Below are 70365 nucleotides of genomic sequence, written 5' to 3' on the forward strand. Positions count from 1 at the left end.
ACTTGGGCTTAAAAACGTTTTACAAATTCTGAGTTGGGTTCAAGCCCAGAGTTCAGAAACAAAGTGCACTTGGGTTCAAGAGTTTCAGAATCAATTTACAAGGCCCAGAATTTCAGTTTTTAAAGCAAGCCCACATAGTTATTGGGTTTAGGCTTACTCTTTTTAGCACATCCCAGCTGCTTTGTTGTTCTAGTTGCACAGCCCAGTTGGGCTTTGGTTCACAGCAGCAGCAACACAGCAACAACAGCAGCACAGCCAAGAGCAGCAGCAGCAACACCAGCTCCACAGCACCACAGCAGCAGCAAAATTTGCAAGTTCAGTGAAATGCAATGAGATGCACAACAAGAAGGCAGAGATTATGTGAATGCAGGGGGCAGTAAGATTAATTGAAAGATGCAAGTTATGATGCAGAACAGTATGCAAATATAAATGCAAGAACAATATGCAGTGAAGATGCGAAATGCAAATGCTACTAGAGCAGAGAAGATGCAGATGTAGTGATGATGCAAATGAACAGCAAGAGAAAAATCTAAAAGATAAATGCAAGTACAGCTAAGAAAGTGCAAGAATAGCTAAGATACAAGCCAAGAAACTTCAACACACAATGCCAAGTCTCCGGCAGCGGCGCCAAAAACTTGGTAGGCTAGGAAAGATGACAGAAAATAAAAGCAAGATAAAGCCTACATGTTAAACCGCAAGTGCACGGTGTCGTGTTGTAGAATGTGCAAATACGGGTCGATCCAACATGGACTAGTGTGTGTGTTTGAAGCTATAGAAGTTCCTAAACTATTTTCTAAGCTTAACAGAGAACAAAGGCAGTAACCAAAGGCAAGGCAGTAAACAAGTGGTGAAGTAAAATGCAAGACAGTAAAAGTAAGAGCAACAACAATAAAAAGAGGCAGTAACACGGGCAGTAAGCAAGTTAAACAGAGAGATGACTGAACTGAGGTTAGAAAATCCACCACTAATATTGTACTATGCCTTCCACTGACTGCACAATTCTTGTCCCTATATCAGATAAGGGGTAAGATCCTAGTCTGCCCTATATATGAGGGGTTTCCCCACTAGAAAGACCAAGCACAACTAAGGCTTTTCTCCAAAGTACTAATTGTCTAAGTCAAGTACAACTAGTCTAAGGATCAAAGATGACCTGTTTGAGCATGAGTTGTAGTTCAATCATCATGGTGTAAACCTAACTACAAGGTATGCATGACATACAATGTGAGAGCAAGATGATGATGCACTAAGTTGAATCTTTCATAAGAATTGTAAACATCCAAGAGAAATACTATCAAAATGAACACCATCAATATTAGGGTTTCATTGAAACCTCAGCAAGCAAATTAGAACATATTGTAACTAACTGATAACTGAAATAGAGAGTTGAACATTAACACTACATGGAACATCAACAGGACAGTAACATTGAGGGCACTGGCTAGTCCAGGCCTCTAATGGCTTTGCTCTGGCTAACCCAGACTTCCCCACACACACACAATACCATCTTCTATTTATAGTTTTACATAAAATCCCTAATTTCTAAACCCTAATTTTGAAAGAACCCAAATTTTGAAAATCGAGAATTCACTCACTGATTCTCTGAATTTGTCCCCCCTGCTCTCTTGCTCGTCCTTCCTTTCCTCTTCTGCTATGAACCCATGCCTTCTTGGTCTTCTCTGCGCTCCTAGTTAACCCTAGCTTCTCACTGCCTAATTTATAGCATCTAGGAATGATGCTAGGAATGAGAGAGAGGGAAACTAGGAAGATGGGTTTCTGTCGGGGGAAGGTAGTGGTGGTGACGCTCGAGGTCTGGGGTGAGATGGAGATGGTGGCAGTGATGGAATGGTGGTGGTGATGGAGTTGCAGGCTCTGCAATTTTTGGGAAGAAGGGGAAGAAGAGCTCGAGAGAAGAAATTGAACCCAACACCATTAAACTTATCTCCTTCATGGATTCTTCATCACAACATCTCGACCCCTGGTTCCTTTCATCGATTAAAAACAACATTAATAATCTCTGCAAGAGAAAGGAGAGAAGAGAGAAATACCGATGAGGAGGAAAAGAGAATTTAAGGTGCCGCCGAAAAGAGAGAAGGAGAACAGAAAGAGAAGAAGATAATCGAAGGCGGAAGTCTTTTAGATTTTAGGTTTAGTTGTTTTAACAGAGGTAGTATCTACTTGACTGGCGTTAGTAACGTACAGTTAAGTTTTCGGTGTAAAGCAAGTGAGAGAAATTTATTAGCCTTGGACTTCAACGAAAGTGTTGTCCACTCGCATTTTGTGTGACGCCGTTACTAATGGTCAGTTAAATATCGGGTGTAAACGAAGTGTTATTTAAGTTTTAATGTCCTGACCAATAGAGTCTCGCCAAGTGTCCTTACCAGGTTTACTAATGTCCAAACCTTTTATCTAATTTAATTTGAGGGGGGTGTCACACTCACCGTGCGATGTGGGAGCTCATATGACTTAGCATTTTAAAGGAGGGGAGATATGGAGAGGTAGTTGGTTGAAGGGACATATGCGGGCCATGTACCAAGTAAGCTTCATAGCTTAGCCGGAAGAGTCTAAATGATGCCTAAGGCTCATTTATAGTTGTGTAGCCTCGTGAAGAGGGCATTTGATGCTTAGGCATCGTTATGCCATATTGCGGACCAAACATGCATCACTTGGATGTATTTTGACGGAACGGCCTATACGGACTAAGCCATTACCATTATTGTTTGGCCACGGCCCTGCAAAATAGTTGGCTTAAGTTGCTTGTCCCTTCTAGATGAACTACGGTATGTGGTTGATCCCTTTAGAGTAGGGAAGGGTACGTAGGCAGCCGCAATGAGTTGCAGCATTGCCGGTCCAACACGTTGTCGCTCATATCATTTAATTTAGAGATGATTGCGACACTTTGGCCTCTCATATCATCTGGCTCGGTAGCTCGACACAAGAGATGATTTTGGCCATACTTGATGAGGCTAGTTGCATTTTATCCATTGGATACTCATACTTCCTATCAAGCCGTTTGACTTAGGCATGTACCAATGGCGCATTGGGCATGGCCTATAAAGTAAGCTAGATCGATATGCAAGTTAGCGGAGCTTGCATAAGCCTAAGGGAGATGGAATTAGGTCGTTAATGGCATATGTGCAATTCCAAGCATGCCTTATGCCTGGACAACACTCGGAAGCCAGTGACACATGCAAGATGCGTCGTCCATAGCCTCCATGGCTTCGAACCTTCGCAGAGCAAGGTTAAGTTGGCACGGTGTGGAAGCTAAAATAGTTGCATCATGCTCCTCGAGCATGCTTTCAAGAGCAAATGAACGTACATTTGCCTATCTTTAAGGCCAGATTGTAGCTTCATAATGGCGCATCGGGGAAGTTATGGCCTGTGCCCTCAGGCGCGCCAGGCGTAATTTTCCGGTCCGTCACAGCGAGTATGAAACCGTCAGATCTTCTCTATCTGTTTTAAGATTTATAAGATTAGGTCACAGCTGTCTGGAAGCAATTTAATTACAATAAGATCTTCAAGCACATTCGACATTTACTATTCGGCCCAAACTTTAAGTTCCGATCTTCCTTCTCAGTCGACTTCTTCATGGTGCAACTTCCCAACACCTTTTCCTCTTCAAGGTGTTTAATACACCAATTTTTTTCTCTATAAATTCTTGATCTACCCCAGTATCTACAAAACATGGATGTATTTGCATATCGGGTACAGTTACAGGAAAAATCTGTTAATTTTACATACAATTTATTGAATAATTTAATCTAGTCTAATTAGGGTCAATGATTCATCTCATCAATAAATTCAAATGAAATTTCATCATCATCACTATTAACTAGAGAGTCAAATAAATACACAATCATCATCACTATTGGTTAACTACTGATCTTACTGAATTCAATTTCTTAAATAAAAAAATATTGGATCTTGATATGGTTGATATTGGCTTCACTGGATGCCCTTTTACTTAGACCAACAAAATATCTAGTCTTGCTCTTACTAAGCAAAAACTTGACATAGGGCTTGCTTCTGAAAGCCGGTTATTGATGTTTCATAACACCACCCTCTCCAACATGCTGGCCATAGGGTCAGACCACCATCCTATCCTGCTAAATTCTAACCCCCATTATAAAAGTGACAATATCCCCTTCAAGTTCTTTGGGCCTTGGCTTGATCACAAAGACTACAAGAAAATAATTGTTGAATGCTGGAGAAAATACATCTCTGGATCCAATGCTTATCTCATTGCTAGAAAACTCAAAAATATAAAACTGCTTATCAAAGTTTGGAACAAGGAAGTCTATGCAAACATCAAAACTAATATATAAGACTGCAAAAAACATCTAGAGTGGATCCACAAAAACTACTTCAGAACTGATAGAGGCCAGACTCTTAACTCAGCTAGAAGAAAGATTACGGATTGACTTGACATTGACGAGAGTTTATGGAAAACTAAGAGTAACGATCAAAGTATCAAACTGGGATACAAAAATACGAAGTACTTTCATAGAGCCACAAAATCCAGAACCGGTAAAAATAAGATTGACACCATTCAGGATGCTAATGGTTTTTGGATCATTGAGTCCTCTGAAGTTGTTGCTTGCTTCACCAACCACTTCATCAAAATGACTACCGCGGAAGATATCAATATTAACCCATACATCATATACCTCATCCCCAGTACTTTATCCTCTCATGGAAACATCATCACATGATATGAATGAAGTTAAATCCATTTTTTTAGTATGGTTGGAGACAGATCCCCAAACCCTGATGGCTTCCCTCATAAATTCTTCCAAGCTAACTAGCACATCATAGGAGATGACATTGTGAAAATGGTCCAAAATTTCTTCATCTACGACGACATGCTTAAAAAAATGAACTCCACCTTCATCTCCCCAATCCTTAAAATTGATGACCCCTTATCTCCAAGCCACTTCATACCTATAAGCTTTTTGCAATACTACCTACAAGATCATTGCTATTGCCCATGAAATCATTCATTCTATGAGATCTAAAAAAGGAAAAATATAAGAAAATGGTTGCAAGGGGATCAAGATAGATATGGAAAAGGCCTTTGACAAAGTTGATTGGGATTTCCTTTTAGCAATAATGAAGAAAATTATTTTCAACAACCTCTTGTGTTGTGCTCATAACGGCTCACATGACAAAAAATTTAAACCTTCTAGGAGGCTAAGACAAGATGATCCTCTATCCCCTTATATTTTCCTCTTTTGTATGGAATCCCTTTTAATAACCCTTACCCAAGCTAAAGATACGAGTCTCTTATCTGGTATCAAAATATGCAAGAATGCTCCCTCCATCAACCATCTCCTCTTTGTTGATGGCTGCATGGTTTTCTACAAACACTGTAAAATGGAAAGTCAAAATCTAATGGATATTCTTTGAATCTTCAGTGTGACCTCTGTTCTGTTAATCAACTTCAACAAATCTGGAGTTTTCTTCAGCAACCACACTGACCCTAGCCTTAACACCACTATTAGCAATAACATAGGAGTTCAAGTCCTTCACCTGAATGATTAGTATCTTGGATCATATCTTTTCACTCATGGAAGAAAATTACCTCCTTCAAACCTGGAGTTGATAAACTTAAGCTCAGATTAGTTAATTGGAAGAATAACTGAAAAAGCGGGGGTCTAACAATACCACCCAATATTTCGCTTAACAATCTGTATGAACTAACTCTGAAATACTTTATAGAAACTCAAATAGACAGTCAGACTCAATCTAGGTAAAAGTATCTCAAGGATTTAATATCTCTCTCTTGTTTTGATTTACTAAGGCTAATAGAAATCAGCGAGTCCTAATCAAACACAAGGAATAACTTGGACGGTACCAAAGACCAATGTCCAAGGATCAATCAATAACAATCAAACAACCAAAGGTTGGATTATACTAATTGATCTATACGCACAACCTGTATTATTTCAATTATAAAGATAAACAATATAATGCGGAAACTGAAATAACACAGACACCAAAAATTTTGTTAACGAGTGAATACACACTGTATTAAGCCGCTGCAGACACTAGCCTACTCCAAGCTAACTTCGGACTAGACTATAGTTGAACCCCAATCAGTCTCCCACTGATCCAAGGTACAGTTATACTCCCTACGCCTCTGATACCAGCAGGATACTGCGAACTTGATTCCCTTAGCTGATCTCACCCACAACTAAGAGTTGCTACGACCCAAAATCGCAGGCTTTAACAATAAACAAATTTGTGTCACACAGAAAAGTCTATCAAAGGATCAATTTGTCTCCCACAAAAAAACCCTAAAGTTTTTGTTCCTTCTTTTGATAATAATAAAGGTGAACAGGAACCAATTGATAATCCGGTCTTATATTCCCGAAGAACAACCTAGATTAATCAATCACCTCACAACAATCTTAATCGTATGGTAGAGAAACAAGATGTCGTGGAATCAAAAACAATGAGACGAAGGTGTTTTTGATTACTTTTTATACTTGCCTATCGGAGAAATCAAACAATCTCTAGCCAATCAATATGATTGTACTATTACGATATAAGATGCAAGATCGGATCACACAACTACGATAAAAGTAGTATCGGTCTGGCTTCACAATCCCAATGAAGTCTTCAAGTCGTTAACCTGGTTTTAGAAGAAGAAAACCAAAGGTTAAAGGAGAACGGACTCTAGCACGCAAACTAGTAGCACACATAAGGTGTGGGGATTAGTTTTGCAGAGTTGCTAGATGTCCCCTTATATAGTCTTTCAAATTAGGGTTTTGCCTTAGTTACAAAGCAATCAATATCCCCCGTTAGATGAAAACCTGATTTAGATTCAAGCTAATATTTCCCAACCATTAGATCGAAAACTTAGCTTGTCATACACAAATGACTGTACGCTTCCAGGTTTGTAAGCCGTACCCAAACGTGTACATTGTTGGTTCAACAATAGTTTACCAAAAAGGTTAACCATAAGAGCATTTCACAACCATGTTCTTCTTCACCATAACTAGTTCAAATGACTCAAATGAACTAGTTAAGAGAGTTGTTCAATTGCAAGGAAATCTTATGTAACTATACAAGACACAATTGAAGCAAAGATGATTTGATTCACAAGAATCGGTTCATGAACTTTAATAGGCATGGTTTGCAAAAGCATTCCTTAGTCTTTTAAGATTAAGTTCAGAGATCATCTTTAGATATATAACCTTCTCAAGTTCGCAGACTAGGTTCGCGGACTTAAAACACCGGACAGAGTTTACAAACTCCAGCAAAAATTCTAGGGTTTGATAACTTCGCTGGTTCACGGACTGGGTTCACGGTCTGGGTTCGCAGACTTGGGTCACGCAAGTAGTTTGTCAACTCCAGCAGAAATTCTCGGGTTTGAGAACTTCGGCAGTTCGCGGACTGAGTTCTCAGACTTGGCACTTGCTACACTTCCGGTTCTCTTGATCAAAAAAGTTCAAGAACTTCGGTTCAAGGAATACATTGGTTATGTAATCTAAACTCTCATTCCAATCATTGAAACATTCTTAGAGGACGTTATATATTTGTTACACCATTTCTCGTTAAAGAAATTTTAAAGGTGATTGAAACATTTATGTCTTTCGTCACTAGGTAAAGATAAACTTGGTGGAAGCGAAAAGCTTACGAACACATATTTCGAGATATAGATAGGCGAGGTATACTCGGCTCGAAATACCAAATGTGTATGATCTATTCTATATATATATATATATATATATATATATCATATGACTTTTTTCTCAAAGAGTAGGAGATATAATAGATAGACTTTTGAGTGACAGATAAGTTCAAGTCTCCACAATCCTTTTTGTCGAGAAGTTCAACCGGTTCCTTGAGTAGTCCTTCTACTTGTATGATGAATCGCCATGAAGTCCTTGAGCTCAAAAACACTTACTATCCTAGTCCGAGACTTAGCTATAAGAGACTAGAAATCAAGACTTATAGTTTTGATCACTAACATTTACAAACATGCTTGAGATAGCAACGCATGCGAGTTCGACCGAGCAGTGCTCTAACAATCTCCCCCTTTGTCAATTTTAGTGACAAAACTATTAATACATATGGAATACAAAAAAGATAATGAAACTTTAGTAGATCCTATTCCACATGTCTAATCTTCATCATTCCTCGAAATCTTCGTCACTTCCAAGTACTCCAATGATCCCAAAGGTTGTAAGTTTAGCACCATCGTTGTTGAAGATCCGTAGCTATAACAATGAGAAAGCATCGGTCTCGATCATTGTTATACAGTGTCATAGTATTATTACACAGTGTCAAAGCTCAATTGTATCACAACTTCAACAATAATACTAAGGTGATATGTATCACTCCCCCTTAGTCAATACTCCATGTCACACGAAAACCACTCCCCCTTACACAATGATCTGAAAACCATATGTATTTGTAGTGTGAACTACTTATTAATTCTCCCCCTTTTTGTCAATAAAATTGGCAAAGGTACAAGAACGGGTTCATAATGAAATTTCCGTAAGAGACATTTCATGACTGAGAGAAAGAAACACACATCATCTTATTTAGATGCAATCATATAGCCGAAGCTAACAACATTCATCAAGGAGTTTAAAGATACAAGAAAACCCCTCTAAAATTCCACAGCCTCACACCCCTCAAGATATGACCATCAAGCACAAGTTCAAAAGAACTCTCCCCCATTTGATGTCATTCCCGAAAGAACAACAATGAGCGACCTTAAATTCAAGAGAAAAGAAGGATTTTTATTGTACACCAAAACCATGAGAATGATTTTTATATCCAAAACTCAATCAAATTAATCATAAGTAAACCCATGATTAATTTAATCGGAATACATAATCAAATTAAACACAAAAGTGATCAATTTAATTCATTGTGCTCAACATAAGTAAACTTACGGAGCAACGAATAAGTTAAACATACAAGAGAGTGATTGGCTTTATCGTTCATATACTCAACACAAGAGAAACTTGTGGAGTAATAACTAAATAACCAACAAGATGATTAATTTAGTTCTAATATGCTCAACATAAAGTATCTTACGGAACAACCAACAAGGCTAATCAAAAATAATTAACTTTGTCGTATCGTGCTCAACATAAGACACATTACGGAGCCTCACAGTAATACAAAAAGGATGGATCAATGAAGATCAATACCGTGGAATACACAAGGATTCATTCTTTTGCACAAGCATAGCAATAATCCTTGGATACAAAAGATTTTAACCTATCTTCCGTCAAAGATTGACAATATAGGCTTAACTTTTGTATTTGTCAAAAGTCTGTTCATTCTTAAACCAATAAATGAATATTGATCATGAACGACTTTACTTTTGACAAAATATGGGACAACATAGTTCACGGACGTAAAAACCAATATCCCATATCAAATTACAATATAACGAATCATAAAGATTAAATACTGCAAAAACATCATCCTCCAAATTTTTTTAGAATTTTATACCAAAAAACCTAAAAAAATAAACACAAGAAGATGAAAAATAATAGCTATGTGTAGTCACAATCATCGCTATTCAAAGCACTAGTTATTCTTCCAACTAAGCCAAAAAGAAGACATACTAGGCAACAAGCGTATCTTCTTCCTCATCGGAGGCACTCCAAGATGCTTTAATTGTGTTCAATTCTTTCTCGAGCTCGGGAAAATTCATTGCAACCAAAGACAATTGTTCTTGAACACACTTCACTCTTGAATCAACCTTACACACACCTTTATGAATTTTTTGAAGAAGGCTCATGGTAGTAGGGTCACTAAAATCAAGAGAAGCGATTCTTTGTCGCTTGCAAGCATTTTCCCTTATGCGCCTAAAGGTACATGGACGAACCGGTTTGGGAACCCCAAGAGAGTTGCCAATTGAATCACACCCGCAATCACGAAAAATTTGACTAATCAAGCAAGGGTAACCCAACATCTTGACCGGTGAAGTCATCGAAATCATTTGAGAGATAATGAAACCACAAATATCGAGACTTGAAATACCCGAAACAAGGAAATAGACCAATTCCGCAAACTCGTGACTCCACCAAGAATTTTCAATTGTGGAGGGACAAAGATTGGGGATACCAAGTTTTCCAAAATCCATCAACGCAATACTAAGATCATTAGTAGGAAACTTTCCTTGACTCCAAATGACCTTCTTGCCACAAATTCCAACCGAGATATCATCACAAGATGGACGTTCATCACTTGGTCTAGGAAGCCGTATGTTCCCCAACTGGATTTTGGTAATCCTTGAAATTAATTCTCTATCAACAAGAAACATTTCTCTACCAATCATGGATTTGAATTCCATCTTGTTGTAATCAACATCATGAATATTAGCATAGAAAATCCTTGTAAGAGAATCAAATCCTTGACCAAGACCATCAAAGATATTTCCAAGCTTGAATTTTTTAAAGCATACCAAATCCTCTTCATGCCCACTAGAAAAATCCAATTTCTTTTCTAGGATGAAACCTTTTGAAGCAATCTTATCAAACACTCTAACACAAGAATCATCCACAAACCTAATTCTAAGAGAATTTTGGTCACAAGAAGAATTCAAGCTAGAGGTTTTTGGGTTTTTAAAACTCCTTTTAGTGCTTCTAGAATTCATCGTGGGACAAGAAATATGAGAGGATTAAGAGAAAATTACTTACTTAGATTGAATCTTGAACACCTTTCTTTCAATTTTTCCAATGAAGCTTCAAGGGTGTAAACACACAAAACCCTAGAATCACGTACGCGGACGGATAAAGAAGAAGACTAGGGTGCACGAACTTGTTCTTTATAAAGACCACACTTGGGCTTGGACCCGTTCATGAATCGCGACCTATATAAGAAAGATAGGATTTTATTAGCCAATTGCACATTAAAGGTTATGCACTTTGTGACAACACACAGGTGAATGACAACAGATGCAATAGAAAGCTAAAATTGATATTTAATCACAATAACAAAACTGTACACAACTCAAACCATTTTCTTGCCCCATTCCAAGATATATACAAATGGGGAATTGCCATAATTGTTACCAAGAGGCATAATGCGCAGAGGAATTCTCATGCGACATTTCTGGTTGATATGTGTGAACAATCCTTGTAGTATAATCAAAGTAATGATGACAGTCTGGGCAGTTAGAGCTTTCTATCCTTCGTTTGTTCTGGCTAGAAAGAGGATACTTCCGATTTCTGGGTTGCATGGTATTAACAGATTCAACACATACATAACCCTTTTCGTAATGATTCTTAGACTTAACATATTTAAGTTTTTCTAAGAATTTAAAAACGCCTTCAAAAGTTATGAATAGATCTTTATCAATTGATCCACCACGATAGTATTCCTCAAAGAGATCAAGAGTTAGTCTAGTGAGGTTCCATATCCTTGAGCGTGTCGAGCGTTTTCTCAATCTTTCCTTCTTTTTATTTTTTCCTTTTGATTGATTCTTAACATCTAAATATTCCTTTTAGATGAAGTAAGATTATCATGAGAACCCAGAGGTTTTATCCATAATAATCTTTGAACAATCTTCAAGGAAATCTGGCGTACGCTACAGATGCCAAGAGCAAGTTTTCCAAAGAAATTTCCCATGGGATAATTTTTAAGGAACGAACAAACACAAACTTATTAGGTTTAAGGTGTTTGCCTGCTCTGATACCAATTGAAAAAGCGGGGGTCTAACAACACACCCAATATTTCGCTTAGAAATCTGTATGGACTAACTCCGAAATACTTTCTAGAGACTCAACTAGACAGACAGACTTAATCTAGGTAAAAGTATCTCAATGAGTTAATATCTCTCTCTTGTTTTGATTTACTCAAGCTAATAGAAATCAGCGACTCCTAATCAAACACAAGGAATAACTTGGACGGTACCAAAGACCAATGTCCAAGGATCAATCAATAACAATCAAACAACCAAAGGTTGGATTATACTAATTGATGATCTATACGCACAACCTGTATTATTTCAATTATAAAGAAAACAATATAATGCGAAAACTGAAATAACACAGACACCAGAAATTTTGTTAACGAGGAAACCGCAAATGCAGAAAAACCCCTGGACCTAGTCCAGATTGAATACACACTGTATTAAGCCGCTACAGACACTAGCCTACTCCAAGCTAACTTCGGACTGGACTATAGTTGAACCCCAATCAGTCTCCCACTGATCCAAGGTAAAGTTGTACTCCCTACGCCTCTGATCCCAGCAGGATACTGTGCACTTGATTCCTTTAGCTGATCTCACCCACAACTAAGAGTTGCTACGACCCAAAATCGCAGGCTTTAATAATAAACAAATCTGTCTCACGGACAAGTCTATCAAAGGATCAATCTGTCTCCACAGAAAAACCCTAAAGTTTTTGTTCCTTCTTTTGATAATAATCAAGGTGAACAGGAACCAATTGATAATCCGGTCTTATATTCCCGAAGAAAAACCTAGATTAATCAATCACCTCACAACAATCTTAATCGTATGGTAGCGAAACAAGATGTCGTGGAATCACAAACAATGAGACGAAGGTGTTTTTGATTACTTTTTATACTTGCCTATCGGAGAAATCAAACAATCTCTATCCAATCAATATGATTGTACTATTACGATAGAAGATGCAAGATCAGATCACACAACTACGATAAAAGTAGTATCGGTCTGGCTTCACAATCCCAATGAAGTCTTCAAGTCGTTAACCTGGTTTTAGAAGAAGAAAACCAAAGGTTAAAGGAGAACGGACTCTAGCACGCAAAGTAGTAGCACGCGTAAGGTGTGGGGATTAGTTTTGTAGAGTTGCTAGATGTCCCCTTATATAGTCTTTCAAATCAGGGTTTTGCCTTAGTTACAAAGAAATCAACATCCACCGTTAGATAAAAACCTGATTTAGATTCAAGCTAATATTTCCCAACCGTTAGATCGAAAACTTAGCTTGTCATACACAAATGATTGTACGCTTCTAGGTTTGTAAACCGCACCCAAACGTGTACATTGTTGGTTCAACAATAGTTTACCAAAAAGGTTAACCATAACAGCATTTCATACGAACCATGTTCTTCTTCACCATAACTAGTTCAAATGACTCAAATGAACTAGTTAAGAGAGTTGTTCAATTGCAAGGAAATCTTATGTAACTAGACAAGACACAATTGAAGCAAAGATGATTTGATTCACAAGAATCGGTTCATGAAATTTAATAGCCATGGTTTGCAAAAGCATTCCTTAGTCTTTTAAGATTAAGTTCAGAGATCATCTTTAGATATATAACCTTCTCAAGTTCGCATACTAGGTTCGCGGACTTAAGACACCGGACAGAGTTTACAAACTGCAGCAGAAATTCTCGGGTTTGAGAACTTCGTCGGTTCGCGGACTGGGTTCGCGGACTTGGCTCACGCAAGTAGTTTGTCAACTCCAGCAGAAATTCTCGGGTTTGAGAACTTCGGCAGTTCGCGGACTGAGTTCGCGGACTTGGCACTTTCCACACTTCCGGTTCTCTTGATCAACAAAGTTCGAGAACTTCGGTTCAAGGAATACATTGGTTATGTAATCTAAACTCTCATTCCAATCATTGAAACATTCTTAGAGGACGTTATATAGTTGTTACACCATTTCTAGTCAAAGCAATTTCCAAGGTGATTGAAACATTTATGACTTTCGTCACTAGGTAAAGATAAACTTTGTGGAAGCGAAAAGCTTACCAACACATATTTCGAGATACAGATAGGCGAGGTATACTTGGATCGAAATACCAAATGTGTATGATCTAGTCTATATATATAGCATACGACTTTTGTCTCAAAGAGTAGGAGATAGAATATATAGACTTTTGAGTGACAGATAAGTTCAAGTCTCCACATACCTTTTTGTCGAGAAGTTCCACCGGTTGCTTGAGTAGTCCTTCTACTTGTATGATGAATCTCCATGAAGTCCTTGAGCTCAATTACACTTACTATCCTAGTCCGAGACTTAGCTATAAGAGACTAGAAATCAAGACTTATAGTTTTGATCACTAACATTGACAAACATGCTTGAGATAGCAACGCATGCGAGTTCGACCGAGCACTGCTCTAACAATAACCCCCTCAACCCAGCTGGTAGAGAAGTCATCATTAACTTATTTACCTCCACAACCAGTATATACCAGATGAATTGCTTCAATCCACCAAAGAAAACTTGTTAGGACCTAAACAAACTCCAAAGGGATTTCTTCTGGGGTAAAAGTTTAGACAATCCAAAAGGCTACTACCCAAAATATTGGACTGCTGTGTGTAAACCAAAAGATTTAGGAAGTTTGGGTTTCATGAACATGAAACACTTTAATAGTGCCTATGATCACCAAAATTGGTTGGAGATTAGAAAAATACAAAGATTCCCTCTGGTACCAGCACATCGATGCAAAATGCTTAATTGGTAGAAATGTGATCAGTATGGATATCAAGCCCAAATAGGGAGATTTCTGGATATGGAAAGGGATTCTGAAGGCATCAATAATATTCAAGAAAACATGCCTTGGAAAATTGGCAATGTCAAGAGCATTAACATTTGGAAGGATATCTGGATTCCTACTATCACAACTCAAATTCCTCAACCTGATAACCGCCCTTCGGATATTTTGATGGTTGAACACCTCCTCTTACACAATGGTAAATGGAACTCAAATCTGATCAATGATTGGTTCACTCATGTTACTACCAAGGCTATCATGAACATTTCCACTCATCCAGGTGAAGATGATCAAATCATTGGAACCTAACTGATTCTGGAAACTTCATAATGAAATCCCTCTGCAGAGCGAAGATGGATACTTTGTATAGAAATGATATTCAGACCAACAATTGGAAAGCTCTATGGAAAATAGATATTGCTCCATCCATTTAGATTTTTTTTATGGAAACATGCACATGAAATTCACCCCACAAATGTTAAAACTGCTAGTATTCTCAATTATATAGATCTTGTTTGCAAGTTATGCAATAGTGGAGAGGAAACTATGACTCACATGTTCCTGAATTTCCCAGCTGCAGCTTCAGTTTCGAATATGGTGCTTGGACCATCCTATTGAAAGTTTGGTTTCACCACAAACTTCACGGATTAGTTAAACTGTTAGTTTTTTTCTACAGCTAACCATTCCAATAACAATATTTATGCAATTGTTTGTTGGTGTATCTGGAAATCTAGGTGTGCTTACATCTTTAATAACACCTAGATGAATACTAGACACACCACCCTCAGTATTTAACAACATATGAGTAATTATCATAGAATCCATCCCTTGCAGGACAATATTCTCAATTATGTTCTTCGGGATGAGGACTATAAGGTTGACCATGCTGAAACTACTCTTAGCCATCCAAGTAGTACTTATCAAAGAGAAGCATTTGGAATAATCATCAAAATATGCACCTTGCAAGACCTAGATTCACTGGTTTTTTCATTGCACTTACAACTCTGAATTTTACAGGACACACTATTATGGCTATAAGATATCCAGGATACTCCGGAGAATGGGGAGCAACTTAGCCTTCGATTGGGTCAAAGGAATGCATCACACAAATGCCAAAATTCATGCTGAATCCATGAAGTTCTAGTTTGTTTCTGAAAAGTGGGGGTCTAACAACACCACCAAATATTTCGATTAGCAATCTGTATGGACTAACTCCGAAACACTTTCTAGAGAATCAACTAGACAGTCAGACTCAATCTAGGTAAAAGTATCTCAAGGAGTTAATATCTCTCTCTTGTTTTGATTCACTCAAGCTAATAGAAATCAGCGAGTCTATAATCAAACACAAGGAATAACTTGGACGGTACCAAAGACCAATGTCCAAGGATCAAACAATATCAATCAACAACCAAAGGTCGTATTTCCAATTGATTGATTCAAACGCACAACCTGTATTATTTCTATTATATAATCAAATATAATGCGGAAAGGAAATAACACGGACATTAGAATTTTGTTAACGAGGAAACCGCAAATGCAGAAAACCCCCGGAAGCTAGTCCAGATTGAATACACACTGTATTAAGCCGCTACAAACACTAGCCTACTCCAACCTAACTTAGGACTGGACTATAGTTGACCCCAATCAGTCTCCCACTGATCCAAGGTACAATTGTACTCCATACACCTCTGATCCCAGCAGGATACCGCACTTGATTCCCTTAGCTGATCTCACCCACGACTAAGAGTTGCTACGACCCAAAATCGCAGGCTTTGACAATAAACAAATCTGTCTCACACAAACAAGTCTATCAAAGGATCAATCTGTCTCCCACAGAAAAACCCTAAAAGTTTTTATTCCGTCTTTTGATAATAATCAAGGTGAAAAGGAACCAATTGATAATCCGGTCTTATATTCCTGAAGAACAACCTAGATTAATCAATCACCTCACAACAATCTTAATCGTATGGTAGCGAAACAAGATGTCGTGGAATCACAAACGATGAGACGAAGGTGTTTATGATTACTTTTTATATCTTTCCTGTCGGAGAACTCTCACGATCTCAAGACAATCAATATGATTGTACTGTTACGATAGAAGATGCAAGATCAGATCATACAAGTACGGTAAAAGTAGTATCGGTCTGGCTTCACAATCCCAATGAAGTTTTTAAGTCGTTAACCTGGTTTTAGAAGAAGAAAACCAAAGGTTAAAGGAGAAACGACTCTAGCACGCAAACTAGTATCACACGTAAGGTGTGGGGATTAGTTTTGCACAGTATTAGATGTCTCCTTTATATAGCCTTTCAAATCAGGGTTTTGCCTTAGTTACAAAGCAATCAATATTCACCGTTAGATGAAAACCTGATTTAGATTCAAGCTAATATTTCTCAACCGTTAGATCGAAAACTTAGCTTGTCATACACAAATGACTGTATGCTTCTAGGTTTGTTAACCGCACCCAAACGTGTACATTGTTGGTTCAACAATAGTCTACCCAAAGAGGTTAACCATATGAGCGTTTCATACCAACCATGTTCTTCTTCACCATAACTAGTTCAATTGACTCAAATGAACTAGTTAAGAGAGTTGTTCAATTGCAAGGAAATCTTATGTAACTACACAAGACACAATTGAAGCAAAGATTGATTTGATTCACTCGAATCGGTTCATGAACTTTAATAGCCACGGTTTGCAAATTCATTCCTTAGTATTTTAAGATTAAGTTCAGAAATCATCTTTAGATATATAACCTTCTCAAGTTCGCAGACTAGGCTCGCGGACTTAAGACACCGGATAGAGTTTAAAAACTACAGCAGAAATTCTCGGGTTCGAGAACTACGCCGGTTCGCGGACTTGGCTCACGCAAGTAGTTTGTCAACTCCAACAGAAATTCTCGGGTTTGAGAACTTTGGAAATTCCCGGACTGAGTTCGAGGACTTGTCACTTGCCATACTTCCGGTTCTCTTGATCAACAAAGTTCGAAAACTTCGGTTCAAGGAATCCATTGGTTATGTAATCTAAACTCTCATTCCAATCATTGAAATATTCTTAGAGGACGTTATATAGTTGTTACACTATTTCTCGTCAAAGCAATTTTCAAAGTGATTGAAACATTCATGACTTTCGTCACTAGGTAAAGATAAACTTGGTCGAAGCGAAATGCTTACCAACACATATTTCGAGATATAGATAGGCGAGGTATACTCTGCTAGAAATACAAAATGTGTATGAGCTAGTTTATATATATAGCATACGACTTTTGTCTCAAAGAGTAGGAGATAGAATAGATAGACTTTTGAGTGACAAATAAGTTCAAGTCTCCACATACCTTTTTTTCGAGAAGTTCCAGGTTCCTTGAGTAGATCTTCTACTTGTATGATGAATCGCCATGAAGTCCTTGAGCTCAACTACACTTACTATCCTAGTCCGAGACTTAGCTATAAAATACTAGAAATCAAGACTTATAGTTTTGATCACTAACATTGACAAACATTCTTGAGATAGCAACGCATGCGAGTTTGACCGAGCAGTGCTCTAACAATCTCCCCCTTTATCAATTTTAGAGACAAAACTATCAATACATATGGAATACAAAAAAGATAATGAAACTTTAGTAGCTCTTATTCCACATGTTTAATCTTTAAGATTCCTCGAAATCTTCGTCATTTCCAAGTACTCCAATGATCCCAAAGGTTGTAAGTTTAACATCACCGTTGTTGAAGATCCGTAGCTATAACAATGAGAAAGCATCGGTCTCGATCATTGTTATACAGTGTCATAGTATTATTACACAGTGTCAAAGTCCAATTGTATCACAACGTCAACAATAATACTGTGGTGATATGTATCACTCCCCCTTAGTCAATACTCCATCTCACATGAAAACCACTCCCCCTTACACAATGATCCGAAAACCATATGTATTTGTAGTGTGAACTACATATTAATTCTCCCCCTTTTTATCAATAAAATTGGCAAAGGTACAAGAACGGGATCATAATGAAATTTCCGTAAGAGACATTTCATGACTGAGAGAAAGAAACACACATCATATTATTTAGATGAAGTCATATAGCCGAAGCTAACAACATTCATCAAGGAGTTTAAAGATACAAGATAACCCTTCTAAAATTCCACAGCCGCACACCCCTCCAGATATGACCATTAAGTACAAGTTCAAAAGAACTCTCCCCCATTTGATGTCATTCCCAAGGGAGCAACAAGAGCGACCTTAAATTCCGAAGAAAATAAGGATTTTTATTGGACACCAAAACCATAAGAATGATTTTTATATCCAAAACTCAATCAAATTAATCACAAGTAAACCCATGATTAATTTAATCGGAATACGCAATCAAATTAAACACACAAGGTGATCAACTTAATTGTTTTATGCTCAACATAAGAAAACTTACGGAACATATGACTAACATAACCATTAGAAAATGATTAAGATAGCCGTTCATATACTCAACACAAGAAAAACTCATGGAATATATGAAAACTCAACTAGACTAATTACAAGAGATCCCATAATTAATCTAATTGGAATACACAATCAAACTAATCACAAAAGCAATCAATTTAATTGTAATTTGTTTTGCTCGACATAAGAGAACTTACGGAGCAATAACTAAATAACCAAACAAGATGATTAATTTAGTTCTAAATGCTCAACATAACGTCCTTACGGAACAACCAACAAAGACAATCAAGAATAATCAACTTAGTTGTATCGTGCTCAACATAAGACACATCACGGAGCCTCACAGTAATACAAAAGATGTATCAATGAAGATCTATACCGTGGAATACACAAGGATTCATTCTATCTTAAATCATTATTTGCATAAAAACAATAATAGACATAATCCTTGAAAACAAAAGATTTTAACCTATCTTCCATCAACATAATTGACAATATAGGCTTAAATTTTGTAATTGTCAAAAGTCCATTCATTCTTTTATCAATACATGCATATCGACATACGAAAGACTTTACTTTTGACAAGGTATAGGATAGCCATAGTTCACGGACGCAAACACACATATCCCATAATAAATTGCAATATATGAAACCATAAAGATTAATACTGCAAAAATCATCTTCCAAACAAGTTTAGAATTTAAACCAATAAATCTAAAAACATAAAGATGAAACTGTTGGACATCGCAATGTGTAATCACAATAATGGCTATTCCAAACTCTAGTAATCCTTCAAAAATAAGAATAAATTCTCATAAGAAGTTTCCTAGGCATCAAGACAAACTCGTAATGCACATACAAGATGATTTGTCCTCATAGGGTAGAATCAATCTTTTTCGCATTAATTTACACCAATAATAGCTACCAAAGGCGTATACAAAGATTTTCTTAACAAAGAAGAACATACAAAGTCAATAACGACTATGCACCATAGTTCACAAAGGATGATTGTGAACACTCAAGAAATCGATAGCACTGCGTACTACTTTCCATTCTTGAACTTCCTTCTTTGTGATTCACCAACAACATTCTTGTAAAAGGTACAAATTATCTTAGAAGAGTAGTACTCCAATAATTGAAGTGCCCAAGTTCAAGAGAAGTGGAACAAGTGCAACGAAATGGAGAAAAATACTCAAAACCAAGAGACAAGACAAATACCAATCTTAATTCATTCAAATTCAAGGTTTCTCGTCTCCATTTTGAAGAGAATTAAAATAGGAAGAGAGTACAAAAAGAATGAGTTCAATCCGAGTTCGGACGAAGAAGTTACGGCCAAAATAAGTTTACCGAATATCGACGTCAAGTATGCATACGGGTTTGCAAACGAATTTTCGTATCCTGAAGCAGTCTGCAGACGGGGTTTGCGAACTTAAACCCCTGGATTTTGGTTTTTTAAATGATGTTATGCATACTTGGTATGTGTACCATGAAGTCCAAACATCCCGAACTAATGTTTTCAAACCTAAACATTTTACGAACCTTAAACACAGATCAAGTTAGGTAGAAATGAACGATAAGCAAGGTATATGGATCATTATAAGTACTCAAACAAGTAATAAAAACATAAAACTTGCTGAAGTTTAAAGACATACCTTTTTAGAAAATTCCAATTGAATTCTACAGCCTTACCGAATATAATCTGTGCGCCCCAGTTGTTGTGCTTTCCTCACCGTATATATAGCAGGGCGTTTCTTGGTGAGGATGCAATTTCAACACAAACAAGTTGTGTTGAGGTGAACAATGTCTTGGTCACCATGGGACCAAGAAAGAGTTTCTTTCCAACAACTCTTAAATATTATAGTGTTGAGAAACACCCAATGAACTGTTTTTATAAGTCTATCAAAGAACTTCAAGAGAACCCAAAAAGATTTGTGTTTCTGAGTTCTTGTTTTCCAACTTATAAAAAACAGTTTCTGCAGATAGTTTTTAGTACTGCAAAGGGAAACTATTTTGATAAAAAGAGACGTCCTAGATTCTTCATAAAATAATACAATACTACTATCTTGATATGAAGTATCAGGAATTAAGCAATGAATCAATTCATGCTTTGAGGTGATACACTCAGATAAATGAGATTTAAACTCCTTTTGTAATTTGTTTAGTTTATCACAACTAATTGGATCACGCAGAGGAGGAGCATTGCTCTCACTGATTAGTAAATCAATATCAACCTCAACATGAATATTATTCATCATAACTTGATTTAGCGTGTCAAGAGATTCTTGCTCTTTCTGGAGGTATAACTCAACATCAAGAGATAAGCTCTCAAGCATCTTTTCAAGCCCTGAAAACACTTCAAGGGATTTTAAACCTGATGGAGGTTTAGATAGAATTTCTTCTACAGATTTTATTAAATCAGTCATGGAAGAGAATTATGAAATCCCTGGATCTGGTGGTGCATTTATTGAGATAGCACTACTGTCCATAGAGTCAGATCGCTACAAACACAGACTTGTAAGGTCTTGAACGTGTTTGCCTGCTCTGATACCAATAGAAAAAGCGGGGGTCTAACAACACCACCCAATATTTCAATTAGCAATGTGTATGGACTAACTCTGAAACACTTTCTAGAGAATCAACCGGACAGTCAGACTAAATTTAGGTAAAAGTATCTCAAGGAGTTAATATCTCTCTCTTGTTTTGATTCACTCAAGCTAGTAGAAATCAGCGAGTCTATAATCAAACACAAGGAATAACTTGGACGGTACCAAAGACCAATGTCCAATGTCCAAGGATCAATCAATATCAATCAACAACCAAAGGTCGGATTTCCAATTGATTGATTCAAGCGCACAACCTGTATTATTTCTATTATATAATCAAATATAATACGGAAAGGATATAAAACCGACATCAGAATTTTGTTAACGAGGAAACCGCAAATGCAGAAAAACCCCGGGACCTAGTCCAGATTGAATACACACTGTATTAAGCCGTTACAGACACTAGCCTACTCCAAGCTAACTTCGGACTGGACTATAGTTGAACCCCAATCAGTCTCCCACTGATCCAAGATACAGTTGTACTCCCTACGCCTCTGATCCCAGCAGGATACTGCGCCCTTGATTCCCTTGGATGATCTCACCCACAACTAAGAGTTGCTACAACCCAAAATCGCAGGCTTTGACAATAAACAAATCCGTCTCACACAGACAAGTCTATCAAAGGATCAATCTGTCTCCCACAGAAAAACCCTAAAAGTTTTTATTCCATATTTTGATAATAATCAAGGTGAACAGGAACCAATTGATAACCGGTCTTATATTCCCGAAGAACAGCCTAGATTAATCAATCACCTCACAACAATCTTAATCGTATGGTAGCGAAACAAGATGTCGTGGAATCACAAACGATTAGACGAAGGTGTTTGTGATTACTTTTTATATCTTTCATATCGAAGAACTCTCACGATCTCAAGCCAATAAATATAATTGTACTGTTACGATAGAAGATGCAAGATCAGATCACACAACTACGATAAAAGTAGTATCGGTCTGGCTTCACAATCCCAATGAAGTCTTTAAGTCGTTAACCTGGTTTTAGAAGAAGAAAACCAAAGGTTAAAGGAGAAACGACTCTAGCACGCAAACTAGTATCACATGTAAGGTGTGGGGATTAGTTTTGCACAACACTAGATGTCTCCTTTATATAGCCTTTCAAATCAGGGTTTTGCCTTAGTTACAAAGCAATCAATATTCACCGTTAGATGAAAACCCGATTTAGATTCAAGCTAATATTTCTCAACCGTTAGATCGAAAACTTAGCTTGTCATTCACAAATGACTGTACGCTTCTAGGTTTGTTAACCGCACCCAAACGTGTACATTGTTGGTTCAACAATAGTCTACCCAAAGAGGTTAACCATATGAGCGTTTCATACCAACCATGTTCTTCTTCACCATAACTAGTTCAATTGACTCAAATGAACTAGTTAAGAGAGTTGTTCAATTGCAAGGAAATCTTATATAACTACACAAGACACAATTGAAGCAAATCTTATCTATCACTCCAAAAGTCTATCTACTCAATCTCCTATCTTGAGACAAAAGTCGTTTTGCTATATAAACTTTGATTATACACATTTGTTATTTCGAGCCGAGTTTATCTCGCTTATCTATTTCTCAAAATATGTGTTGGTAGGCTTTCACTTTGGACAAGTTCATCTTTACCTAGTGACGAAAGTTATGTAAAATTACTTGAAAATGGCTTTGACGAAAAATAGTTTGTGAACAAAAACTATATAACGTCCTCTAAGAATGTTTCAATGATTGAAATGAGAGTTTAGATTACATAACCATTGTTGGATATAAGCATTGTGTGGAAACACATACATGTATAAGTCCTTATTCCTTGAACCAAAGTATGCGTACTTTGCTGCTCAGGAAAACCGGAACAGAGTCTGCGAACCCAGTCCGCGTGCTGTCGGAGGTTCCCTTCCCAAGAAAATCTTTTGGAGTTTGTAAACTATTTACAAACTTATTCCGGGTACTTAACTCCGCGTACCTAGGTTGGTTATTTTCTAAAAACGATTATTGGTGAATTTATACTTATATTAACTAAGGAATGCAAATTTGCAAACCGTGGCTATAGAGTTCATGAATCGATTCGAGTGAATCAAATTGTTTTTGCTTCGATTGTGTCTTGTATAGTTCTATAAGATCTAAGCAATTGAAAAACTCTCTAACTAGTTCATTTGAGTCATTTGAACTAGTTATGGTAAAGAAGAATATGGTTGATATGAAAGTGCTCATATGGCTAACCGTTTGGTTAACTACTGTTGAACCAACTAAATGTACATGTTTGGGCACGGTTACACAAACCTAAAACGTGCATTTCATTTGTGTGTAACAAGCTAAGTTTTCGATCTAACGGTTGAAAGAAATTAGCTTGAATCTAATCAGGTTTTCATCTAACGGTGAATATTGAATGCTTTGTTACTAAGCTAATATTGATTGCAAACCCTAATTTGAAAGACTATATAAGGGAGAACTCTAGAAACTGGGAAACCTAATCCCCACACCTCATGTATGATACTAGTTGTATAAGCTAGAGTCAGTTCTCCTTTAACCTTAGGTTTTTACCGAGATCCTGCAGGTTAACGACTTGAAGACTTCATTGGGATTGTGAAGTCAGACCGATACTAATTTCTTGTAGTTGTGTTATCGGATCTTGTTGTTTCTATCGTATTAAGTGCAATCGTAACGATTGGCTTGAGATTGATATCTCCGATAGGCAAGATATAAAAGTAATCACAAACATCTTCGTCTCATCATTTGTGATTCCATAATATCTTATTTCGTCGCGTCGATTAAGATTATTGTGAGGTGATTGATAATACTAGGATGTTCTTCGGGAATATAAGTTTGGGTTATTAATTGGTTCATGTTCACCTTGATTTATCAAAAGGCGAAACAAAACTCGTAGGTATTTTTGTGGGAGACAAATTTATCTATTACCGTAGACTTTATTGTGTGATACAGGTTTGTTTATTAAAGTTTTCGACTTTGGGTCGTAGAAACTCTTAGTTGTGGGTGAGATCAGCTAAGGGAATCAAGTGCATAGTATCCTGCTGGGATCAGAGACATAAGGAGCGCAACTGTACCTTGGATCAGTGTGAGATTGATTGGGGTTCAACTACAGTCCAGACCGAAGTTAGTTTGTAGTAGGCTAGTGTTTGTAGCGGCTTAATACAATGTGTGTTCAATCTGTACTAGGTCCCGAGGTTTTTCTGCATTTGCGGTTTCCTCGTTAACAAAACTTCTGGTGTATGTGTTAATTCTTTTCCGCATTATATTGTTTATCTTTATAATTGAAATATCACAGGTTGTGCGTTTGAACCAATCAATTGGGAAATCCGATCTTTGGTTGTTGATTTAAATTGATTGATCATTGAACATTGGTCTTTGGTACCGTTCAAGTGATTTCTCTTGTATTCAATTAGACTCGCAGATTTCTATTTGCTTGACTAAAAATTTAATCGATAAAGAGAGATATAACTCTTTGATATACTTTATTAATATTGAGTGTAGTTGATTCTCTTGAAAGTATATTGGAGTTAGTCCATACAGATTGCTAATCGAAATATTGGGTGTGGTTGTTGTAACCCCCCCCCCCCCTTTCAGTCTCCTTGTTAGCTGACCTAGTTGGGCCTAATCACGACGATGACCTCTTTGCCCCCTATCCTGGCCATTTATCACGGCTATCTTATCTGTTGGCCCAACCATGTCTTTGGCTTAGCCATATGGCCTCCTTGCCTTCTGTCCTAGGCATGTCTCGGCCTAGAGTATCCATATAGTTACGGCCTCCTTGCCTCATAGCTAGCCAGGCCACGACATCCTTATCTCCCAGATAGGGCCTCTCTGTCTCTCGGTTCAGCCTGGCCCACGGCTACCAGTCTAGCTAGACACCTTACCTCTCAACCATGGCCTCCTTGCGTTGGCCAAGCCTCTAACTAGCCACGGTTTCCTTACTAGCCGGCCTAGCCTATCCTAGCTAGTCATGGCCCTCTTATTTCTCGGCCTACTATATTCATGGCCACGATTACCTAGTTTTTCGGCCAAGCTATGTCCATGGTCATGATTCGTCCCACCAAAGTTCGTGGCCACGATCATGAACCAACGTAGCCAAAAACTTCATAATCACCCATGTACATGCCGACTCGGTTAGCTATCGACTAGGTCGTTCCTAAGACTAGTCATTATCTTAGTATGCGTATCTTGGTGTATTATTATGGTTAGTTATTTACAATGCCATCTTACAACAAACTCGTTGGTCACACATACCCTTGGATCGAGTTGTCTCTTCAAGCTACGCCGACTGGCTAGCTTAGGCTATTACTCAGTCAAGTATCGTGAAAATCTAGACAAGACTATAAATAAATCCATAACTCTACTAATTCCTACGAGAAATCAAAACATGTTACATGGGGGAATTATTTATAGGTATCGGTCTGGTGGTTTATAACAATGTGCGACATGGCAACATCCCATGATAAGGAAGTTACAAGTAGTGGTAAGCAGTTAAAGGAAGTGGCTAACTACTGGAGTGATGGTTTAGGGGTTTCCAGAAACTTCTGGCGTAACCATACCATTATCTCCACTATTCTCATTTCTCCATCTCTCCACAATCTCCACTACTTACGAGGAAATAGTGAGTGTTACCTACAGCTATAAATAGACAACTCTGTCTATTCAGAAGACTGAACAAGCTTATCATTCTGAATCTCTTATTCTTCCATAGTTCAGTAACCTCACACCCAATTCAATCACCACTGATTTTCTCAAATTTCTTTGCTTTCCCTCCCCTAAGATCAACCCATTTTCTCTCTTTGTAACCGAAGCAAAACGTGAACGACCAACTTCTTGGTTTAGGCTCGTTTTGTACGATTTTGGTTTTTGAACCTAAAGAAAGCACTTTGACAGTACATAGTTTTACCTAGGAGCGATTTTTGGGTATTAACAATTGGCGACCACAGCTGGAGATCAATCTCTTGGCGACAGATTTAGTTCTTCAATTGTCTGAAGGAAAAAAAGAAATGGTGGATCTTAGGTCTGGTTCGGTAAACAATACCAATGCAAGCTCAACAACCACCCCTAATCCAAACAACACCGAAGGCGGATCAAGCTCAGAAAGTACTCCTAATCCCAACAACACCGGTGGAAGGACTCCAGAGATCACTCCTCCAAATATGTCCAATGAAAACAACAACACTCCTCCCCTTGCCGCCGAGGATTCCAGGAACGAGGAGCAGGCACCGCTAACCATAGCTGATTTGATGAAAAGAAAAGACATCTTGGATGAAACATACGTATCCATGGCCACCACTCAGAGGGAAGTTCTCACCTATCTGAATACTTTAACGGAGCGGTTCACACCCGAGCAGTGCCATCACCAAATGGAGCAAGCTAGGAACATATCTATCGGCGGAACCAACACCTCCAGAGTCAACACTCAGGAAGATAATGAGGTAGGTGTTATGTGACGGACCGGAAATTACGCCTGGCGCGCCTAAACGCGCAGGCCATAACTTCCCCGACGCGCCATGATGATGCTACGATCCGGGTATTAATACTAGGCATATGCACGCCCATTTGCTCTTGCAAGCATGCTCGTGGAACATGATGCAGGTAACTTAGCTTCCACACCATCCAAAACTTACCCTTGTCCGTAAAAGGGTGTAAGGCCATAAGGCCAAGGCCAACGCATCTTGCATGCATCACTGGCTTTGCCTCAACGTAGGAAATTCATCATTGAATTTCCTATCTAGACGAGTAACCGTCATACTGCCGAGTATCATCCAGGCATAAGGCATAATCCTTGGACTTAGGCATAGGCCGCTCAAAGCCTATTGCCATTTCCTTACTTCGCTTTACCAACTTAGCTTACTCTCTTGGCCATGTCCAATTCCGTACTTGGAACATATGTCAACTTCTTATAGCTTGATAGGAAGTATGAGCATCCACTTGATGGCATGCAACTAAGCCTCATCAAGCTTGGCCACAATCATCTCTTGCATCGATCTACCGATCTTAGATGATATGAGGGGCCAACGTGCTGGACCGACAATGATGCAACTCATTGCGGCTGCCAACGTACCCTTCCCTACTCTAAAGGGATCAAGCACAAGCCTTAGTTCATCTTTGTAGGGACGAGCAACTTAATCCAACTCGTTTGCAAGGCCGTCGCCAAGCAATAATGGTAATGGCCTAGTCCGTATATGCCGTTTCGTAAAAATACATAAAGGATATGCATCATCGATCCCGCGGCATGGCATAGTAATGCACATGCTTAACATGTTCCATTGGAAAGTCTACGCAGCTATAAATGAGGGGCCTAAGCATCATTTATACTCTTTCGGCTAAGCTATGAAGCTTATTCGGTGCATGGTACGCATATGCACCTTCAACCAAGTACCCCTCCCTATATATGTTAACTTGACATTTTTACAACTTAAATTAGGGGATCAAAAATCATTCATAAAGTCCCAAGGCCATGATGGCCGCGCATGACTCCCCTGGCTAAATGCAATGTACGTCCGTTATGGATGTACATACAGTTCTGGCTCACATGCCAGTTCCAATGTCCGGCCATAATGGCTGAACACTTCCTGAGCCAGGTCCCGTGAATGGCCATGATGGATATATTTCCAGCTTTGGCCCATAGGCCACTCCAATGTCCATCCGTGATGGCTGTCCGCTGCCAACCCGATGTCCATCCATGATGGTTGTCCGTTGTCAACCCGATGTCCAGCCATGATGGCTGAACATTGTCAACGCATCATCCAAGGGGCAATGTTCCTTTTCCTACGCGACAAAAACTTTGGATGAAGCTTCATATCGGGCCATGACGCATCTTTTAGCATGCGCCATGCAAGTGGGTGTTACATGATATCCCTAACCACATGTCAGAAAGGAGCCATCCACAACAAAACTTCATCACTCGGTAAGAGCAGGAAAGGCTCCTACAGAACCGTTGAAAAGAAGGTTCTCATTCATTCCATCAACACCAGATCCAGAGGATTCCACTGCCAAGAGGGTATTCATCTTCTCCTTTCTCATTATATGATGGTATCAGAAATGCCAGAGAACATGTCTCCTGATTCCTGAAGTCATTAGGAAAGCATGAGTATAATCAGGTGTTGTGACTTAAAGAGTTCTCCAAATCTCTTATTGGGAGAGCTTACACCTGGTACAATAATATCGCCCCCAACATCATCTCCAGTTGGTCTCAGATGGTTAATATTTTTTTACGAAAAATATTTCTTTGTCACGGAGCAAATCACACTTTCAGACTTGGGCAGAACATTCCAAAGAAATAACGAGCACCTAAACGACTTTGTGAAAAGGTTTCAGACTCAAGCTCTCGACTACCACGATCAGAACGTGACTGAACTACAATTAGTGGAGCTCTGTATCAATGGTATGATCCCTGTCTATCGTGCCTTGTTAGAAAGTTTACGATTACAAACCTTCTCTGAGTTGCATGAAGCTGCTAAGCGGTTGGGAACTACGACTCCAGCCTTGTTGGAGAGAACGAGGCCCGCAAGAGAGGAAAGTTGTGGAGACACTCGCGGAGATAGGTGCCTAGTAAACAAGCAATACTCTGATCAACCATCTATATGTATTGTCACTGATGAAGGGACTAAGAGGAAGGATACACCTCAGCCGACATTGCAGACTAAGCGCTCTGCATCAAATCCAACTAAAGCTATGCGCCAGCAACAACAACAACCAAAAGCAGATCCAGCATCTCCAGGTTTTCCCTTTCCCATGGAGGAAGTCCTCGAACTGTTAGAAGTATGGATACAAGATGGAGCCATCAAGTTACTACCTGTGCGACATCCACCAACTGCCGAAGAAATGTCAGATACGAAATAATGTCGCTTTCATATATTTGTCAATCACCCCACTAGTGAATGCAACAGCTTGAAGCGCATCTTTAAGGAAAAAGTAGATTCAGGAGAACTGCAATTGGGGACTAAAGGCATTCACAAAGACCCCCTCCCTGTCAGGAATTTTACTATTTCCAGAGACTCGGTCAACAAAATTGTCCAAATCTATGATGGAACGTATGTGAGAGATTCTCCACCTCTCAAGAGCACAACGCAAAGACATTTTCTCCGCCCTTAATCGTGTTGTGTCTGGTAAGCGTTTACTCTTTGCTGAAAAAGCTACTTTGGAAGATGTAGCTGTCAAACACAATGAGAAGACTGGCTGGGGACTTATCACTACTGCTTGCCTCAAGGATGCTGAATTTGACCGAGTATTAATCGATGCAGGGACCGACTTCAACATCATCACTATCAAGACATTGAGGGCGGTAGGGATCCCCAGACATGAATATACCTATTCACCATCCATAACCAAAGGTTCTGAAGGAAGTTCAAAAAGTGCATACAGTCACATCACTCTTGAGGTAAACATGGATGATATTCAGACGTATGTTAAGTTTTATATTATCAAAGAAGATCCGAATTATGACATGGTACTGGGAATCCCATGGATTCGCAATAACAAGACGAAAACAAGTGAACCTTCTTTGGAAACAACACCTCAAAGACTTTCCAACAAGCCGGCGAATCTCGAGGATGACCTGTTAGACGAATTTCGCCGCATAGTGCATTTTGATGTGAATCGGTTTCCAGGAGAGGACGTGGGGTCATATGTCCACAGATTCTGTGCACAAGTAAGTCACGCTTATCCGATTTCCTCACAACCAGTTTCCCACGCTCGATCAAGACTTGAGGACTTGACCCGGATATAAATCCCAAGATGACTCGGTGATGTGAATGAGAAGATGATCCTTTTCAATATTTTATTAAGTGGGTAGGAATCGTCTCTGCCGAAAATAAGAAAACTAGTAACCCAACTATCCTTCGGATGTGCGATAAGCCTGAGGTACTAAAGCCCAAGTTCTTCCCAGTCAGAGACACGGTCAAGAAGGTTACTGCTTCACCTGAAGAAGAGCCATATCTGGTCATTGAAGCCATATTAGGTAGTTATTACAAACTCATCAACACCGATAAAACATAAGGAGTGTTCATACATGGCAAGTGGCTTGAAGCATTCGACACTTAAACATTCTACCATCGCTTTACAATATTTCCCTGTTTTCTGCAACCTTTGTAATTCCTCCAAAATGTTTGCAATATTTTGCATTCGTACTTAGGATTTCCATTTATTAGCCAAGCAAAGTATTATCCCCTTTCAAAATACCTTTGAAAATCATTCAAAAATCTCTTTACCTACCGAAAAATCCCACAAAAAACAAACCATATGTTTCAGAAGCATAAGCAACTTTCAATTCCTGCCAAAGCTCGTGGCTGTAGTCACCTTTACTCGCGTACACGTCCATCCAATGTATTTACTCGAACAAATGGTTATACCTTCTCCAACTTGGTCGCGGCTATTATCAAAGAGGGTTTCCTAACCAGTCTATGAAGACATATCCTTTATGACATGGAAAGAAAAGATAAGTATTCACTTTTTGTCTTATGAATTTCCAATATTTTGTACTGTCAATGTCACCATCTAGTGCTTACCACTAAACATTATTGTTCCGCGCTAAGCATGGGACTTAATGTAGATGGTGGTTTTTTGACAAGGGCAAAATATGTAAAAATCACCTTTGAACCTACACTAGAGACATATCTATAATTATATATGTACTAAAGCTTCATCCAGCTGAACTCTCGGTATTTTATATATTTATGTTTATAAATATGTATATATGTTTATAAATATGTATAAATTCCTGACCCGACATCAGAATTATAGATTCGTACTTCTATATCACATTCCGCAAGAGAATTGAGAATGCGTATCCTGCTAATGGACATACTTGCCTTCAATATGCTTGCAAGATTTTAGAGCTTTACCCAGCCAAACTCTCATTATTTTATGCACGACCATATGAATTGTCATGCATTGATCAGTCTACACTGATGCTGCAATTATAAATATTCAGAATAAGATACAACGCTATTCCGAATTACCAGAGCATAATATTTGGAATATTACTTCGAGTCGCAGAACTTCCATGGTTGAATTCCTCGCATATGTTCAGTATGCTACAAACGAAGTGCCAACACCAACATGACTGCACTCCATAGCAAGGATCATCTGGTTGGGTCTCATAACCTAGCCACGGCCACCAATTTCCTGGTTATCCAACTAGCTAGCTAGTCCGTGGCCACCGACTTCCTAGCTAGCCAACTAGCTAACCACTTTACGACTACCTTGCTCTAAGCCTAGCCTAGTCGGCCACCTTGTCTCTCAAGCCACGACCTCCCTGTCTTCAGGCATGGCTAACCATGACCACGACCTCCCTGTCTTCAGGCCTGGCCACGACCTCCTTGTCTATTAGCCTGGATAACCATGGCTACGGTCTCCTTGTTAGCCAGCCTGGCCTAGCTTAATCACGACAACTGCCTCTTTGCCCCTAGCCTGGCCATTGGCCACGACTATCTTATCTGTTGGCCTGACAATATCTTTGGCTTAGCCATATGGCCACGGCCTCCTTGTCTTCAGGCCTAGCCTATCCATGGCCACGGCCTCCTTGCATTCCGGCCTAGCCATGTCTCGGCCTAGACTATCCATATGGTTACAACCTCCTTGCCTCCTAGCTAGCCAGGCCACAACCTCCTTATCTCCCAACTACGACCTCTCTATCTCTCGCTTCGTCCTGGCCCACGGATACCAGCCTAGCTGGCCACCTTACCTCTCAACCATGGCCTCCTTGCGTTGGCCAAACCCCTAACTATCCACGGTTTCCTTTCTAGCCGGCCTAGCCTAGCCTAGCTAGTCATGGACCTCTTATTTCTCGGCCTACTATGTTCATGGCCAGGATTACCTAGTTTCCAGGCCAAGCTATGTCCATGGTCATGATTCGTCCCACCAAAGTTCGTGGCCACGATCATGAAACAACGTAGCCAAAAACTTCATAAGCACCCATGTGCATTCCGACTTAGTTAGCTATCGACTAGGTCGCGCCTAAGACTAGTCGTTAGCTTGGTATGCGTATCTTGGTGTATTATTATGCTTAGTTATTTACAATGCCATCTGGCAAACCCGTTGGTCACACATACCTTTGGATCGAGCTGTCTCTTCAAGCTACGGCGACTGGCTAGCTTAGGCTATTACTCAGTCAAGTATCGTGACAATCTAGACAAGACTAGAAATAAATCCATAACTCTACTAATTCCTATGAGAAATCAAAACATGTTACATGGGGGAATTATTTATGGGTATTGGTCTGGTGGTTTATAGCAACGTGCGGCATGGCAACATCCCATGATAAAAAAGTTAATTACTAAATAGTGGTAAGAAGTTAAAGGAAGTGGCTAAGTAATGGAGTGATGGTTTACGGGTTTCCAGATACTTCTGGCGTAACCATACCATTATCTCCACTATTCCCATTTCTCCATCTCTCCACAATCTCCACTACTTACGAGGAAATAGTGAGTGTTCCCTACAACTATAAATAAACAACTTTTTCTATTCAGAAGACAGAACAAGCTTATCATTTCGAAGCTCTTCTTCTTTCATAGTTCAATAACCTCACACCCAATTCAATCACCACTAATTTCCCCAACTTTATTTGCTTTCCCTCCCCTAATATCAACCCATTTTCTCTCTTTTTAACCGAAGCAAAACGTGAACGGCCAAATTCTTGGTTTAGGCTCGTGTTGTACGATTTTGATTTTCGAACCTAAAGAAAGTACTTTGACAGTACATTGTTTTACACATGAGCGATTTTTGGGTATTAACAAGAAGATACCACGAAAGAATTAGATGATAAGACAATGAAGGTAATGGGAATAAATTGAAAGTTGTTTCTTTTGTTTAACTAAAGTTATCCATAGACTCCAAAACATGGACACTTTTAATATGGCTCTAGCTTGTAATAACAATATTCCTGGGAGTAGTGGTAATTTGTTTACCACTATCTCTAGCTTGTATTTGGGCTTTCCAGGCCTAAGTTTTTCTAAAAAAAAAAGAAAGAAAAAAAACGACGGAAATGATATTTTGCGTCCTAGTTTGCACCCAAGCAGATGTAGCAGAACCAACGTGTACAAATAGATAAATTTCACGTGATAATTTTCTTCTCATATTTTTTTCTATGTTTCTTTTCTGAATTCCGAATCTTATCTCTGTGACGGACTGGAAAATATACGCCTTTGGCGCGTTGACCCGCAGGCCATAACTTCCCCGATGCGCCATGATGATGCTACAATCCGGGCCTTTAAAGCTAGACAAACACACGTCCATTTTCCCTTGCAGGCATGCTCGTGGAGCATGATGCAGCTAAATTAGATTCCACACCCTTCCAACTTACCCCCGTTCCCCGCAAAGGGTTCATTAAGAAAATAAAGACTTTCTTAAAACGGCTACAACGGTCTTTTGAGGCCCAAAACAATGGAATTTGGCTAAAATCCCAAGACCGTGATGTGTAATATCACGTCTTGATCATTGGTCCATTTCCAATCAATTTAGACCCGTCTTGACCTAAATTACGACATTCGGATTTTTAGCCTCCAGATAGACTATAGTTTGCTCATTTGCATCAACTTAGCTTACTCTTTGTAGCTTGATAGGAAGTACGAGCATTCACTTTGCTGGCATGCAACTAAACCTCATCAAACTTAGCCATAATCATCTATTGCATCGAGCTACCGAGCTTAGATGATATGAGGGGCCAAAGTACTAGACCGACAATGATGCAACTCATTGCGGATGCCTACGTACCCTTCCCTACTGTAAAGGTATCAAGCACAGACCGTAGTTCATCACGAAGGGACAAACAACTTATTCCAACTCGTTTGGGAGACCGTGGCCTAGCAATAAAGGTAATAGTCTAGTCCGTATAGGCCGTTCCGTCAAAATGAATTCAATGATGCATATTTGGTCCGCAATATGGCATAGTGATGCCTTCGCATCATATTCCCCTATTGGGAAGGCTACAGAGCTATAAATGAGACTTAGGCATCATTTATACCCTTTCGGCTAATCTATGAAGAAAACTTGGTGCATGGTCCGCATATGCACCTTCAACCAACTATCCCTCCATATATATGTTAACTTTACATTTTTACAACTTAGATTAAGGGATCAAAAATCATTCATCAACTCCCCAGGCCGTGATGGCTGCACCTTACCACCCTGGACAAAAACGATATACGGCCATGATGGCTGTACATTCAATTATGGCTCACAGGTCAGTTCTAATGTCTGACCATGACGGCTGAACATTTCCTGAGCCAGGTCCCGTGAAGGGCCGTGATGGTTGTACTTCCGTCTTTGTCCCATAGGCCACTCCAATGTCCAGCCGTGATGGTTGTACATCTCTAAGGCTATCTCACTTGGTGCATGGTCCGTATATGCACCTTCAACCAAGTACCCCTCCCTATATATGTTAACTTATCATTTTCACAACTTTGATTAGGGGAGGAAAAAGCATGCATCAACTCCCACTTTTACTATTCATGGTCGTTGCCATATGCCCGACCATGATGGTTGTTGGATGTCCGCTGCCAACCCGATGTCCAGCCATGTTGGTTGTCCGCTGCCAACCAGATGTCCAGCCGTGTTGGTTGTCCGCTGCCAACCCAATGTCCAGCCGTGTTGGCTGTCCGCTGCCAACCCGATGTCCAGCCGTGTTGGATGTCCGCTGCCAACCCGATGTCCAGCCGTGATGGTTGTGCACTGCCTACCCGATGTCCAGCCGTGTTGGCTGTCCGCTGCCAACCCGATGTCCAGCCATGATGGCTGTCCGCTGCCAACCCGATGTGCAGCCATGATGGCTGAACATTGTCAATGCATTGGCCCTAGGCCAATGTTCCTTTTACTACGCAAAGGAAGTTTTGGATGAAGCTTCATCTCATGCCATGACGCATCTTTGCGCATGCACCATGCTAAACTTTCGGGGTGTTACAATCTCTCTGAGCTTTTTAATTTCTTCTTCTCCTCCTCTTTCATTAGTCTCTCTTCCTTACTTACTTGATTAATTTTTTTTTTGAATGATGAACAAATATAAAAAAGATAATTACGTGGCGATTACGAATTCCTCCTAAAGAACTCAATTCATCAGCCAAAATCAACCTAATTGGTGTCCAATTTCTGTTGGAATTCCTCTCAAAACTTCTTACATGTAAAAGCCCTAATTTTTCTTTTCTTATTAGAATCTGACCCACTTTTGACCATTTCGTTTAACCCAACATTTAATTCTATATCGTGATTGAAAATAATCAAAACAGTGAGTTATTGGCTTCAAAACAATCTTGAACAATCAAAAGATAGAAAGATAACAAAATAATACGCAATTTCCAATAGAATATCAAGTTCGTTTGACGAGTATTTCTTCCTAAGTACTAAGATTAATTACCGTGTGTAAAATTTTATGGAAAGTATTTCTTTATACGTGATTTTGAGTTGCAAGTATCTGAGATCTGATTCATATTTGTGAAGTTATATTTGTGAAGTTAATGATAAAAGGGAGAAGACGAGGAAAAGGAAGAGAAAAACATAAAACAAAATTAAAGAGCTGATGTGTTTTGTATTTTTGTCTTTTGGCGACACATCACCTTGCCACCTCAACATGGACGGTAAGTAGGGTGCACGGTGGGGCGCCGTGTAGCATTCCCGAAATAAAAATTATATTATCTGTGCATGCAGGAAAAAAAAAGAAAAAAGAAAAATATCATCTGTGTATGCGGAAGGTTCAGACCCACAAGAGACACAGGCTATAGGAATGTTGCAGGCGGCAAGTTTGGCTAAAGGAAAACAACTTCAGAACTTCAGCATAGAAGGAGACTGTGAAAATATCATCAACTATATAAATGACAAAAGTGCAGACACTCCTGGAAAGCTAAAGAATGTATTAATGAAGCAAATAACATAACTCATCTGTGTGACAACTTTTGGGCCTATTTTTTATTCCTAGATTAGGTAACCAAATAGCGGATATTTTGGCAAAGCATGTTAAGCCTTTAAATTCGAACATTGAATGGGAACTTCTCCACCAGTCTGTAGTATGAAACACTTCATAGTAGATAAATCTAATATTGGTAACTCTCACAATCCTAGATCAGATGGCTCTATTCTCTCTGTAACCGCGACTCGTTCTGAGCCTTAGTCCTTTAATGCAATTTCTTATTTACAAAAATAAATAAATCTTTGTATAGTATGCAGGACAAAAGTGCACTTAAGGGTTCTTGGTCGACTTCCCACCATGGCAGTGGTCCTCAAAGTAAGCCCTGACATACGACTTAGACCGGATTCGACCAGATTCTTTTAAACTTTAAAAGTTCAGGGTTCTTTTACCTGGCCAAATTGGAGTATACCCAGATTAATTGGAGTATACCCATTTTGTTCCCAACTATAATAGAGGGTTAAGGGGTGTCTAATATGTCTAAAATTACCTAATTACCCTTCTCCTAATAATAACCAAAACTATCCCTTTGGGGCTTTAGATCAAAACCTTATTAATTTCTTTCCTTCTCCTTCATCATCAATCTAATGATCAATTCCTTTCTCCTAATATTTCATCGTTTTCAAATGAAAAAATATCGTCGATTATGATTTTTTTTATTGTCGATTAATCTTTTCAAACTCATCTTCGTACTTTGTTTTGTTATTTGAATGACAAATTAGATCAAAAAATTTGAAATTGTTGAATTGTAGTTACACAGCCGACATGGTATTTGTTTGTCGAGCATGCCGACTTTTCATATTTATTTTTATTCGGCAAGCTTATAGGATGAATAGCATGCCAACTTTTCATATTTATTTTTAGTCGGCAAGGTTATAAGATGAATAGAATGACGACTTTTCAAAGAGTTTTGTTTATGAAAGTAATATTTACAGAGTCGACACGGTATAAGGATCTTGAAAATTCGAACCTTGCCGACTATAGCTTAGTCGGCAAGGTTATGAAATTAAAACCTTGCCGACTAATTATACATTTGTAACACCTTTCTCTGTATGTCAAAAATCTTATAGTCGGCAAGGTATTGTTTGTCAACCTTGCCGACTATAAGGTAGCCGGCAAGGTAAAAAATCAATAAGATGCCGATTAGTGAAACATTTACAACAGTCTCCTGTGTGTCAAAAATAATAAAGTCGGTATGTTACTCATCCGTAGACCTTGCCGGCCGGATATAGTCAGCATGTTATTCATCCGTAGACCTTGCCGGCCAGATATAGTCGGCATGTTCTTCATTCGTTGATCCTGCCGACTTTTCATAGTTTCAGAACTGAAAGTGTTGATTTCTTCTTTAATTTTGTGTATGATTTCACATAACAGCTTTGCAATCCCCTTTTTAGAAGTGTTTGGGTAGTATGTTTTCATTTCCGTTGCAAAAAAAATTCTCAAAACAATTTTGTTCATCAAAAATCTTCTCACATGAGTTCAATCAAAAACAAAATTTGATAACTTAAATTCATAAGTTTTAATCTACTTAATTAATTCATCTAAACTCAATTAATTAACCATTTAGAAAATACAAGACTAAGGGGTGACCTGTTTTACTTCAAAATGACCTGGCTTTGTCTCATTAGGTATACCCCAATTAATTTGGGTATACCCCAATCAAGCCAGGTTCTTTGAAGTCTCATCTTGAGTTTCTCTCTTTCTCTAGCTCTCTGGTTTGGAACTATAAGGTCCGAGTCAATATTATTGTCTTAATATCTAGGGTTTTGGTGAAACCCTAACAAGCCGAGAGAATGGAAGATAATGTAGTGGAGGAGTTAATGACTATAGAAGTGGAATTAGAAGAAGTTCAAGGTATGGTTATAAAAATTAAGAAAAATCATTCTTATCTCTTGCATTTCTTGATTAATTTAAGTTATATGAAAGTAGAAATGATGAAAATTGTTATGACAAATGCTCAGACCAGATAAAGATATTGCTTGATCGGCAAGAGAAATTGTACGAGCGGCAATCTGAATTGAAATCGCTATTAGATGAATGTAAAACATTTGGAAGTCCTTCAGGTGTTGGCGTTCCACTTCCTGTAGAGAATTGGTCTGGGCAGTTCGAATGGGATTCTAGAGCTGATGAGGTTAGATTCAATACCTTTGGGATACCCACGTATCGCGCAAATCAGAGAGAGGTTTGTCCAGAAACATTTTCCACATTAATATTTGTATAATAGTACCACATATGCAATTAACTGTGGCTGTGGATAGATAATAAATGCAGTAATGAGTGGGAGGGATGTCCTGGTGATAATGGCTGCAGGTGGTGGCAAGAGTCTATGTTACCAACTTCCTGCTCTTCTCCATGATGGTGTGGCTCTTGTTGTCAGTCCTTTGCTTTCTCTTATACAGGATCAGGTAATAATATTTTCATTTACGCTTTTAATCAAAACACCTCTTTGTTATTCTTTGTCTTTATTTAACTACAGCTATTGGTTTAGGTGATGGGTTTGACAGCTTTAGGAATTCCTGCTTACATGTTGACATCGACAACTAGTAAGGATAATGAGAAATTTGTTTATAAGGCTCTTGAGAAAGGTGAAGGAGCGCTTAAGATCTTATATGTTACGCCGGAAAAGGTATCAAAGAGCAAGAGATTCATGTCAAAGCTTGAAAAGTGCTATAATGCTGGTCGTCTTTCTCTTATTTCTATTGATGTGAGTAAATTAGTCTTACACGTTTTTGTGATGTTTGTGTACATTGTCATTATATATAACTAGTCGCAACGTTACTAAGGTATTGATATTTTGCCGAGCAGGAGGCCCATTGCTGTAGTCAGTGGGGCCATGACTTTCGTCCTGATTACAAGAACCTTGGAATTTTGAAGACTCAGTTTCCAAATGTTCCAATAATTGCTCTTACTGTAAGTATTCACTTTGTCATGACAGATTCCAAATGATCTTTATTTGTTTGTCAGGGATTCATTGCTAAATTCTTTTGTTGACCAATCCATTTCTCAGGCAACTGCTATCAAAAAAGTCCAAACAGATCTGGTAGAGATGCTACATATCGCGAAGTGTGTAAAGTTTGTCAGCACAGTAAACAGACCTAATCTATTTTATATGGTATTACCCATTTGTTTTGTGTTATCTAATTCTGGAAAGTATTTGAGTCACCTTCTTGGAGAGTATAAACACAATCACTTTGCAGGTACGAGAAAAATCTTCTGTAGGGAAGGTGGTCATTGATGAAATTGCAGATTTTATACAAGGTTCCTATCCAAATAATGAATCTGGGATTGTTTATTGCTTCTCGAGAAAGGAATGTGAGCAGGTATGTCCAATTTTGTAAAGTTTTATCTATCATGTTATTTTCCTTGGTTTCCTGGTGTTGACATCTTTTTGTATCAATCTTGCTATGCTCAAGAGGATGAATTTCAGGGTTGACCATGGTTGAACATTAAGCAGTGCATGAGGGTTTTGTGAGTCATAGGTTTCCTTACTACGTTAAGTGCATTCAAGTGCAACTACTGGAAGTTGAAGTGTTTCTCTCCAGGGAAAGAAAATGACATCCACAGTTTGTATGAGCATGTGATTGTTGTGGAAACCTCAATGAAATTTCCATTTCCCCCCATTAACATGAAATGATGGTAGAGAAATGGGAATATAATGCGTTTAGAGATTACAATTTGTACTGGACCATGGCCTTCCTAATTATCACCTATGTTTCTGTAACTTGTATCAATTAAGTCCAAATAATGTGTGCCTAGACTACAAATCTTCTCACCGACACTACTTTTGTATTAGGTATAAGTTCATATGTTGAATCACAATATACACTAACCAACACACAGTGAACTCAAGCGTGTTTTGGTACTTTATTTAACTTATTACACAAAATTTGCATCTGCCATTAACTTATTTTCTCATCAATTGAAATAAATTTTAATTGTCTGAGAAGTAACAATATCTATCAACTGTATTATTTGATTTGTATTCTCGGTCATTCTGACACTTCAGATGAAAGTAGGTTGCACATGAATTACGTCAACGAGGAATTTCCGCTGATTATTATCATGCAGACATGGATGTAAATGCTCGTGAAAAAGTTCATATGCGGTATTTTATTCCCCGATCTATTTCCAAACTATAAGTACTCTAATTGAATCAGTTAAACCTCTAGGTGTCATTCTTATTTTTGTTTTGTGTATATAGTCCGATTTGCTTCCAGGTTATTTGAACACGCATGTCAGAGTCTCTAAATGCTAAGAATTATGGTCCTGTATTTCAGTTTGAGCTGTTAGTTAAATTGGCTCACTGGAGCAAGGGATCCACTAGTGGGCAGTTTAGACCATCAACTTCATGATCAACATATTACCAGCACTGTTTCGTTCTTGTAAAAATTTTGATGCTCATAGATAAGTGATGATAGATAATGTATCATGCCTCGACAATATATCATTTTTTATTTATTATTCTCTTGATAACTCTTGATTTGTTATTTTATGGTTTAGGTGGAGTAATAACAAGCTGCAGGTCATTGTGGGAACGGTATGGATTTGTCTGTTTTTTCCTTATTAGTTCATTACATACGCGCTGATGCGTAATTATTTTTATTTTTTTCTCTCAACTTATTTGCATTTTTAAATCCACATTCCTACTTCATCACTCTACAAACTATCTTCCTGCGTTGCGTGATGCAGCTGTTAGTGAAGCCCTTCAAGAACACTCAAAAACTATTACTGACAAATAAATGTTAGTGACACGCAAAAAGAAAAAAAAATCACTGATGAGCGACATAGGTGGAGATGCAGATAGATGATCTTTAGGGAATCTGCCTTATATGTTAAGAGATCAGGATAGATTTTGTGTAAAAATACAAAATGTTGAAAAATTAATCACAGCACAGGGCAATATGCATATTGGATTCTGTATTGGGAACATACCCGATGATCTAGAGAACAATCGTTCACATATTTATTATGCGAAATTGTGGAGGCCAATAGTTATTTAAAACCCTTTGAGAATGAAACTTAGCTCATGACTCTCTAACTTCTCTTGGTATGTTGTAGGTAGCTTTTGGCATGGGAATTAACAAACCAGATGGTAAGTTCTATCTACTATATATGATTAAGAACCTTAAGCTACTTATCTATTTGTATTTCTTTCTCTTGGCCCTTTTTTTTGCACCATGTGAAGGTGATGACAGCTTGTGTATACATACACCGGTATATGCTACACAAGCTGGTGTATGTTTATAAGTTAAGATGTGAGAGCATCTGGAAAGTGCCCTCACAGTCGAAACTCTCATTATTTTCTTGTAGTCAGGTTCGTCATCCATCATAGCCTGAGTAAATCAATGGAGACATATTACCAGGTATTCTTCGGGTGCGTACTTAGGGTGCTTACCTTATATGAAGTCTTTTTGCTATCATTAACTAAATCTGACCGCAGGAAAGTGGCCGAGCTGGGCGGGACGGGCTTCCTTCTGAATGTTTGCTCTATTTTAGGCCCGGAGATGTTCCTCGGCAGGTAATGTTGCTCTCCATTATGCTTTATAAGTGTTACTGTGAGTGTCCTTTCTTTCGATCCTTTTTGAAACTTGGTTTTTATCTAGCCAGAGTTCGATGGTCTTCTACGAGAATTCTGGTTTGCAGAACCTGTATGATATAGTCAGATATTGTCAGGTAAGTTTATGATTATTGATTACTCGTGTCCAAATTGTCGATGGCGTTACCTGTATGTTTGTTTTTGTGGGTCAACTTACATCATCTAATCAACCCTATGCATCACACCATTGTACATATTACATAGCTACATCATTATAAAGATTTAAAGTCTCTTCTCTCCATGACAGTCCAAACGAGAGTGCCGTCGAAGCTCTTTTTTCAGGCACTTTGCTGAGCCTATACAAGATTGCAATGGTACGGGGTGTTAAAATTTTTCCTTTTCAAGTTCATTTAGCTCCCGTGGTGCTGCTAGAGGCTGTTCAACCATGTGAAGCTAAAGGTGTTTCCTTCTTTTTCAGGAATGTGCGACAATTGTGCGTATGGAAGGGATCTTAAGGAAGTGGATGTCACACGTATGATTTCTCTGACTTCCTTCTATAACTATTTATTTGTTTATCCTTTTGCCTACATTTATGGAATGCATTTTAGGGAATGCATTATCACATATTTCATTTCTGGCTTGTTGGAATCTTTTAAGCGCTAACTACCATTTCAACATTGCTTTTACAGGTCATGCGAAAGTTATGATCTCTATACTGCAGGAAGTGCAAGAGAGTGAACAGAGAGCAACTATGTTGCAACTAATGGACAAGGTGAAGGTCAAGCATAAGGAGCTAGGTACCTATGTTTTTCTGTTTACTCTCTTTTTCCAATTGCTATGGATTTATACTTGGTAGTCTAGGTGTTGGTATGTGAGCTTTAAAATATTCAATAGTATTGCACCCACTACATATATCTTCTTTTTTATAATGATGCTTGAACTCTGACTTTAAATTTACATGTAGCACTTGAGCTCTCTCTTTCTTACCTCTTAGAGTTGATATTCGGGAATCGTAAAGTATAACCATTCAAGTTGGGTGTTCTTGCGCAGCTTCTGAGTTAAAGAGAGGGGAATCGGAGCAGCTTATCATTCAGCTACTCGTGGATCGTGTTTTGGTGAGTTTCGATCCTGGATATGTTTTTTTTGTCAACAATAGCATGTAATGTTTCAGATTAACAATAAGGTGGGAATTTACTTTGACATAGAACAAGGAGCTGTTGAGAAAACTTAGATGGTACAGCAAGTCTCTCAGACTCCCTCAATATTTTGTAGAACTGGCCGCAAAGATATAGCTTTGACCTGGTACTCTTTGTCAGTCAAGCTTCAGTTTCACACTCCTACATTATGTTTGAGGTTCTCCTTTTTCCGTTTCTATGTAGAAAGAAGAGTTTCAGCACACAGCATACACAACAAATGCTTATGTAACAATAGGACCGCTGTGGAAACAAGTACATACGGGGAGAAAGACAGTTAAACTAGAAATTTGCAGCGGAATAAAGGGAAACACTGGTAACAAAAAAGCTACTAAACGCACTGTGTCTTTATCAGGCTTGGAAGTAAAGCTTGATGAACTACGTAGAGAACTCTCTTCCGTTCATGGGGGAATATTCCCACACTCTGTCTTGTCGACTCAACAAATCAGCATGTTAAGCTCCCAAAAACCTACTTCGAATGCGCAGGTATTGCACTGTACCTTAACTATCATACAGTAAACAAGTCAGTGTATCACGGGTTATCCGTTATAGCGTTCTTTCTTAGGTACGCGATGCAATTTATGATGAGTGGCTTTGTTTCTGTGTACGCGTTTTTACGGTGCACTCACCTTAGAAATTCATTCCGCTCTTGTTATAGGAAGGCTGTAGAGCCATTACTTCTCACCTTAGAAATGAATGTTTTCAAATATGGTATGAGAAGGGTTACTTCTACTTCCTTTGTTACGCATGCTTAGCTGAGTATGTTGTTTGTTACAGTTGGAAAGTATAATTGGGAAGTTGAAGACGGACAAGTATGGTAGTAGAATTCTTGAACAAATTCAGAACTATGTGGGGCAGTCTGATGGTGATCTGCCAAATGAAGTTGTTCAATCTGAAAAGAGACCTAGCAAGAGATTCAAGAGGCAAAATGCTCCTGTTCTCATCGAGAGTAGCGAGGATGAGGGATAAAGTTCTGTTTACCAAAAGGTGAAGAGGCAACAGTCTCCTGTTTTCATTTGAGAACAGGTGTCCTGTTTCCATTGAGAGCAGTGAAGATGGGGGATAAAGTTCTCTTTATATCCGAAAACAGCGAGACTCTTACATTTAGCTCAGTACCGCGCCTCGTGTATATTGGCATTTTTGTAGTGGTTCACTTTAATAAATTCTTCTCTTTTCTTATAAGTTTTCATGATTTCAAATTAATTTTAGATTTTGAATTTTCTTTCTCATTCTCCAGTTTATCTCTTTGTCTTCGAACCATTAAGTAAAATAGTTGGATAAGTATGCCTAAGCCTCAAACTAGGAGGTTAATTTATACCTCTCAAAGGAATTGTTATAAAAACGGGAAAAAAATGAAGAGTATTTAAATAATCTTTCCGGAAATCAATCTTTCGTAACAGAGATAGGAATAGAAAAGTTACTGTTAGTATTCTTGGAGTTGGATCGAGTGTGAGAGACACAAATAGAATTAACCCAGGATAGAAAATGACCAACTTCAAAGATAATTATCCTGCCGTACTAGATTTTGTGCCCGTGCTAGGCACCGGGCAGACCCCTAAACCATCCACCATCATTTGGTCCATGTCTGCTATGTATCGGGCATCTTTTTCTTTTAATCATATTTTTGATTTGGTAAAGCTCGGCTTCGCCTCGCCCCGATTTGATTTGATGTGGCTCGGCTTCGCCTCGCCCTGATTTGAGAAGAACATATGAATATCACTCTAACCATATTTCTTGATTTGGTGTGACGTGGCTTCGCCTCGCCCCGTCGTGCATTTTTGACTTGGTGTCGTGGGGTTTCGCCCAACCCCATCGTGCATTTTTAATTTGGGGTGGCTCGATTCCACCTCTCCCCGTAACTTAGTTTTTTTGATTTGGTATGGCTCAGCTCCACCTCGCCCCGTCGCTTAGGATTTTTGATTCGGTGTGGCTTGGCTCCGCCTTACCCCGTCCCGATGCATATTTTATTTATGAAAAGAAAAGCCGCAATTGAATCCATTGTAAACTATCAGCTGGATCTTTTGGGTGCATCTTACTAAGTAGTTCCGTTCAAAGTAGCGGCGTAGTAGTTGTAACAACAACTAATTTGAGAAAATGCTTTAAAGATTCGTGTAATTCTTTACAAAATGTGATTTATTAATTTGAGGTTTGAAATTTTTTTTGTGTAATTCTATGGGAAAATGCTGTTTCCCATAGAACATGGAAAGACCGTAGTAAACATATATTGAGTCATTGACTGGTATTTAAACGAATTTTCCATCAAAATTTTCCCTGCTAACAAAATATTCACAGGCTTCCATAATCCAAATTTAAAGACCCGTCTTATATCCCCGTAAGAGACTGCTGTTGGAAAAAATTGGGTTTTACAAAGGATGAATGAATCAGAGAAGAAAGTGTTGCACTCCAAAACTTTCAAGGCTTGTATAAATTTCTTTTAGACAAATATTTCTACCCTCCCAATAACAATTGGCGATTACAACAGGTATGCGAAATATTGCCTTCAGGATACAATGAAAGCCCTGCAACGAAAACTGAATTCAAGGTTTGTACCCCTTGATTCAATCAAGAACACACAAAGAGATTTCTGATTTCTGATGATGCTTTTTGAAACAGAGAAAACAGATTGATTTTTCTTATATGTTAAACGAAACTGGGAGAAGCTATTTATAAAGGGTTTTGCACCTGTTGGGAATAGGTTTTTATTCGCCAACAGGTTTCTATTCACGAAACGTCAGGTTCCTTCATCAACAGACATCAATGGTGTCTTTTGGATTCGAAATTTTCGAACAGGCTTTTATCGGCCAAATAAAACCGTCAGTTCAAAAAATTCTTCCGGGGGCGTTGCCCCCTTGAAACCCCCACCAGGGGCGGTCTCCCCTGGACCCCCACGACCTGACCTGTCAAGTCGACCACAGCCTAGGGGGCGATGCCCCCCAGGACCCCCCTTTGGTTAGCGGCGTTGAAAATATTCCAACAACTGCTAATGGAGAGGTCTATCAGTACATACCACACCTATATATATACCACCCCTACTGAAAGCCAAAACTTGACATTTAGCATATGGAAGTAAGGTTTTAGGCCTAATTAAGTAATCACACAACTGATGATGTCCATCCAAGCGCTACTAATCAACATAAACTACAAATAACCATACATAAACTGTAAATAGTTGAACAAAATACTGATTTTTCCAAATCATCGTGAGCCACCTTGCTGAAATATTCTAGCTAAGGTAAGCATGTCGTCATTGTTTTTATCCACGAACACCTACAGCAGCATAGGAATAAGCACCCAAATCTTAAGTTTAGATTAATGCGCACAGATTTTCCCGAGCATGCAAACTCTTATAGTATATAACATTCACCGAAACATAAGTTTAAATGTATACAGAGTTTGCCTTAGTATCTGCAGCAGCCCTTGCACAAAGACTAAACTAAAATGCCATCCGTGGGATTCGAATCCACACCTATATATGGCTGAAAGTCATGTGCTCTACCAGTTGAGCTAAGATAGCAAGTAATTACTATCTAACAACGCATCACAATGATTCACATCGTTGTTACCTTTAAAAAAAAATCTGGTATAACTAGGGCTGCACAAGAACCGGTTGGGAAGACCTGGACCGGAGTGGAACCGGAAATACCGAACCGGAACCGGACCGGAACCAGTCTAGCCGGTACAGACACCGATACTGAAAGTTGAGAACCGATCTAGGCAGGTACAGACACCGGTTCTTGGGGAGGACCGGACTTGAACCGGACCATATGTACCAGTTGATATTAGCCGTTGATCTTTTAGTTAAGATTTAATCATAGTCGTCCGTCTTAGGTTTTGAGAGACGTAAGTATGTGAGAATCATTCTTCATTTATTCGTTTCTTCTTTTTATTTCTTTCCAGAGCAGCCGAATCTCGGTCTCAATCACCATCTCTGAGTTGGGTTTGATTTTAGATCTATGTTTACTACTTCTTCTTCACACTCTCTAACTGCATGTTAAGATTTGTGATTCTATTTCTAGGATATCTATATTTGAGTGTCTGATTGAGATGTTGATTTTGTATGAGAAGTAATTGAAATTGAGTAATAAATTGGTGTTGTGAGATACTCGAGTTGATGTTGTTTAATAGAGAAGAAGATAAGGAGATTGAAGCAATTTTGGGTTGTGAAGATTTAAACGATATGCGGTTTGATAAGATTATGAAGATACTGCTGACTGCTGATGCTTGAGGTGTTAGGAGATGGATTTTCTGTTAATTTGAAGCCGATGAAGTTCAGATAGATTGAATAGTGTATGGGTTAAACTCGATTCGAGTTTAGATTGATCTTAGATTTAAGTTTGGACGATATGGGTTGATCTTAGATTTAAGTTTAGATCGATTGAACTCAAATCAGATGGGAGTTTAGTTGTCTGCCATGAAGAAGATGAGTCTGAGATGTTGCTGGTGATGAATGGTCTGTTGCTGCTGCTATTGTTGTTCAATTTATGTTTGTTACTGCTACTGCTGTTCATCTAGGGTAGTAGATAATGGTTGTCTTGATTTTGTTATCTCTTTGAGTTAATTAGAATAGTCTCATACTTTTTTTTATCTTTTGATTTTATTGAATACACGTAAATTGATGAATGATTATACTGCCTGTGATCGATTTGGAGTCTGGGACATCTTTTGAGTATCAATATATTTGGATGAAGATTGTTACATAACTGTAGTGGGTAAAAACCCGGTACCGGACTTGTACCGGACCAGTACCGGAGTACCGGTACAAATCCAGGTACAAGTACAGGGACCGGTTCTCAAAATGAAGAACCGGTCAACACCAATTACAGAGACCGGTTCCATAAGAGAACCGGTCCGTACCGGAGTATGTGCAGCCCTAGGTATAACCATTCACTTATATACATAGTATCCAATTTAGATTTCACATGTCTAATTAATTTAACTATAAAACTGTTGTTGTTAAGTATGCATTATAGTAGTATTAGAAGTAAAGGATAATTATTAGATGGTTAAATCCCAAGTAACTTATCTTGGACAAAAATCGTACCTGCAAAATTAAAAAAAAAAAAGGGTTAGGGTGTATTTCTTCAGAGAAACAAACACAAAATTGAATCTGTTTGCAATCTACTGTATTAAAAACCCAAGCTTTCCTTCAATCGACAAATTCCTACAACACAAACACAAAACCCCTTCTTCAAATATGGGTTAGGGTTTATTGCTTCAGAGAAACAAACACAAAATTGAATTTGTTTGCAATCCACTGTATCAAAAATCCAAGCTTTCCTTCAATCGACGAATTCCAACAACACAAACACAAAACCCCTTCTTCAAATCATAAAAGAAAGAAAAAACCAGTCTCAAAACCTCAATCAACAACAAAAGAAGATTTAAAAGAAAAACAACAAAATAAGATTAAAAGAGAAACCCCAAAAACTATCTCCTCTACGTCTCCATCTCGCGGAAGAATCAAAGAAAGTAGCACTTAATCACAGAAGAAAATCGAGCGGTGAGTTCGTGAAGAGACGGCAAAGAAAACTCGAATAAAAGTTTTTTTCTTTTTTTCTTTTATGTTTACGGGAAGACTGTTTTTCGTTTTCCATTTCGTTTTTCGTTAAAAACCGGTATTTACTATTACATTCATATAATAACGCGCGCGTTACAGCCCCAAGACTGTCAACATCCGTATAAGATAACTCCACCAAAACAAAAGAGGAATAAAAACCCCAAAATTCCAGAACTGTCTACAATATCCCTCCATCTATTCAGCCCAGAAACAAACGGCAAATCTCCCCCACCGTATCTTCGTATAATTCTTTTTCTTAATCTCTCGGGGAAAAAAAAATTAGATCTACGAAATTCATCTCCCTTTTGATTCTATTTTCTTCTACTGGGACCTCTTTTTTCTCCAAATATGGATTTTAGAAACTAGAAATTATAGATAGAGACAAGTTATGCCCTAAATTCAAAAAAGTAAAACAAAAATCACAAAAACTGGTTAAAATGGTGAAGAAGAATGCACAACAAGAGAGAAACAAAGATGAACAGCTCAAGAAGACGATTAAAAATCCTCCAAAAGGTAAATCGAATCCTTTGTCTCATGTTGTTTGATCAATAATAAGCTCATTATTTATTACTGTTCATATTTTTGTTTGATTACTGTTCATTAATGGTCGGTATAAACAAATCTTACATTTCCCGACTGTTAGATTTAATTCCACTAGAACTAGTTCGTTGTTGTTGGTTGATTCTGGTCATTTTGATGAAACAATTTTTGGATGCGATATTTTTCCCTTATCGAATTTGGTTCCACCAGAACTGTTGGTGTGTTGATTACTTCTGGTAGTTTTGATGAAACCATTTTTGGTTTTACCATTTTTTCCTTGCGATTATGGTTCCACCAGAACTGTTGGTGTGTTGATTAATTCTGGTAGTTTTGATGAAACCATTTTTGGTTTCATCATTTTTCCCTTGTCGAACTTGAGTAATTTTTTTTTATGTCGGCGTGTTATATTGTCTTCATTTTTTTGATAAAATCATATTTGGTTGCACCATCTCCTCTTATGGTTACATATATCTGTTGGGTGTGTTTCTTTTTGGTTGTGTTTACTTGATGTTTGTTTGATGTAACCAGGTTTGGTTTCACCATTTTTAGTTATGGTTTCATCATTTTTCAGTTATGGTTTCATCATTTTGTTGGTGCTTATTGTTTACTTTTGGTTTCACAACAGGGAAAAAAAGTGAAACAAAGCCATATAGGTGCTCGCTGCATCATTTGTGCACGGAAGCATCTGCAATAAAGGATTTGATACAAAAAGGAGAACAATACTCGCATTCGTGCCTAAAAAAAGTACCGTTCTTTTCAGTTTTTTTTTTGAAGTTTAAACTACTTGTAAAATGGTTATTGACTAATTGTAATGGTGACAAATTACAGTTTCTGTAAAAAAAAGATTTAATTGATTTCAGTTTGTAGTGCCTTACAACTTTCTAAATAATATGATTTCTATTCTTGTCGGGAATATTGATTGTCACTTTAAAAACTGGGACAAATTTTCACTAATTCACTACGTTGTAACACTTGATAAGCATGTAAGCAGATCTTTAAAATTCATAAATAGTGTACCATATATCTGCGACACCAAAAAAACACTGCTTAGTAATTTTACTTTAGAAAACAGTAGACAACATTATCTTTTATGTTGTTTAGATGCAAAAGAAAAATAGCAGTAAAAAATGATAAAACCAAAAAGGGTTTCAGCAAAAATATGATGAAACCAAAAAGGGTTCCAGTAAAAATATGATGAAACCTATTTTGGTTCCAACAGATTATAAAAGCCCGCAAGCTCTGCCAAACTTAATCTAAAAATGAAACAAACATGACACACCTGCAACAATTAACATGTTTAACTATAAAAAGAATAGAAAAGTGAATAAATGAAAAATAACTCCAAAACAAACATCAAAATGAAATCTGAAAAGTAGATTAAATACATATTGTATGTAGTCTAAACTAAATTGAAACTGGAATTCGAAGAATTGTAATCGAAATGGCTTCACATCTGTCGAGCATGGCATGTCCTGGTAGTCTAAACATGGAAGCTACCACAAGTTCTCATCTTCTTCTTGGGAAGTGAACATGTATTAAAAATTCTCTTCTTCTTACTTGGAAAACCTGGTTGTGGCGGGGTATCGAGATTAATAACAAGGGATTTTTGGAAACACTACAGCTGGCTTTTCAACTGGAGTATCGGGATTAATAACAAGGGATTTTTGGAAACACTGCAGCTGGCCTTTCAACTGTGGGAACTTGATTAGTTTCTCTACAACATTGGTTTCATGCAAATACCTTTTCAGCATCTCTACTAAATAGATGTGTACTTGTTGTGTACGTCGAACTCTAGCCGCAATTCTGACCTGCCAACAATGAAAACTCAAAACTACTGAGACATAAAATTGACCAAGTTATCAAGTACAGTATAATGCTGAAAATGCAATTAAATAAGCTAAGATAAGAAGGAATGAAACAACCCACTCACCACCATCATCACTTACTGACAATAGCAATAACAGAGACATATAATTTGCACAACATAAACATCTACTTTGTGCAATGTGAACATTTACCTGAACTGTTGTGCAGTGTGAACATTTACCTGAACTGTTGTGCAGTGTGAACTATGTCTCGCTTATAAATTTCATGGTACTATAGCATATACGTAGACTGAAAATTTGACAGTATGCGTAGTAGCTTCGAATTGGTAATACTGATTACAACAAGATTATGTCCGATAAGACTAGCAATTGGCGATGGAGGATTTTACCTTTTCATCATACTCTTTCTTGAGTAATACTTCTCAAGCAATGTATGCAGCGGTTCCAATGGTTGATTTTGGTAGTGAATGTGGCACTAGGGACTGGTAAAAATCATACAGAGTTAAAATCCGAGGAAGGAATTTTTTCGCTAACAATATTGAGGATTGGTTAGCACTGGTTCATCCATGATCAAAAAAGATGATATTGAGAATTTTTTCAAGTACAATGTCATTGAACTAAAGAGTCTCCACTACTTTCAACAGAACCATGTCTAACTTATAAATGTTATGGAACCATAGAAAAGAAAAAGAAAACTCTTGTTTGTTCCACCTCGTAAAAAATCAACAATGACAACAAAAAAAAGGATAGGTTTAGGACCAATTATACAATCAAGTTTTCCCTAACAATTTCCAAAAACCCAAAACAAGGCCCTAATTTTGGAATGAATAAAACAGAAACAAATACAAAACGAATTATAAATCAAATAAAACTCGATAACAAAATGAAATTGATTCAAAATCCTATCTCTGCATATGTAAATTAAAAAATTTACCTTCTAGAAATTAATTTGGAGTGAAGAAGAGAAGGTAATACAACTCTCATGACCTACGGATGTTGCTTCTGCTTTCGATAGTGCTGGTGGTGATGAGGGGAGAGAAAAGAATGAGGCGGTGTTGATGGACGATCATGAGATGGTCTTGGTCAATCTAAATACGAAGAGGAAGATGACTAGAGATAGAGAGATGACGCTGGTAATGGCGATGTGAGTGAGATAGAGAGATGCAGAGAGACGGACAATCTAAATACGAAGAAGACGACGACTGGAGAAAGATTAAGAGGGAGGGTAAGCACGTTATTTCTATAAAATGGAATGGATGTAATTTACCGTTTTAAAAATATTTGGAGTTTTTGTATCAATTTTAGGGAATATGTAGATTTAATGAATCTCAACATATGGGTGAAGTTTTTGTGTGGTAAATATGGTCACCTTGGTTTTTTAGAGCTTATTATGTTCATATAATTTAAGGAAAAGTGGAATAGAGCAATTTTAAGGGGACGGGGACGCTCACCCAAAAATGGGTATTCTCACCGCGGGACGCATAACCTCGCATGACTTAAGAGTTTAAAGGGTTTGATGTTGTCCGATATCACTTTGTGCCGCACAGGTTTGGGCAGAAATCAAATATCAAAATCCTCGCCGGGCCCATTTACAAGTTGGAGAGGCATCATTTTAGGTATTTTCATGAACTACACTTCAATCAGCAAGTGATTTCCATGGCGAAGAAGTGTTCTCATAAATCCCTAGAAAACCCCTTCTTCATATTTTTCTTCGTAGTGATCTGTTTCTTGACATTCACATCCACCCAAGCAAAGAAATCCCCTCGTCCAATAACTGAAAGTGAGGTCAAAGAGAAGAAGAACATATGTTATGCAGATATCGAAAGGTATATTAACTAATAAAAATATCCCCAATCTTCCCCTTCTTTTTAATTCTATTTTTGCAGTGTTTTATAAATTCATTTATATTTATGCAGTGGATTGTGGGGTTGGAAGTGTAAGTCATCAATGATAGAGAAAGAAAATTGTGCATTGAAATGTCTGTCTCCTCAATGTTACGAGCTTGTCTACGAAAGCGATCCGGTAAGTTTGAAATTCAATTGATTTGTGATTGTTATACACTTTTATTTATTGATCAATTTGTGATATTTTGCACTGTGGATTGCTTAAAATCTTAAATGAGGAATCTGTTTTTGGACGATTGGCTCTTTATTTGTCTTAGTTAGGGTAATACTAATCTAAGGATTTAACAATTTCGTAGTTGATTCATTCTTTTTTTTTTCCGTATTCAGCTGGAAGAAGGAGAGAAGGATTATGCTAGAAGTCAAGAGTACAAGTTTTGCATGCACAGGTATATTATTAGCACGGTACTTCCAATTTTGTTTGCTCTGTTCATGTTCTCTTTCCTTTCTGAAATCAAGTCTAGAATCGTGGTAATGGACTAGCTTTCTGTTTAGATCTTTATTATGTGGTGAAGAATTGACACAATTGGATATGAAACTTCATAGAACGTCTATGTACTTGTTGGTTTCGATAATTGACTAAACTCTTACTCCAGTAACTTTTTATCAATCAAATTTAGATCCTATGAAACACCTAAATTTTCATGTTCAATATAAAGATTAGTTCACAGATGCAAACTGATAGACAAAACATATATGTTCTTTGTGACATCATACTCTTTAGTAGCAAATAGTGATAACTTGAAATGAAGATGTAAAGTATGGGACATCAATTTTTTTGAAGGGAGTTTAGTATTGCCAAATTTGAAGTGGCAGTTTGTGTTGAATGGGAACAATCTTTGCTACTCCAAATACAACCGCTAGCTAGACCACACTGTGATGGTTTAAAATACTTGAATTTTATTGATGTACCACGTTATCAATGATGGAATTGTAAACTGTCAATTCATGATTGGGAAGTATCTTAGAATTACAAAGTTGTATCTTTAGTAAAGTAACAGTAACATGAGAAGATGATTGAGAGTTGAAGTACTTTTGTCCTCTTTTACCCAGTGATGGTTATAAATGGGAACAAATAGCTGTTTATGTTCTTAATGCTACACATCGATACTAAACTGTATCTGTAGCTTTCATCACTTTGGAGGCTTAGATATATCGATGCATTAATTGTATCCCTTGACCTACTTTAACACAGATAACCATTTCTCTCACCTTTGCTTGACCTGATTATTATCTTTTAGCTTAGACTCGCATGCTATTATCATATCTGTGTTGCTAGGAGCCTGTACCATACGTCCATACTAGTTAAAGCTCGAGGCACCAGCAATAGTTTTTCATGGAGGTGACTCAATTGAGCACTTCTTTTTGATATTGATTCTCTAAGTTATTCATCTCTTTTAGTTGGATGCGACATATTGAATTACTATGTTTTGCTGAGAAAAAGGTCATATCGTCTGTCGCGCTCTCATCCCCACTGTAATTTTGTACCAACCATAGTTGCCACTTGCCCACATGGATCCATATGTTGTTTTTTTCCCTCTCTCTGTAATTCGGTCTTCAGTAACAATGGTGGGTACTTCCTTGCCTACTGACAATACTCATTGGTAGTGAAACTGTTACGTGACTTCTCCTAAGATTTGTTTATGTCCTATCTTGGTTGAATATATTTTATTTTTGATCCATTAAAGACTTATTTATTAGAGAACTAGGCATAAAGTTTTGATTTCATTTTGATCTGAACCCTTGCAGGATATCAATGGGAGAAAGCCTTGAAGGTATCAGAGGCTCCTTTGATGTATAGGAATATCCAAGCTACATACAATTACTCTTTCACAACCTTTCTGCTGAAAATTTTATGCACGTGTGTAAGTTTGTCACAATGTAATGATACTTTCGTCATTCAAATGCTTTTTACAGGTTGAGAGGTCTAGACTCATGGTTTTGTATTGTAAATGTCATTCTCGATTCTTGTGTACGGAGGAATCCTTTAGGATTCTTATGAACTGTCATGAATCACTTGATCAATTGTTCCTAAAGGCAATCCATTTCGAAGTATTGTATCACCAAGTAAAATCAGGGAGAGCAAGTATAGGAACATCCTCCGGGAGATCGATTTGTGGGGGTATAAACCTAGTTCTATTTTGTTTTGTTTATTCATGTTTAATTTTAGAGTACAACAGCTGTTCTAAACCATAACGGCAGAATCTAGGAAAACTTTGATGTCAGATTCAACAACCCCAGAATTGTAGCATCAACCTCAAGCCAGTACAAACATATAATTAACTTTAAAAAACCATAATGCAGATTATAACTAATCCGACTTAACTATTCGGTATCGTGGATTGGATACAGATGGGTCTAATAGGGTTCCTGGTGCCATGCTCAGTCTGAGCTGGGCTCATCATGAATCATACTGTGTTGGCTCGGAGGAAAATCTCGACTAGGTAAGGAGATAAAATAAAATTTGTTTTCTGCCTCTCTCACAGTCCCACCCTTACAGAGTCCTACGGCTAAATCTTTCGCTCTAGTCTATACTCTGCTCCAAAATCTTGAAGGTTGCATTCATGGCTTTCTCGTATACTTGTTTAGGAGGTGCAACACTTAGAACCCTAAAATTTTCGTCATGTTCTTCAATTTTAAGACCTACTTTACCTCTTCTATCTCCATCACCCAAAACCCTAACTTTACATTCTCTTCATCACTTGACCAAAAATCATAGATACCCTCCTTTTCTTACTAGAGCGGTTTCAGTTCCAGCCGGTCAAACTCTAGACGAGAAAGAAACTGCCAAACCTTATCAATGGAAAGCTACAATTGATTTCAAATGGATTCGTGATAATAAAGATGCAGTTGCTTCCAATATTAAGAGTCGAAATTCGGTTGCTGATTTGGACCTTGTTCTTGATTTGTACGAGAGATCACTCAATCTTCAAAAGGTTAGGGTTTTTGCCTTTCTTTTCATTTGCACAGATTTGGGGTTCTTTATTTTCATGAAAAGTCTTATCTCTAGTGATAATCTTCTAAAATCATTGAATATTATACCTATTGGCAGTGTGGTTTATGTAATTATAGATAGATAGGTAAATGTAATGTGTAGAATGATCTTTAATTGGCATCTTCAGTCGTATTTTTGATGCAATGCAGCTGTTTAAGTGGACGGTGGTATGTGGTGAAACTTGTTGGAGTTTGAATTAAACTCAAACTACACAGCAAGACAAAGTCTTAGGACTTAGTCATAAGTATGATTTGTGTAGCAACTAGTCAGTCACTAACCTGTTAGCGGGACTATGGAATATGTCGGTAAATGTTAATGTTGTCCTAGTAATTAGGAGTTAGACGTGCAACCTGCACTTGTTAGTCGAGTCTAAATAGGGAGTTCTGTTAAGTTTTGTAGCCTATAGAAGGCATAGTTCTTCATTACTGAAAATTGCATCGAGTTTACAGAAATTTAGTCTCTAATTTGTTCTGTGTGTGCATCCTCTCTGCTCTCTCTTTATGCCAAATCCTACAAAACTGCCACCATCATATTTTGCATCCTGCCACAGAAGATCTGAATTTGTTGGTAGAGTTGAAATTATTGTACCTAATTTTTGCGCACAGATGACAGGAAGTTCAACGGCTCCGAGGGGAAAGAAATGTTGTTGCTAATAAAATGAAAGGGAAATTAGAACCGTCAGAACGCCAGGAACTCATACAAGAAGGTAAGAGCTTGGTGGTATATATTTTTTAGTCAGGTCTCGATTGTTTTACTGAGAAATGATACCTGCGTAGGAAAAATTCTGAAGGAAGGACTTTTGACATCGGAAGAAGATCTTCTTAAACTTACAGAGAAGCTTCAGAAGGAAGCACAATGTATACCAAATATGGCACATCCAGATGTTCCTATAGGAGGAGAAGATTGTTCCAGACTAAGAAAAACGGTAACTGAGCTTTGGTATTTTGTGTATCTATGTACTAATATCCTTCAGTTGTTACAATGTTCTTATGTCTTTCCACTTTTCTCATCTGTAGGTTGGTAGTCCACGCCAGTTTGACTTTCCTGTTAAAGATCATGTACAACTTGGGAAAGAGCTAGATTTGTTTGATTTTGACGCAGCCTCTGAGGTACCCCTTTCTGCTCATCTAAGGTGTCAAGGATATCCTGTGGAACAATGACACTTTGTTTTTCAAAATTTCCTGTCACGTGTTGGACACAGCAACAGCTCTGCTAGTTGTTAACTTTACTATTCTTGCAGCTTAGTTTTAATAATAAAGCTTGAAAAAGTAGAAGAAGAAAGAAATGAAAGAGAAGAAGACGAGATTAGCTGCTTTTTTCTGCAATATAAACATGGATGTAGCTGTTTCGTTTCCCTATAAAGAATGAATGTAACATCAACCTAATCCCAACTTCCGTGTGTGTGTAGGTCAGTGTGTCAAGGACACCAACTCCTGTACACGTGTGATTGTTACATAGGGGATATCTAATGGGTTATGCAACATTCACTCTTAGTGAAATCAAATTCTATCATGTTGCACTTAACCTTCCTTATTTTAACATGAGATTTGTTCGTGCTTGTTTTGGTACCCCTGTGATTCAAGTCATAATGCAAAAATTTATTCTAAGGTTAAAGATAACCTTGAATGGTGACTTCAAATTAATTTGTTTAATTTTATACTCCCTCCGTTATTTTTTAATAGGCCAGTTTTTTTTTTAGCGAAATTTAAGGAAATTAAGAGAACTAATCATTGAAAGTGGTCCTCATGACACTTGTCAATAAAAGAAGTGAAGTGAAATGGTCCCCATGACACTTGTTAGCAAAAGAAGTAAAGTGAAGTGGTCCACATGACACTTGTCATCAAAAGAAGTTAAGAGAAAAGTGGTCCCAAAAAATTAAAATAACATTTGACTTTCCCAATTAGGAAACTGGCCTATTTTTTTGAAACTTTTATTTATAAAAACTGGCCTATTAAAAAAGAACGGAGGGAGTAACATTGAAGTGCATATCCTATGTGCAGGTCAGCGGGTCAAAATTTTACTATCTAAAGAATGAAGCAGTAATGCTGGAGATGGGCCTGACAAACTGGGCGATTGCTGAAACCATGAAAAGGGGTTTTACACCTCTAACTACCCCAGAGATTGTACGCTCGTCTCTTGTCGAAAAATGTGGCTTCCAACCTCGTGGATCAAATACGCAGGTTCATAGTTGTGTTTTCACATGCATTGTTAGAAAGATCTTAAATTGGCAACAGTTGTTTAATTGTTAAAAAATTTCATCCCCCTCTCATTCTTTAAGGCTAAGTTTATTTCCAAATTGCTCTATTTCATTGCTGCTGTTTTTAGTCAGTGTTCTAACCATCTCCACCGACTTCCAGATATGCTCACATAATGATCTGTCATTGCTAATTACACCTGAATGTTTTCTATCATGACAGGTTTATTCCATTGAGGACAGTGATCAATGCCTTATCGGAACTGCAGAGATTCCAGTTGGAGGTATTCATATGGATTCCATTCTTGCGGATTCTCAGTTACCCTTAAAATATATTGCCTACTCACATTGCTTCCGCACTGAGGCTGGTGCTGCTGGTTCTGCCACGAGGTAATGTACTCGGTTGTGGTTTCCTGCTCAAGCTGATACAGTTTCTTCTTATTTGGAAGATTTTTGGTATTGCATAAAACGGGGTGGCAATATGTCTTTGCAGGGGTCTTTATCGGGTGCATCAATTCAGCAAGGTAGAGATGTTCATCTTGTGCCGACCAGAGGACAGTGATTCCTTTCACCAAGAGCTTATTGAAATTGAGGAGGACCTTTTCTCGTCACTTGGGCTTCATTTCAAGTACAACCATTTCATGCATCCCTTTTTATGAATTTTCTTGGTATATTATGATTTCATAATGTTATCTTTTGTTTCATTTATTTGCTTGTAGGACCTTGGATATGGCAACAGGGGACTTGGGCGCACCTGCCTATCGCAAATTTGATGTTGAGGCGTGGATGCCAGGTCTAGGACGCTATGGCGAGGTATGTGTACATAAAATATCCCATTGGTTAGGTTCGAATTTCTAGTGTCCTGGACTTCTGTAAGGTTCCTAATACAACTCGATTGAACCAGATTTCGAGTGCGTCCAACTGTACAGACTATCAAAGCCGGCGTTTGGGTATCCGATTTCGACCTTCAACAGAACAAACCTCATCAAACTCTAAGAAGGGTAAGGCTAATGTAGGCACAACCCAATTTGTACACACACTTAATGCTACAGCATGTGCAGTTCCAAGGATGATAGTATGTTTATTAGAAAATTTCCAGCAAGAAGATGGCTCTGTAGTGATTCCTGAACCACTAAGACCCTTCATGGGTGGGCTCGACCAAATCAGACGGAAAGGACAGTGAGGTTGATTGTTTTATTAGTTGAAATCTTATTCAGGGTACAATTCTGGCATCCTCCAAAAGTCGGGAGTGAAATTCTTTCTAGTCTCACTTTTTTTGAGCTGAGGCTTTGAGTTCGATCATTTACCTTTTCTTTATTTATTTTACTTTTTCTTCTTTTTGCTCAAAAAATGATAAATTATACTTTCATTAATGGAAAATGAAAAATCTAGGAAAAGCATAGAGGAAATTTCCAGATCTGTATTTTTTTTTTAATTTTTATTTCTGAATCACATGAATTTTTATTAATTTGAAAAAAAATTCTTACATCAATTTGAAAAGGAAAATTAAACCAAATACAGAATAACGAAAACTAAGCCCAACCTATTTAAACTCACAGCTTTTGTTCTCAACAAAACCTATAATAGTCAATATTTGACATTTCAATTCTAGCTACAATTCCAGCTAAGAACTGAGATCTTCCGATATGAATTAGCCTATCTCCTGTAGCTAAAGAAGTTCCATTTTTTGCAATGTTGCCAGCAGAAAAATTGATTTTCCTGTAGCAGTGACAAAACTTTATTTGAGAGAGATTTCTAGCCGTCTTTCTCCATCTCCCCTTGATGAACCATGGCACTTGATTTTGAGTAAATTCAGTAACTACTGTTTTTGAATCAATCAGAAACAATGATGATATTCTGCTTTCCCTATTCAATTGCAAGCTCAATAGCACATGTAACTCCATAAACCTCAGCCAAATAAATTCAAGCTAGGGTGCGGACAACCTGACAGTCTTCATCTCTGACAACAACCTCAAATCCTGCAACTCCAGGATTTTAAAAAGAAGTGAAAAAGCGGGGGTTTAACAACCACACCCAATATTTCGATTAACAATCTGTATGGACTAACTCCAATATACTTTTTAGAGAATCAACCAGACAGTCAGACTCAATCTAGAGAAAAGTATATTGAGAAGTTAATATCTCGCTCACTTGATTTGATCTTTACTCAAGCAAATAAGAATTTGCGAGTCTTTATCAAATACAAGGATAATAAACTTAGATGGTACCAAAGACCAATATCCAAGGATCAATCAATTTCCAATCAACAACCAAAGGTTGGATTTCACAATTGATCGATACAACGCACAACCTGTGATATTTCAATTATATAACAAAATATAATGTGGAATAGAAATAACACATACACCAGAAATTTTGTTAACGAGGAAACCTCAAATGCAGAAAACCCCCGAGACCTAGTCCAGATTGAACACCACACTGTATTAAGCCGCTACAGACACTAGCCTACTACAAACTAACTTCGGTCTTGACTGTAGTTGAACCCTAATCAATATCACACTGATTCAAGGTACAATTGCGCTCCTTACGTCTCTGATCCCAGCAAGATACTATGCACTTGATTCCCTTAGCTGATCTCACCCACAACCAAGAGTTGCTACGACCCAAAGTCGAAGACTTCAATAAACAAATATGTGTCACACAAAAGAGTCTACGATGATAGATAAATCTGTCTCCCACAGATAAACCTACAAGTTTGTTCCGTCTTTTGATAGAAATCAAGGTGAACATGAACCAATTGATAAACCAGACTTATATTCCCGAAGAACAGCCTAGTATTATCAATCACCTCACAATAATCTAAATCGTATGGTAGCGAAACTAGATATTGTGGAATCACAAATGATGAGACGAAGATGTTTGTGATTTCTTTTTATCTTGCCCTACCGGAGATATAATCTCAAGTCAATTATTACAATTGAACTAGTACGATAGAAAATGGCAAGATCAGATCGCTCAACTACAAGAGAAGTAGTTTCGTCTGGCTTCACAATCCCAATGAAGTTTGTAAGTCGTTAACCGACAGGGTCTCGAGAAGAAACCTACGGTTAAAGGAGAATCGATTCTAGCAAAACCAACTAGTATCACACAGGAGGTGTGGGTATTAGTTTTTCCAGTTGCTAGACGTCTCCCTTATATAGTTTTCAAATCAGGGTTTGCAATCTTAGTTACCTTGGTAACAAAGCATTCAATATTCACCGTTAGATGAAAAACCTGACTTATCCAAGCTAATATCTTTGAACCGTTAGATCGAAACTTAGCTTGTCTCACACACAAATGAAATGTGTTCATTTAGGTTTGAGTAACTGTACCTAAACGTGTACATTGGGTTGGTTCACAAATAGTTAACCAATGGTTAGCCATATGAGTACTTTCATATTAACCGTATTCATCTTTCTCATAACTAGTTCAAATGACTCATAAGAACTAGTTCAAGAGTTGTTCAATTGCTTAGATATTTATACATAGACACAATTGAAACAAAATCGGCTTGATTCACTTGAATCAATTCATGAACATTATACCCATGGTTTGCAAAGATTGCATTCCTTATAAATTATTGTTTAAGTTCATGAAACTACCGATTTGAGAATTAACCAGCTTGGGTACGCGTACGGGTATGCGTACCTTAGCTACCGAATTTGAGTTTACAAACTCAGCAAAAATTTTCGTTTCGAAAACTTCCGTGGATACGCGTACGGGTATGCGTACCTAAGGTGACTGGTTTTTCAGTTTGCAAACTTCACAAACTACAACAGAAATTTTCGGTATGAAAACTTCCGCCAGTACGCGTACCTAACCTGTCTCCTTCACCAATACCACATACACACATATGCACGCACTTGGTTTCCGACACATGGATTTATACACTAATTTGCGAACACACTATATGCTTATATCCATAGTTTTTAATCTCAACTCTACATTTCAATCATTGAAACATTCTTCTATAATGTTATAATAGTCGTTAGACAAAAAGAATCGACTATCGTCATCAAAGCTATTTTCAAGATTGAAACGTCATCATGACTTTCGTCACGGGTAAAGATGAAAATGGTTAAAGCAAAAGCTTACCAACACATATTTCGAGAAAAAGATAGGCGAGTAAACTCGGCTCGAAATAGCAAATGTGTATGTATGAAAACTATCATACGTATACGACTTTTGTCTCAAGAGTAGGAGATAGAGTAGATAGACTTTTAAGTGAAAGATGAGTTCAAGTCTCCACATGCCTTTTGGTCGGATGAAGTTCCATTGGTTCCTTGAGTAGATTTTCGTCTTCGTAAGATAATCGCCATGGAGTCTGGAGCTCAACTATACCTAACTATCCTAGACCGAGACTTAGTCATAAGTAAACTAGAAATCAAGACATATAGTTTTGATCACTAACATTGACAAACATGCTTGAGATAGCAACGCATGCGAGTTCGACCGAGCAATGCTCTAACAATCTCCCCCTTTGTCAATTTTAGTGACAAAACTATCAATACATATGGATAACAAAATAGATAAAAACTTTGTAGCTTCTCGTCCACATGCTTGATCTCCTTGGTGCTTCAACATTACTCGAAAACTTCGTCTTTTCCAAGTACTACGATGATTCCATAGATGTTCAATTCAGCATCATAGTTGTTGAAGTTCCGTAGCCATAACAATGAGAAAACAAAAGCTCTCGATCATTGTTATACAATGTCATAATATTATTACACAGCATCAAAGTCCTTATATCACAACTTCGACAACAATACTATGGTGATATGTATCACTCCCCCTTAGTCAATACTTTCGTCTCAACATGAAAACCACTCCCCCTTACATAATGACCCGCAAAACGCGTAAATCATATGTATTTGTAGTGTGAACTACATATTAATTCTCCCCCTTTTTGTCAATAAAATTGGCAAAGGTACGAAAACGGGATCCTAATGAAATTTCCACGAAGACGCTTCAAGACCAAAGAGAAGTACATATCAACTTATTTAGATGCAATCATAAAGCCGAAGCTAAATGCATTCATCAAGGAGTTTATAAAGATATAAAATAACCCCTAAATAATTCCACAACCGCATTCCCCACAAAGATATGAAAATTAAGCGCAAGTTCAAAAGAACTCTCCCCCATTTGATGTCATTCCCGAAAGAACAACAAGAGCGACCTTACTTTTACAAGAAAAGAAGGATTTTATTGGACACCAAAAACCATAATGAAATGATTTTCTATATCCAAAATTCTCAATTAAACTAACCACAAGTAAATCCATGATTAATTTAATTGGAATACACAATCAAATTAAACACAAAAGTGATCAATTTAATTGAACATGCTCGACATAAGAGAACTTACGGAGCTACGAATATGTTAACCATAAAGGAATGATCAACTCAATCGTTTTATGCTCAACACAAGAAAATCTTATGGAGCATTGCAGTATACACATAAAGTATGGATCAGGAAAAGATCAATACTGCGGCATATACAAAGATTCATTCTATATTCATCACTATTTGCATAACGACATACAATAGATATAATCCTTGTAAACAAAAGATTTTAACCTATCTTCCATCAATAAATGACATAATAAGCTTAACTTTTGTTTGTCAAAAGTTCATCGATCTTGTATCAATACATGCATATCGACATATAACCGAGATAACTTTTGACAATATATGGGACAATAATAGTTCACGGGCGCAAACACACATATCCCATACCACATTGCAATATATAAAATCATAAAGATTAATACTGCAAAAATCATCTTCCAAACCAAACTTTAGAATTTAAACAAATAAATCTAAAAACATGAAGATGAAAACGTTGGACATAACTATGTGTACTCACAATAATGGCTATTCCAAACTCTAGTTATTCTTCTAAACAAAACAAAAAAATAGAAGATTTACTAGACATTATAGAGCTTTCTCAGAGCATCTACTGAGAATTCCTTCTCATTATTGAAGAAACTATTGATTATGGGATCATTCAATTCCTCTAGATCTTCAGAAATGTCAGTTAACTCACTAAGTTCTCTTTTTAGTCCACACAAGGTGTTCTTGGTTAAAGACAACATTTGTTCATAGTAAGTTATCTTTTCCAAAGAGGAAATGATTTGAGATTTTAAATCATTTCTCTTGTTGATGAAATCTTTCGCCATGCCTCTAAAATTATTATCATAATGACAAATAAATAAGAGACAATTAGAGGAAGAACCTTCTCCATTAGTTGTCGACTTTGATTTCTTTATCCTTGAGGAAGAGATTCCTTCCCACAGATACACATTAACTGCTTCAACTGCATCTCTTTTTGTGATCCCTCTAGTTACAGGAGCCATGAGACTGTATCTTATGAACATGAATGAGAAAGGAAATATATAAACGGATTTTATGAACACAAAACCCTAGAAAGACATTGAATGAGTCTTTCAAGATTTGTTATCCGTCTTCCATCTTCTTAGGAGAATATTTTCTTAACAAATATAAGAAAAGATTTACAAAACACAAAGACTTGAGCCATTTTGGTCCAATCCTCATTTTTCCCAAGCTAAAAACAAGGATGTGGACGTCACCAATATTAGTTGGTGACTGAGTGAGCAATATGCTCAAACCTCTTATTTTTTCGTGGCTTATCACTGTTTGTTGTGTAAACAGATTTCTTACCTCGTCTAGATCTGGATTTCTTTAAAAGAGCTTGGTTTTCCAGACCCAGATTCATTTTCTGCATGTTCTCTTGAAGTTTGGTGATTCTCTTATTGCTCCTTCTGAATCTCCCACAAGAGTCCTAATGATGCTTCGAATTTCCACAAAATGAACAATGTCAATGAGGATTTTTCGTCTCTATGTGATTTTTCATGTTTAACACAACAATCAACAATCGTTGTTCCTTGATTAGTTGGAATGGACAACTTTGAGCTTTGAGTTTTGCTTTTGAACCCTAAACCATTAGTGTTTCCAAAGGATCTCTGACCAAATAACATTGCTGCAATTTTGTCAGAACTTCCAGATAACCTTTGGAGGTCATACTTGAGAGTGTTAATCTCTTCTTCCTTTTGAGACATAGTTCTGACGAACTTATCATTAAGACGCTCTATCTCAATATTTTTTCGCCTGGAGTGATAATTCAACTCTCTTCAAGGAGGCCTTTAAGAGAAGGTTCTCTTGAAGGATTTCTTTATTCAAGAGATCAAGAAACTCTCTATCATTCTCAAGTTCTGAATCAGAAGTTGAAGAGGAGAGAGAATCTGTAGTAGACTCATCCGAGACATCCAGAGTAATTTTGTCTTCTATTGAATCATCTGAAGCATTAACTGAAGATGGATATTTATCACATCTATTCTTCCTCTTTATCAAATCCTTGACCTTTCTGATTATCAGTGATTTATCAAGATCAACATGATTGGGGCAACATTCATCTTCCCAAGACAAGTGAGAGGATACACCTGTTTTGGTCACAGAATTGAGCGCGAATGTTCTGCCCATGTCAAGATCAAGAATTTTTAACTTTCCTATCATAGTGTTTCTGGAAAGTATATCAAGGTTATTTCCCTCAACGATGGCATGCTTCTTAGAGTCCTATCTAGATGGCAGCGATCTGAGAATTTTCATCACAATGTCCTTTTTAGGAATAGTCTTCCCCAATGCAAAAGATGCATTAACAATTTCAGACACTTTGTGATTAAACTCATCAAATGAATCTTTATCTGCCATACGAAGGTTTTCCCAATCGTAATTAAGGTTTTGATGTCTAGCTTCCTTTTCACTGGTATTTCCTTCGAATACGGTTTCTAAGATATCCCACACATCTTTAGACCTAATGCAATTTGACACATGGTGCTGAAGATTTGGGGTAATGGCATGTCTGATGGTATTCAAACCGTCAGAGTTTTGTTTTGCAACAAGTATCTCAGCAACATCGTATTCGCCAATATTTTTTGGAACATTAACGTTACCTACTGCAACAACGGGAGCATCATAGCCATTAACAACATATACCCATGATTGAAAATCACGCGCTTGAAGAAAAGATCGCATAGAATTCTCCACCATATGTAATTAGAGCCATCGAAGACTGGTGGTACGTTAACAGAGATAGCACTCTTGTCCATAGAGTCAGATCGCTACAAACACAGACTGATAAGGTTTTTAGCTTGTTTGCCTGCTCTGATACCAATTGAAAAGGCGGGGGTCTAACAACCACACCCAATATTTCGATTAGCAATCTGTATGGACTAACTCCAATATACTTTCTAGAGAATCAACTAGACAGTCAGACTCAATCTAAAGAAAAGTATATTGAGGAGTTAATATCTCTCTCACTTGATTTGATCTTTACTCAAGAAAATAAGAATTTGTGAGTCTTTATCAAATACAAGGATAATAAACTTGGATGGTACCAAAGACCAATATCCAAGGATCAATCAATTTCCATTCAACAACCAAAGTTTGGATTTCACAATTGATCGATACAATGCACAACCTATGATATTTCAATTATATAACAAAATATAATGTGGAATAGAAATAACACAGATACCAGAAATTTTGTTAACGAGGAAACCGCAAATTCAGAAAAACCCGGGACCTAGTCCAGATTGAACACCACACTGTATTAAGCCGCTACAGACACTATCCTACTACAAACTAACTTCGGCCTGGACTGTAGTTGAACCCTAATCAATATCATACTGATTCAAGGTACAGTTGTGCTCCTTACCTCTCTTATCCCAGCAGGATACTACACACTTGATTCCCTTAGATGATCTCACCCACAACCAAGAGTTGCTACGACCCAAAGTTGAAGACTTCAATAAACAAATTTGTGTCACACAGAAAAGTATACGATGATAGATAAATCTGTCTCCCACAGATAAACCTACAAGTTTGTTCCGTATTTTGATAGAAATCAAGGTGAACAGGAACCAATAGATAAATTAGACTTATATTCCCGAAGAACAACCTAGTATTATCAATCACCTCAGAATAATCTAAATCGTATGGTAGAGAAACTAGATATTGTGGAATCACAAACGATGAGACGAAGATGTTTGTGATTTTTTTTATCTTGCCCTGTCGGAGATATAATCTCAAGTCAATTATCTCAATTGAACTCGTACGATATAAAATGGCAAGATCAGATCGCTCAACTACAAGAGAAGTAGTTTCGTCTGGCTTCACAATCCCAATGAAGTCTTTAAGTCGTTAACCGACAGGGTCTCGAGAAGAAACTTACGGTTAAAGGAGAACCGACTCTAGCAAAACCAACTAGTATCACACAGGAGGTGTGGGGATTAGTTTTTCCAGTTGCTAGACGTCTCCCTTATATAGTTTTCAAATCAGGGTTTGCAATCTTAGTTACCTTGGTAACCAAGCATTTAATATGATCCTACGGTCGCTTCTTTGCCTGCTCATCAAATCTCGATACTTCCGCTTAACACTACAACACCTAACCTCGATCTTCGCCGTCAGTTTTGATGTATCTCGTCATCCAACGGTCTCCCCTCATCCATTTCCATCGCGCCGTTGGATCATTCCATCATCCTATAATCCTACGGCCAAGATTCGCGAAACATCAAAATCCTCTACACCTGCTCAACACACTAGTACCCTATACCTATACCCTAACCAAACGCCCCCTCCTTCTTCTCCATCGACTTCTTCTCTTCCCCCCCTCTCTGCAACAGAACCACCTTCTCCATCATCACCACTACCCACTCCACTGCCACCGCCACCAACTCCTCTACCACCACCACACCTCCACCATCATCACCCCTACCTTCCTACAGCTATTACCCATCTTTATAGCCCCCTAATTCGTCAATTTCTCCCCTGCCGAAACCCTAGGTGAGTGGTTGACGAATTAGTGAAGCTAGAAAAGCAATTGAAGGCATGGGAATGGAGCTGGTGAACGAGGAGAGGAATGGGTTGAAGAGGGAAGCGTCAAATCGCAGGTTTGGTAAGAAAAATCCCTAACCCTAATTTTTCTGTCCATTTAGGGTTTGTTTGAGAAAACCCTAATTACTGCTAGGGAGAGCATGAGGAAGAACAGTGGCAACATGGGTATGATTAAATTAGTCGAATTAGGTGAGAAACCCTAATTTTGTCACTGTTCAATTTGGGGATTTGGGGGAATTTTTTTTGTAAACCCTAATTTGGGTGTCTGGGTATAAAAAGGGGACTGTGGTGTGTGTAATGGATATGCCTGGATTAACCAGAGCATCAGTAGAATAGTTTAGTTTTGTTATGAACTGTAGCTTTGAGGGTTTCAATCTTTTCAATTCCATGATTCTCAATTCAAATGCATTGTTAATTTTAGCTGTTCTGAACTCCACCATGTATTTAATTTGAGTGTGTGATTGTTACATTTTATATCAAGCTCCTGTTCATGTTTATCTAGATGCTGGAATAGCCAGTGTCCAGAACTTTGATGTTCTGTATATGTTCTACTCTTGGTATTCACTGTGTAATGTTCATGTGTTTAATTCCTTTCCCTGTTTTATTGTCCTGTTGATGTTGTTGTTAATGTGATGTTTTGGGAGAACTGGATTAGCCAGTCTCTCCAATTTTTGTGTTGTTCCTGTTAATCATGTGTTGTTCCATCTGTTCTCTCATGTTCTCATTAGCTGAGGCTCAGATGAAGCTTTAGTGGACTGTTAGGTAGTGGAATGTTAGGTTAGAAGCCTTAGTGCACTGAATTGATTGAGCAATGGGAGAAATCAGTGCTCACTAGTGCTTGTGATTGATTGTACTGTCAAAAGACAGTCAATACTAGGAGCACATCAGTTGAGCAAGCTGATTATCTTGCTATTCCCTTTTTGTATGCTTAGGATCTTAAGTTGGCCTTAACTGTCACTTAGTTCCATTAGGGATTCAACCTAGAACTACACTATCTGGCTAGGTCACAAGGTGGATTCATAACCTAGTTGTGTTGTTTCTCTGTTTTGTATATGTAGTTTTGCTCCCCTGCCATTGCCCTTGGCTTAGGCCTTGGTTCTTTCTCTTTGCTTCATTTCCATTGCCATCTTCACTGCCATTTTCACCATTTCCTTTGCTTTTCTTCACTATCACTCTCCACTGTCACTGTCACCTGTTTTGTGTTTTGTATTTGTATATGTTTTCTTGTGTTTATTGTTTTATCATCCATTGTCTCATTATTTCACTACCATCTTCATTGCTTTGTAAATATCACAGCTTCACTGCCACTATTTGCTCTTTCTTCTCATTTGTTTCTCCTGTTCTTGTTACTGCATTCATTACCTTGTTTTACAAAAGCCCAGTGTAATCTAGTTCATAGCTCAGAAGCCTAGCTAATCTAAAGGCCCAGCCAACTGAGCCCAAGGCTCAGTTCATTCCAAAAATCAAAGGTCCAGTCCACTGTGGACTTAATCAAAGCCCAAGGCCCAGTGCAATTCAAAAGACCAAAAGCCCATAAGTTCACAGTCAATCCGAAAGCCCACTGAGCCCAAAACCATTTCATTGTTACAAAAACCCACTAAGCCCAAAGCACAATTAGAAGCCCAATAGCAATTTAGAGCCCAAATAGCTAGAAACTCCAAACACCCCCAGTCTCTGTGGATCGACCCGTACTTGCACGAGCTACAACTAACGACCGTGCACTTGCGGTTATAATTTGTAGGACCTTTTAGAAGCCTACCAAGTTTTTGGCGCCGCTGCCGAGGATTGGTGCTGTGTTTTTCTTGTAGTTTTATTAGCTATTTTTGCATTTCACTGCATAGCATTTGCATCTGCATCTGCTTCACTTCATTTGCTGTTGGACCTGCTGTTCTGAACCTGTTTTTCCTCTGCTGGGACGCCACCAAGGAAAAGAACCAAAACCCAACTGGGTTTTTGCAACAATATCAGAGCAGCTGGGCTGTGCTAAAAAGGTAAACCCATTCAGAGAACCCGAATTGTGGGCTTCCAATTTTTAATTGTGGGCTTGTAATATTAAAGCCAATTTTTGGGCTTTTTATTTTCTGTTGGGTTTGTAATTAATTTTTGTGGGCTTGTTTGTTTAATTTGTGGGCTTGTTTAAATTCTTTCATTGGACTTGTATTTTGGACTCTGGGTTTAAACCCAGCTGAGCTTGTAACCGATTGTGGGCTTGTTTCCACTCAAGAGTGGACCTCGAAACCAAAGTTTTAAAACAAACGTCGGGCCTTAACCAACTGGGCCAAATTAAACTTTCAAAATTAAAACTTAGTGTTTCGTGGGCCGCAGCCTTCCTCCCATTCCATTAGAGGAC

At 38.0% G+C, this 70365-nt stretch overlaps 3 protein-coding genes across 6 annotated transcripts; all 3 read left to right on the top strand.

The window, feature by feature from the left end:
- Positions 1–38053: 38053 nt before the first annotated feature.
- On the top strand, positions 38054–44320 carry LOC113297561 (mediator of RNA polymerase II transcription subunit 34). Of its 3 annotated transcripts, XM_026546066.1 has the most exons (19): positions 38054–38216; positions 38324–38544; positions 38621–38767; positions 38851–39066; positions 39168–39272; positions 39370–39474; positions 39560–39682; positions 40379–40467; positions 40863–40899; positions 41421–41454; positions 41673–41725; positions 41803–41880; positions 41970–42035; positions 42206–42272; positions 42377–42430; positions 42588–42695; positions 42949–43013; positions 43278–43577; positions 43869–44320. In XM_026546066.1, the coding sequence occupies exons 1-19, from the start codon at positions 38156–38158 to the stop codon at positions 44058–44060; spliced, it is 2121 nt and encodes a 706-aa protein (XP_026401851.1). In that variant the 5' UTR covers positions 38054–38155; the 3' UTR covers positions 44061–44320. The 3 variants fall into 3 exon arrangements, with proteins under 3 accessions (XP_026401851.1, XP_026401853.1, XP_026401852.1); XM_026546068.1 differs by lacking the exons at positions 43278–43577; positions 43869–44320 and adding an exon at positions 43104–43250; XM_026546067.1 differs by lacking the exon at positions 38054–38216 and having other exon boundaries at positions 38434–38544; positions 38634–38767.
- Positions 44321–52541: 8221 nt separating this feature from the next.
- Positions 52542–54978, top strand: LOC113297563. Its single transcript, XM_026546071.1, has 4 exons — positions 52542–52840; positions 52931–53036; positions 53246–53304; positions 54665–54978. The coding sequence occupies exons 1-4, from the start codon at positions 52671–52673 to the stop codon at positions 54714–54716; spliced, it is 387 nt and encodes a 128-aa protein (XP_026401856.1). The 5' UTR covers positions 52542–52670; the 3' UTR covers positions 54717–54978.
- Positions 54979–55292: 314 nt separating this feature from the next.
- On the top strand, positions 55293–59521 carry LOC113297562 (serine--tRNA ligase, chloroplastic/mitochondrial-like). Of its 2 annotated transcripts, none has more exons than XM_026546069.1 (9): positions 55293–55851; positions 56523–56616; positions 56687–56835; positions 56927–57019; positions 57911–58090; positions 58328–58494; positions 58598–58732; positions 58824–58917; positions 59009–59521. In XM_026546069.1, the coding sequence occupies exons 1-9, from the start codon at positions 55480–55482 to the stop codon at positions 59285–59287; spliced, it is 1563 nt and encodes a 520-aa protein (XP_026401854.1). In that variant the 5' UTR covers positions 55293–55479; the 3' UTR covers positions 59288–59521. The 2 variants fall into 2 exon arrangements, with proteins under 2 accessions (XP_026401854.1, XP_026401855.1); XM_026546070.1 differs by having other exon boundaries at positions 55715–55851; positions 56516–56616.
- Positions 59522–70365: the final 10844 nt, after the last annotated feature.

The sequence above is a fragment of the Papaver somniferum genome, chromosome 7, assembly GCF_003573695.1.
Source record: "Papaver somniferum cultivar HN1 chromosome 7, ASM357369v1, whole genome shotgun sequence".
In the NCBI taxonomy this organism is placed as follows: Eukaryota; Viridiplantae; Streptophyta; class Magnoliopsida; order Ranunculales; family Papaveraceae; genus Papaver; species Papaver somniferum.

What these genes read in the sequence shown, in the direction of transcription:
- LOC113297561 (XM_026546066.1), top strand. Translation starts at nt 38,156, where the DNA reads ATGGAAGATAATGTAGTGGAGGAGTTAATGACTATAGAAGTGGAATTA. An exon ending in TTTCTCTTATTTCTATTGAT is followed by an intron (nt 39,067 to 39,167) that starts GTGAGTAAATTA and finishes TTTGCCGAGCAG; the next exon opens with GAGGCCCATTGCTGTAGTCA. An exon ending in AACCTACTTCGAATGCGCAG is followed by an intron (nt 43,578 to 43,868) that starts GTATTGCACTGT and finishes TGTTTGTTACAG; the next exon opens with TTGGAAAGTATAATTGGGAA.
- LOC113297563 (XM_026546071.1), top strand. Translation starts at nt 52,671, where the DNA reads ATGGCGAAGAAGTGTTCTCATAAATCCCTAGAAAACCCCTTCTTCATA. An exon ending in TTGTCTACGAAAGCGATCCG is followed by an intron (nt 53,037 to 53,245) that starts GTAAGTTTGAAA and finishes TTCCGTATTCAG; the next exon opens with CTGGAAGAAGGAGAGAAGGA. An exon ending in TACAAGTTTTGCATGCACAG is followed by an intron (nt 53,305 to 54,664) that starts GTATATTATTAG and finishes GAACCCTTGCAG; the next exon opens with GATATCAATGGGAGAAAGCC.
- LOC113297562 (XM_026546069.1), top strand. Translation starts at nt 55,480, where the DNA reads ATGGCTTTCTCGTATACTTGTTTAGGAGGTGCAACACTTAGAACCCTA. An exon ending in CTCGTGGATCAAATACGCAG is followed by an intron (nt 58,091 to 58,327) that starts GTTCATAGTTGT and finishes CTATCATGACAG; the next exon opens with GTTTATTCCATTGAGGACAG. An exon ending in GCTGCTGGTTCTGCCACGAG is followed by an intron (nt 58,495 to 58,597) that starts GTAATGTACTCG and finishes ATGTCTTTGCAG; the next exon opens with GGGTCTTTATCGGGTGCATC.